General features: G+C 46.0%; 1 protein-coding gene across 1 annotated transcript; it reads right to left on the reverse strand.

The window, feature by feature from the left end:
• Positions 1-31,877: 31,877 nt before the first annotated feature.
• Positions 31,878-60,011, reverse strand: LOC123076027 (E3 ubiquitin-protein ligase SINA-like 7). The gene is made up of 6 exons (XM_044498489.1): positions 59,939-60,011; positions 58,403-58,548; positions 42,054-42,352; positions 37,032-37,042; positions 32,167-32,519; positions 31,878-32,012 (listed from the first exon to the last, which is right to left on the reverse strand). The coding sequence occupies exons 1-6, from the start codon at positions 60,009-60,011 to the stop codon at positions 31,878-31,880; spliced, it is 1,017 nt and encodes a 338-aa protein (XP_044354424.1).
• Between the last annotated feature and the right edge of the window lie 8,581 nt (positions 60,012-68,592).

A 68,592-nucleotide genomic window follows, 5' to 3' on the forward strand; every position in this document is an offset into this window, starting at 1 on the left:
CTCTCAGGGAAAGGATCCAACCACTAGACTGACCCAACTATAATGACAAAGGAGCAGCGCGGTTTCTTAAGACTATTAACAGCGGTGACCTTTTGAACGCAAAAGAAATTCAAAATTAATTTTTTAACATGCATACAAATTTTCTGAAAAGTAGAACAGATTTTAAACTCTGAATAAATTTTGGAAACTGAGATTTTTGAAATTCTGAATAATATTTGAAAACACAAACAATTTTTAAAATCTGTTTTTTTCTAAAAATGCGAATATTTTTTGATATTTTAAAAAACTTCTTTGAAAAATATGAATAAATAAATAAATAGGCTTCACATTTTGTAACATTGCGATTTAAAAAAAAACCAGTAACCTTCTAAAAGGTTCCAGACTGGAAACCGGCCTGGTATCAACAGTTAGGGAATTCTTTTCAAATCATAGTTCTCGCCACCCTTTGTGCCATCAGGTGTGTGCATGTCATCATAAGGGTAAATCTTTTTTAGGAAATCTATCATCGCATGTCATCGTAAGGGAAATCCTTTTTAGGAAATCTATCAACACATTCTCTTCTTCTTCTTCTTTCATGTTACCGGGTTTGTACGACACGTCGGCTTTATTCAATTTCTTTATTACTCTCTACGTTGTTGAATGTGTAAAAAAGTGCTATGGGACGGACTCTTCCGACTTAACCGAAACCTCTATGTTGTACATGACGCACTTGTGGACTTTCATTAAATATACTCAAATTTTGCAGGCAAATGGGCATTGTCATCCTATCACTCCATGCAAAATTTGAACGAATTCGGACACCAAACACACGTGTGTCACGTCCGATCAGTATTTTAGGGATTATTCACCTGGAAAACCCTAGAAAATGTGTGAAATGTCAAAAATAGATGAAACTTGGTTTGTATGCTTCCCATGAAGATAGAAAGATGTGGAAAAAATTTGGGTCCATTTGATGAATATGCAAAAAAAAGTGCTATGGGACGGACTCTTCCGACTTAACCGAAACCCCTACGGTACTTGTGGACTTTCATAAAATATACCCAAAATTTTTAGGTTGCTGGGGATGGTCATCCTAGTACTCCACACAAAATTTAGACGAATTCGTACACAAAACACACGTTGCGTCATGTTCGGTCAGTATTGTAGGGATTTTTCACACACAGAAAACTGTAGAAATTGCATGAAATCTAGAAAATAGATGAAATATGGCATGGACGCTTGCCATGATGATAGTATTCAGTGGACAAAATTTGGGTCCATTTGATGAATATGTAATAAAAAAGTGCTATGGGACGGACTCTTCCAACTTAACCCAAACCCCTATGTTGTATATGATGTACTCGTGGACTTTATTAAAATATACCCAAATTTTGCAGGTAGCTGGGAGGAAATGGCTATTTTCTTCTCGTTCATCTTTCCTCTCGCTCGGACATAGATTGTTCGCACGAGGTTTTGAAAAAAAATCACTGGTTTTAGAAAAAGTTTGTAAAAATTGAGACAGGTTCATTGATCTGAAAATCGTTCATGTATTTGAAAAAAAATCAGTGATTTGAGAAAAAGTTCACAAGTTTAAGAAATTAGACACGGACTTGAAACACAGTTCACGAATTTATGATAATTTCCGGATTTTAGAAAAATTCGTGAATTTTAGAAAGGAAAAGAAAATGAAAATGAAAAAATAGAAGGAGATCAAGAAAAAAACAGTAGAAAAATTAGACAAAACCAGAAAAAAAAAACAAGGCGTTGGCTTTTTTGTTTACGTCACGTCTGACGGCACGGCTGCGACCGAGAAACATTTTAGAACGCGTGGGTACATAGGTTGTTCACGAGTTGTTTAGGATAAGAATAACAAAAGTTGCACTCTGTTCAGCAGCATCAGCTCTCATAGTTGGTTAGTGGCATTGTATGAATACAACGTGGTAATGAGTTCGAGTCTCACTACCTGCATCTATTTTTGAATATTAAAAAATACTCTCTCCGTCCCATAATGTAAGACGTTTTTTGGCGTGCTAAAAATCGCCCCCTGGGCGTACCGGCGCAAAACGCGCGCTGGGGCGTGATGCCACCCAGTCGCGGCGCCCACGGATTTTTGTGAAAATTAAAGTGCGGTACAAACATGGCACAAATTCGCTCCGTCCCATAATGTAAGACGTTTTTTGGCGCACTAAAAGTCGCCCCTGGGGCGCACTGGCGCAAAACGCGCGCTGGAGGCGTGATACCTGCATCTATTTTTGAATATTAAAAAATATTCCCTCCATCCCATAATGTACGACGTTTTTTGGCGCGCTAAAAATCGGCCCCTGGGGCGCACCGGCGCAAAACGCATGCTGGGGGCATGATGCCACCCAGTCGCGGTGCCCACGGATTTTTGTGAAAATTAAAGTGCGGCACAAACATGGCACAAATTCAACCATTTTCGGCGAGTTCATGCATATTTCGGCAAGTTCAAACCAAATTCAACCAAACACGGCGAGAGTTCATACATATTTAAAATATTTTACAAAAAAGAAAAAAACACACTACTAGGCCCGCCGTCTCCCTCGCCTCGCCGCTCGTCGCCGTTCTACATGCCGAGGAGGCTGTAGAACAGCGTGTAGTCGCCGCCGCCGTCGTCGTCGTCGTCGTCGCCGCCTCCGCCGCGGCCGCCGTCCCTGCTGCAACCCTCCCCCGGTTGGCGCGGCGGGTTGGACGGTCCGGCGGCGTCCTCGTCGTCGTCGCTGTGGAGGATCACGACGTCGTGCTCGTCCTCGCGCCCACGCTTGCGGGCGGTGATCTCCTCCAGGGCCCGGCGCTGCCGGACCATCTCGTCGCGGAGGTAGTCGTTGCGCGCCCACCGTAGGGCGTCCTCGTCGGAGAAACCGCACCGGGCTAGCTCCTCGTACTCCGGGGGGAGGCTGGGCTCCGGTTTGGGCGCGACGAGGACGAGGCGGCCAGAGGCGGGGGTGGAGTCGGCGATGCGGACACCGGAGTTGCGGGTGCGCCGGCTGACAGGCGTGTCCTGGGGCTCCGGCTTGACGGGGCGGAGGCAGGGAGAGCCGGTCGACCGACCGGACGAGGAGGAGGACGCCCCGGGGTCCATGCGCCTCGGCGTCCACGAGCTCCCACGGCGGCGAGAGAAGGACGGGGGCTCGGGGTACTCCAGCCTCGGCGTGTTGCCGCCCTCGATGTACTCGAGGACGGCCTCCAGCGTGCAGCCGGGCACGCCCCACCATCGGCGCCGCCCCTCGGAGTTGAGCCTGCCGGAGGGCACGACGCCGTTGGTGGCCTCGAGCTGCTCGGCGTGACGGCGGCGGAAGTACGGCTCCCAGAGCGGGTTGTCGGGGACGTAGCGCGGCCCCTCCCTCGCCGCCCGCGGCAGGGAGGCGCATACGCGCGATCTCCGCACGCCGCGCCGCCCCGGTGGGTGGTGGTGGCACCGGGACCCCGCCGGCGCTGATTCTCCACGCCCCGGGCACCCGCATGTCCGGCGGGACCGAGTACTCGTCCTCGAAGAGGAGCCGAGCTTCGTCCTCGTGAAGGTGGCGGCGGCCAAAGCCGTTCGCCGTCGCCTGGGAATCGTTCGGCCATTTCTTTGAACTGGGACGGCGAGGGGAGAGGGAGGAAGGGGAGAGGGGGCGCGTCGGCGGTGGAGACTCTGTGCGTGCCACCGGCGCGCTGGGGTCGGCTTATATAGGCGGAGGCGCCGCGAGCACGCGTGGCATGCGCGGGGACGCGCGTCGTCACGCTTTCACTGCGCCGCCCGTGAGGCATCAATGGCGGAGGCTGACCGGCGCAGCGCGCCGCAGCTTTGGCATTGATTCGCCGCGGGAAACGAGGCGATGAGGACGACGAAGCGGCGAGAAGCGAGACAAGTCGCTGGCAAGGAGGGCCCGCGGCTCTTTCGCGCCAAAAACGATTCGCCCGGCGCCCCCGAGCGCCCCCCAGCACGCCGGGTTCGGGTTGGGTCCGCCGGCGCCAATTTCGGCCTGAGCCGGCGAAAATTGGGCCCTTGGGGGCGCGACTGGGCCGATTTTTTGACGCCGGCGGCCGAAAAGTCACCCGGGGACCTTGTTGGGGGCGCGGCTGAAGATGCTCTTAATGGGCTGACCCTGTGGGTGTTGGCACAGAATTGGGCTCCTTGTACGTACAGCCTATACGGGCATGCAATGGAACATGCATACAAAACTGGATACGATGAGTGAAAAAACTATATTGCCCTTTATACGTTTTGGAGGGGTTGTACCGAAGCGGACTTCCTTTTTCATTTCTTCAGAAGTATGTAGTACGTACTGGTTGCATTGGTCGGGAATAATCACAAATTAATTACCCAAGAGTAGAGAAGAGTACAACTCGAAACAAGGGAAATCAATCGCAGCCTTTACAACCTCTGATGATTCATCCAACGTCATGAGAATTTACAATGTCTTGATGCAATAAGATCACACGCCCTCTCTGGAACTTGGCCGAGCCTGACACTCTGGTCCAATCCAATATTGCTAACTACACACTTGATCTGAAGATTCTTCAAGTAATCGATCACCAGAGCCTACGTGTCTGTCCGCCAGCCTTCAAGTAACCACGCACCGCTCAAGAAGTCTGCTGGATCACTGCGTCCACACGTCCGCGCTGTATCTGGAGCTGGCCTTCCGGGCGCGCTTCGAGGCCATCATGGCGCCGCACGCCCCCGCCGGTCCGGCATGCTGCAGAGCGGCCGCCATCTTCCCGCCGGCGTCGACGACGTAGTAATCCATCCGTCTCTTCCTTGCAGAAGCCTTCAGCACAAGAGATGAGGAGGAGGAGGAGGCGCTGGTGGTGGTGCTCGTCGGCCTCTTCTTGGGTGGCAACAGCGATTCGTGGATCTGGACGGTGGTGGGGAGGCTGCACCCGGCGGCTAGCTGGAGCTGAGACGCCGCTGCGGCCCTCTTCTTCGGCGGCAACAGAGATGGATCAATGATGGTGCGGAAGCTGTGCCCGGCTGGCTGGAGCTGAACGCCCATCGTCGTCATCATCGGAGAAAGATGGCGCTGCCTCAAGAATTCTTTCCACGGTCTCTTCTTCGGGTATGAGAAAATAGGTAGACCATGGGAGGGCGGGCGTATAGGTATATAAAGATCGAATCCTCCAGTTCCATGTAGAGTCGAAGACGCGTCCATAGCAGTTTCGTTCCGAGTCCACGTCCGGAATCGGACCGGAAATCTTTTTTTCTTTAAGACAGCATTTCAATGATTTCAATGATTTCAATTATTTCATCCATTTCTATAAGTTGTTTCAATTCTTTCAGAAAACATATCTCAATGATTTCAAAAGGATAATTTCACTCTTTTCAATAAACTGATTTCGGTTCTTTCGGAAAATAGATTTCAATAAAATAACTTCACACATTTTTAAAAATTAATTTCACTCTTTCAATAAATTGATCTCAATAATTTAAAAAACTGGTTTAAATTCTTTCAAAAAACATATTTCAATTAATTAAGAAACTACGTTCACTCATTTCAGAAAACTAATTTCAAGTATTCCCATAAACTAATTCCACGCATTTCAATAAATCAATTTCGGTAATTCCAAACACCGTTTTGTCTTTCAGAAAACAAATTCAGTTATTTGTAAGAACGAAATTCACTTTGTTCAATAAACTTATTTCACTTTTAAGGACTAAGTGAGTGTGGCACCATTCAGTTATTTGTAAGAACCGGCATCCTCAACATTCATAGTTAATCTGGACATGCAAGAGAATGTTCCAAAGCTGGTACTCGAATCTCTAGTTAACTCGATCGACCTGGTAAACAAAGGGAGCAATGTCTTTCGGCCTTGTCCCATCCAACCATCACGCATCCCATAATGGTGCCTTGTCCCCATTGTCGATGATGAATCAGGTATAGGTGTAGAAGAGCTTCGTGTCCACGGCATCACAAAGTTTGCCCATGCCAAACCACAACTTGCTTGGGTCAGTCCATTCAAGCCATGGACAACGTAACTGCATCGCCCTCACATATTTTTAGATGGATCACACCGAGACCCCCAAGATGGGTCGGCGCGGCAGACAGTTTCCCAATTAACCTTGCATTTCTCTCTCGAGGTCCTAACAAGCCGGTGATTCAGGCCCTAAACCGACTCGGGATGCCCTTCTCTGCCGGAGATCGAAGATGTAATCCTATATAACTAAATCAAAAGCCTTGGGAATGTCCAGCATGAAAAGCAAGATTTGCGAATGTTCGAGGGATGAGGAGGCGCGAGATGGCCCACCGCCGCACGGGGCCTCGCTCCGGCAAGGTCAGCCGATGGCGGGAGGGGCGGGGGAGGGGGGGATGGGGAGGAGAGCTAGGCACCAGCAACAGAAGAGTCGCTTGTACTCTAGTAATAGCTACTATCTATCATAGATGATCCAAATCATTTTATGTAATTTTCTAATGTTTATACTCCCTCCATTCCACAATTAGTGCCTATAGATTTTTGTGAAAGTCAAACTTTGCCAACTTTGACCAAGTGTATAGAGAAAATTGTCTACACCTACAATACCAAACATGTACATTCTGAAAATATAACTCATGATGTATCCAATGATGTGCATTTGGTATTCTAGATGTACCTACTTTTCTCTATAAATACGGTCAAAGTTTGTAATGTTTGACTTTTGCAAAAATCTATAGGCACTACATTATGAAACGGAGGGAGTATAATATTGTATTCAATAAAAATTCTTGATGTGCACTAGATATTTTATATCACATGACTTTTATACAGCACGTGCACAAGACAAGCGACTCGCCCTACTGGCACTCATCAAGCCATTAGCAAAACTTTGTGTCACGTGCCTTGGGTGCACATGCACAACATAACTCTTGTTTCTTTCTTAATATAGTTGGTTATTTAAATTCTTATTTTCATAATATGTGTCTTGATGTATACAGTGTGGGACCCATGCATGCCTGGATCTTGGGAGTGTATGCACATAGCTTGTTTCTTTCTTTAACCGCACACATTTCACTCTCGACCAATTACTTACCATTCTCATCGGTGTAAAACAGGTCTGAATTCTCAATTGTACAGATTTCACACTGTCATAGCTTTTGACCGTTGTGAGCCAAACGTATATAAACTCAAGCTAGATACGCACATGTCAAAACCCTTCTCACAGGAGATGGCCTCCAACGGTGGCGCACCAAACCCATGGCAACAACAGCTGCCGCGGCCATCGTGTGAGGGCTACACATGCCCTTTTTGCCGTAGGAGGTGGGTCACACACCAAGCCCTTGGTGGCCACATGTCCTCGCAGAGCTGCCGCAACAATCGCCACCGGAACATGCCGGTAAGCATGCCCCAACCAGCCTCCTCCGTGCCTGACTCTAGTCTTTTGGGGCCGTGGCTACTTGTGCTTGCACCCAACCTTGCCTTCTGGGAGGAATACCGCCGTGGAGGTCCCCGTCCGGTGGAGATAGACTTCATGGGTCTACTACGGGCGCCCGAAAACGCCGCACAGCCACAGCTGAGTGACAAAGCCGGCGAGGCGGTCGACCTAACCATGAGGCTTTGATTCGTGGAGGGTGCCTGATCACAAGCAAAATAAATACATTCGACGATAGATGAACATTGTGTAATATAAGATTCGTCCAAGCGTGTCATTTGTTTCAGCTACCTCTTACCGTGTTCTTCGCTATTTAGAACTTCGGATTGATTTCAAGATGACATGATGAATATGGTGCATGTTCAGGATTCAGTTGCCTTTAATTTTTTTTTTCTAACTTAAATAGGTGTGTACCTATGTATTGCAACGGGATCCGAGAATTTTCTTGTTTACAATAAAGTAGTTGAGTCGATTGACCTAACATCTACCACTGTGATTCTACGTACATATTTAGTAGGTCCATGCGTGGAACCCAATCTCATCGCCCATGTATGGGACCATAATGGATATCAACGCAACAACGACTGCAACCTTGTGAGCATTATATTATTATTATTTATACAGAGAGCGTTATAATCTAAAAGAAAATTCTTTTTATAAAGATTCACTAGTGCAGAACCGGGCTTTAGCGCCGGTTCGTAAGGGCCTTTAGTGCCGGTTCCACAACCGGCACTAAAGAGTGGGGACTAAAGGTCCCCCCTTTAGTACCGGTTCATCACGAACCGGCGCTAAAGTGCCACCACGTGGCACGAGCCAGGCCCGGGTGCGCGTAGGACATTAGTACCGGTTGGTAACACCAACCGGTACTAAATGTTTGGTGGTGTTTTGGTTTTTTTTTATTTTTCCTTTAATTTTGTGTTTTCAATTTAATTTAGTGATATTTTAGTTGTTAAATCATTAGATGAAAGTACCGCAGATTAGTTTCGACTGGATGCATGTGGATCCTAGCTAAGTGAGAACAAGTATATGCCATATCCATATTATACTTGATCACCTATAATTAAGTGATCAAGTATAATATGGATATGGCATATACTTGATCACTTAGCTAGGATCCATCCAGCTGAAAGTAATCTGCGGTTCCTTTCATAAATGATATAATAACTCATCATCATCATCATCATCATATTAATATAAAAACTCTTGCGTCATATCATCAACAACAGTATACTAGCTAGCTAAAAATCATCATAGTCGTCATTACCACTGTTTAATCATCATAGTCATTACCGCTATCTAATCACCACCAACACTAGCTGAAAGAAAAAACATTCACTTGTACCAGAAGCAAAGATATCATCGAGTTCAACATGGTCATGATATTATAAGCGTTCATAACACCACAAAATCAAATCACTCTTTGGCATTAAGTTCAGGACGAACAACACGGACATGAGAGGACAAGTACTAAGAGCATGAACTGGCTAAATCACTCCTGCTGCTCTCTCTCAGGTAAAATAGCATAGAACATGTATAGCTCTCCTGATTCATCATACTGGAGCATGCAGATGAACTTGTCTCCTAATCGTGGGCTGCGCTTCTCATTGCTGCCCCCTAGTACTTCTCTGGGATCGTTAACAATTTGCTCCAATCTTTCCCTATTAAGCATTCATTGCTTTTAGAAATCCTGAATGCACTCATGTGCAATGTAGGATATCTTGGCCGTAAGCTAACCATTGACATGTGACCTTTAGTCTTGATCCACTGAGGCACAACTGTCATCGGGAGTCCCTGTTGAAGAACATCGTATAGTAATTAATATACTTAGCAATGAAAGTTTAGCAAAAAAAATAATAATGTATGCAAAAGATGCACTGAGGACAAATAGTAAAAATCTTATCATCTTTCGTAAATAGATGTGACCGTAGTTCAATACGATCACTATTGGTCGCACGTTTTGAGTACTAACATTTCTAAGTGCAGGAAGAAAATTTGTCTTGACAGTATGAAGATCCTCAAGCCATGAAACATAATGACTTATCTCCTCGCAGTTTAGTTCAGCTCCGGGACAGTAGTAGGTCCTGTCTACCAAGCGTCGGACATGTTTCCTTGAATGGAAATAAGTTGTCAACTATTTTTGAATAAACAATATCAAAGACATAAATATAGTTGAGAAACTCACATAATGGTAGAACTGGAGGCGTCTGCACATCGACCCAGATGTCTCTATTACCTTCAATATCATCTTCCGGACGAATATCAAAGGTGATAACCATATCAGGTTCAAATGCATAAGCCTTGCATAGTGCTTGCCAAGTTTTGCATTCAAAATAGGTGTACGTGTCTGCATTGTATAATTTGACGTTGAAAGTATAACCATGCTCGGTCTTCAGGTAAACTCTCTTTACCTTCATAGTTTCCATAGCACAGAAATCTATCTTATCCAAGACAAAAATTCTTGCATGGCAGGGGATGCGCTAGTAGAATTGTGAAAATTTAAAATTATCAGTTGAAGCAAATGAAGCATATATAAGGCATGCTTAATTACGAAAAAAGACTTGTCGTTGTGACTTACTGTATCCACTTAAAAGGTCTCATCCAGCTTGATGCTGAAGCGCCTATCATCAACAAGGAAATTTCCGCCGCACAGGCCGCGCTGGTCTTCACAGTATTCGCACATAATGAAATCTTTTTCGTCGTCAGACGACATTTCCTATGTTCATATAGGTGAAACATTAAACACTTACTAGTTCTATTAATTCAACTAATTCAACTACTTCTATTAATTCAACTAGTTCTATTAATTCAACTAATTCAACTAAGGATTTACTAAAAATAAACTTGTTCTATTAATTTTCTTATTAAAATAAAGTAGCTAGTTCTATATAATAATATTTTAATTAGATCATCAAATCTTAGATATCTAAATTTTCTTACTAAAAATAAACTAGTTCTATTAATTCAACTAATTCAACTAAGAATTTACTAAAAATAAACTAGTTCTATTAATTTTCTTACTAAAATATATAATGTTGCTATATATAGTAATATTTTAATTAGATCATCAAATCTCATATACCTAAATTTTCTTACTAAAAATAAACTAGTTATATTAATTCAACTAGTTCAAATAATCTCACATGCCTAAATTTTCTTACTAAAATAAACTTGTTCTATTAATTTTCATACTAAAAATAAACTTGTTATATTAATTCAACTAGTTCAAATCTCATATATATACCTAATTAATATCTAGCTAATTCATCTAACAATTGACATTAATATTTAACAAGTTTTCCATATAATTCATCTAACATTAACATTCTAACATTCTTATCTACGTAATTCATCTAACATTAATCTAAACAACAGAAAACAGAAAATAAGTAAAAAAAATGTGTGTGTGTGTCTCTCTGTGACAGTGTGTGTGTGTGTGTGTGTGTGTGTGTGTGTGTACGAGCGGGGGGCGGCGGCGCGAGACGGCGACGCGACGGGGACGGCGCGACGACGGGCGGCGGGCCGGGGGCGACGGCGCGATCGAGACGGCAACGTAGTACGGGGCGGCGGGGGCGACGACGACGACGGGCGGCGGGGGCGACGGCGCGCGGCGGGGGCGGCGAGCGCGGCACATGATGGGCGACGGCGCGGCGGCGGCGATGTCGCGCGAAGAAGTTGGAGAAGAAGTGGTGGACGATGAAACTGAATTTTTCGTAAGTATATATAGGAGGGGCCTTTAGTACCGGTTGGAGCCACCAACCGGTACTAAAGGCCAATTTTTGCCAGGTCAAGCGGCGGGAAACGGACCCTTTAGTACCGGTTCGTGGCATGAACCGGTACTAAAGGCCCACGCATTAGTACCGGTTGGAGCCACCAACCGGTACTAATGTTTGTGCGCTGCCACCCATGGTGCACAATGTTTAGTCCCACCTCGCCGAGCGAAGGGCAGCCGCACTGGTTTATAAACCCAGCCGCGGCTGCTCCTTCGAACTTCTCTATATAGCAGCTTCTGAGCCTAACTATGGCGCGCTGCCCTGTGAGCCTGCTGGCCCTTCTGGGCCTGAATTTGCACACCCTAGGTCTGGCAGGCCCACTGGGCAGCGCCCCAACAACTTTTTATATAGTTTTTTTGCTGTATGTAGTTTCTTTGTGAATATTTTTGCTTTAGCTCTCTAAACAAATTGGTAAATGACCGAAAAATAGCAAATGATGTCAGAACGTGTTGGAAATTGATGACGTCGGTTTGAATGCTGCATACTGAACGCAAAAATAGTCTGGAGTTCAAATAAATTTAAAAAACATTGAAGTGCCCATGTAACAGATGAGTTCTCGTCCGAAACCCTGATGCTCCGAAAGAGATTGTCCAGTTTGTACACGAAGTGCGTCCAGTTTTCGCCGTGACCCTCTCTACTCTTTTGCACATGCTATACAAGTGAAATGATGATACCATGCCAAGTTCCAACATTTTCAGAGTTCATTTTGTAGTGATTTTCAATTTCACGGTCATTTAGCTCTCTAAACAAATTGGTAAATGACTGAAAAACTGCAAATGATGTCAGAACGTGTTGGAAATTGATGACGTCGCTTTGAATGCTGCATACTGAACGCAAAAATAGTCTGGAGTTCAAATAAGTTTAAAAAACATTGAAGTGCCCGTGTAAAAGATGAGTTCTCGTCCGAAACCCTGATACTCCGAAAGAGATTGTCCAGTTTGTACACGAAGTGCGTCCAGTTTTCGCCGTGACCCTCTCTACTCTTTTGCACATGCTATGCGGGTGAAATGATGATGCCATGCCAAGTTCCAACATTTTCGGAGTTCATTTTGTAGTGATTTTCAATTTCACGGTCATTTAGCTCTCTAAACAAATCGGTAAATGACTGAAAAACCGCAAATGATGTCAGAACGTGTTGGAAATTGATGACGTCGCTTTGAATGCTGCATACTGAACGAAAAAATAGTCTGGAGTTCAAATAAGTTTAAAAAACATTGAGGTGCTGATACGTCTCCAACGTATCTATAATTTATGAAGTATTCATGCTATTATATTATCCATCTTGGATATTTAACGGGCTTTACTATGCACTTTTATATTACTTTTGGGACTAACCTATTGACCAAGAGCCCAGTGCCAGTTTCTGTTTTTTCCCTTGTTTCAGTGTTTCGCAGAAAAGGAATATCAAACGGAGTCCAAACGGAATGAAACCTTCGGAAAAGTTATTTTTGGAAAGAAAGCAATATAGGAGACTTGGAGTGCACGTCAGGGGGTCAACGAGGAAGGCACGAGGCAGGGGGCGCGCCCAACCCCCTGGGCGCGCCCTCCACCCTCGTGGGCCCCTCATGGCTCCCCTGACGTATTTCTTCCTCCTATATGTACCAATATACCCTAAAACTATCGGGGAACAGGATAGATCGGGAGTTCCGCCGCCGCAAGCCTCTGTAGCCACCAAAAACCAATCGGGACCCTGTTTCAGCACCCTGCCGGACGGGGTAACCCTCACCGATGGCCTTCTTCATCATCCCGGCGCTCTCCATGACGAGGAGGGACTAGTTCACCCTCGGGGCTGAGGGTATGTACCAGTAGCTATGTGTTTGATCTCTCTCTCTCTCTCTCGTGTTCTTGATTTGGCATGATCTTGATGTATCGCGAGCTTTGCTATTATAGTTGGATCTTATGATGTTTCTCCCCCTCTACTCTCTTGTAATGGATTGAGTTTTCCCTTTGAAGTTATCTTATCGGATTGAGTCTTTAATGATTTGAGAACACTTGATGTATATCTTGCGTGGGATAACCGTGGTGACAATGGGTTATTCTATTGATTCACTTGATGTATGTTTTGGTGATAAACTTGCGGGTTCCGCCCATGAACCTATGCATAGGGGTTGGCACACGTTTTCGTCTTGACTCTCCAGTAGAAACTTTGGGGCGCTCTTTGAGGTTCTATGTGTTGGTTGAATAGATGAATCTGGGATTGTGTGATGCATATCGTATAATCATACCCACGGATACTTGAGGTGACATTGGAGTATCTAGGTGACATTAGGGTTTTGGTTGATGTGTGTCTTAAGGTGTTATTTTACTACGAACTCTAGGGCTGTTTGTGACACTTATAGGAATAGCCCAATGGATTGGTCGGAAAGAATAACTTTGAGGTGGTTTCATACCCTACCATAATCTCTTCGTTTGTTCTCCGCTATTAGTGTCTTTGGAGTGGCTCTTTGTTGCATGTTGAGGGATGGTTATATGATCCAATTATGTTATTATTGTTGAGAGAACTTGCACTAGTGAAAGTATGAACCCTAGGCCTTGTTTCCTATCATTGCAATACCGTTTACGCTCACTTTTATCTTTAGTTACCTTGCTGTTTTTATATTTCAGATTACAAATACTCATATCTACCATCTATATTGCACTTGTATCACCATCTCTTCGCCGAACTAGTGCACCTATACAATTTACCATTGTATTGGGTGTGTTGGGGACACAAGAGACTCTTTGTTATTTGGTTGCAGGGTTGTTTGAGAGAGACCATCTTCATCCTACGCCTCCCACGGATTGATAAACCTCTGCACTTGGAGGCCCAACAACGTCTAGAAGAAGAAGGTTACGTAGTAGACATCAAGCAGTTTCTGGTGTCGTTGCCGGGGAGGTTAGGTAAGCGGCACTCACACCCCGTCAACTAAGCTCTTTTCTGGCGCCATTGCCGGGAAGGTGAGTGCTTGAAGGTATATCTTTAGATCTTGCAATCGAATCTTTTAGTTTCTTGCTTTATCACTAGTTTAGTTTATAAAAGAAAACTACAAAAAATGGAATTGAGTTTGCCTCATACGCTTCATCTTTTTAATTTTTTTCGTGAGTATGATGGAAAGGAAAATTGTGCCAAAGTGTTAGAAGAAGAATGCATTAAAATGTTTGGCACTAAATCTTTCAATGATGGGCATGATTGCAATGTTGTTAGTATGAACTCTTTGAATATCCATAGTACTAATTATGATTGCACTAGTTATGATGAAAATGTCTCCTATAAACATGTCAATTTTTGTGGAGTGCATTGGGTTTGCAAGTACACACCAAATAGGGAAGATAGATATTGCAAGAGCCATAAGCATTTAGAAACTAAATTGTTGCAAGAAAGGCTAGATGTTTGTGCTGAAAATTTAAATTTTCTTGGCCGTACTTGTGAACTTTGCAATGAACGTGGTCATTTAACTATCCGATGACAAATTGTTTCATGATCTAATCGTTTCCAAAAATTGTGATGACTTGATTTCCCTTGCACATTATAATGAACTTAGTTTGCTTATGGGTTATGAAGAAATGAAACGTATAACTAACTATCTTCCAGTATTTGCCCGTGACAAACTTCTTGGTTTTGATCTAGAGGAAATTTATATGTATTGTGCGGTGAATTGCATTGAACATCCTTATATTGCCAATTACATAAAGAAAAGAAAACAAATAAAAGATGAAGAAAATACTAATGAAAGGGAAGAGACTTCCCAATATCCTCCTATTATTTCTTATGATGAATCAGGTAACGAGGAGGAGCCTTCTATTCAACCAATTTCATTAATAAGGAGCTTCAAAAAGAGGATTGAACCCACACATGATGTGGTGAAGAAGAAGAAAGGGAAAAGGAAGAGAGGTAAAAAGATATCTCTCCCAAATAATGTTGCTCCAATTATTGTTGTGCCTCATGAAAATGAATCAAAAATAATTGTGGAAGATGATGCACTTGATGATGATCTCGTTATGCCTATTGCTTGTTGTGATGATTATGATTGGGAAGATAATGATACATCTTATGATCTTGAAAATATTTTTGGCACTTGCTTGGAAGAATACGATAATTGCTATACTATTGGTGTTATCCATACTATTAATGATGAGAGTGATTATGCTTATGATATGAAAAGGCCCAAGCTTGGGGATGCTATGTTTGATGAAGATGATGTTTTTGAGAATATATTTGCTGCAATTAATGTTTGTCCCAAGCTTGGGGAGGCTACGTTTAATGAAGATGATATTTTTAGTCTCCCAAGTTTTGATATGCAAATTTATAATGATGATAGCATATCCCCTACTTATGATGATTATATTGATGAAAGTGGGTTTGGAAGAGTGTCAACTTTAGGAAGTAATGATCCCACTATTTTGGAGGATGTTGAATCTTATAATATTTATGAAAGTGGATTTGGAGAGGTCATGACTTTATTTAGTGATGTATCCACTATTTCGGAAGAGGTTTCTGTTGGGGAACGTAGCAATAATTCAAAATTTTCCTACGTGTCACCAAGACCAATCTAGGAGATGCTAGCAACGAGAGAGAGGGAGTGCATCTTCATACCCTTGAAGATCGCTAAGCGGAAGCATTACAAGAACGCGGTTGATGGAGTCGTACTCGCAGCGATTCAAATCGCGGAAGTTCCGATCGAACGGACGGCGCCTCCGCGTTCAACACACGTACAGCCCGGGGACGTCTCCTCCTTCTTGATCCAGCAAGGGGAGAGGAGAAGTTGAGGGAGAACTCCAGTAGCACGACGGCGTGGTGGCAATGGAGCTCGTGGTTAACGGCAGGGCTTCGCCAAGCACTATGGAGGAGGAGGAGGAGGTGTATGAGGAGGGAGGGGTGCGCCAGGGAAGAGGTGCGGCTGCCCTCCCACCCCTCCACTATATATAGGGGCAAGGGGAGAGGGGGAGGCGCCCTAGGGTTTCCCCTAGGGGCGGCGGCCAAGCAGATTGAATCTCCCTAGGGAAAATCCTAGGGAGACTTGCCCCCCAAGCCAAGCAGGTGGAGGCTTGCCTCCCAAGCCAGGTAGAGGCGCCCCACCTCCCCAAGTAACGTGGGAAAGGGTGTGGGGGGCGCACCACCCCTTAGTGGGCTGGTTTGCCCCTTCCCCTTTGGCCCATGAGGCCCTCCAACACTTGCCGGGGCTCCCGAAACACCTTTCGGTCATGCTGGCCATAGCCTGGTACCCCCGGAACACTTCCGGACTCCAATACCCTTCGTCCAATATATCGATCTTCACCGCCGGACCATTCCGGAACTCCTCGTGATGTCCGGGATCTCATCCGGGACTCCGAACGACCTTCGGTAACCACATACTATTTCCCATAACAACTCTAGCGTCACCGAACCTTAAGTGTGTAGACCCTACGGGTTCGGGAACCATGTAGACATGACCGAGACACCTCTCCGGCCAATAACCAATAGCGGGATCTGGATACCCATATTGGCTCCCACATGTTCCACGATGATCTCATCGGATGAACCACGATGTCGGGGGTTCAATCAATCCCGTATTCAATTCCCTTTGTCTATCGGTATGTTACTTGCCCGAGATTCGATCGTCGGTATCCCCATACCTCGTTCAATCTTGTTACCGGCAAGTCTCTTTACTCGTTCCGTAACGCATGATCCCGTGGCTAACTCATTAGTCACATTGAGCTCATTATGATGATGCATTACCGAGTGGGCCCAGAGATACCTCTCCGTCATACGGAGTGACAAATTCCAGTCTCGATTCGTGCCAACTCAACAGACACTTTCGGAGATACCTGTAGTGCACCTTTATAGCCACCCAGTTACGTTGTGACGTTTGGTACACCCAAAGCATTCCTACGGTATCCGGGAGTTGCACAATCTCATGGTCTAAGGAAACGATACTTGACATTAGAAAAGCTCTTAGCAAACGAACTACACGATCTTGTGCTATGCTTAGGATTAGGTCGTGTCCATCACATCATTCTCCTAATGATGTGATCCCGTTATCAATGACATCCAATGTCCATGGTCAGGAAACCATAACCATCTATTGATCAACGAGCTAGTCAACTGGAGGCTTACTAGGGACATGTTATGGTCTATGTATTCACACATGTATTATGGTTTCCAGTTAATACAATTATAGCATGAACAATAGACAATTATCATGAACAAGGAAATACAATAATAACCATTTTATTATTGCCTCTAGGGCATATTTCCAACAGTCTCCCACTTGCACTAGAGTCAATAATCTAGTTCACATCACTATGTGATTGTAATGAATCCAACACCCAAGCGGTTTGTTCATATCTCGCTTGTGAGAGAGGTTACTAGTCAACGGGTCTGAACCTTTCGGATCCGTGTGTGCTTTACAAATCTCTATGTCATCTTGTAGATGCAGCTACCACGTGCTACTTAGATCTATTCCAAATAACTGCTCTACTATACGAATCCGGTTTCCTACTCAGAATCATCCGGATTAGTGTCAAAGTTTGCATCGACGTAACCCTTTGCGACGAAATCCTTTTCCACCTCCATAACCGAGAAAATTCCTTAGTCCACTAGATAGTAAGGATAAGTTCAACCGCTGTCATGTGATCCATTCCCGGATCACTATTGTACCCCTTGACTAACTCATGGCAAGGCACACTTCAGGTGCGGTACACAGCATAGCATACTGTAGAGCCTACGTCTTAAGCATAGGGGACGACCTTCGTCCTTTCTCTCTCTTCTGCCGTGGTCAAGTCTTGAGTCTTACTCAATACTCACACCTTGTAACACAACCAAGAACTCCTTCTTTGCTGGTCTATTTTGAACTCCTTCAAAATCTTGTCACGGTATGTATTCATTTGAAAGTACTATCAAGCGTTTTTGATCTATCCTTATAGATCTTGATGCTCAATGTTCAACTAGCTTAATCCAGGTTTTTCATTGAAAAACACTTTTCAAATAACCCTGTATGCTTTCCAGAAATTCTACATCATTTCTGATCAACAATATGTTAACAACATATACTCATCAAAAATTCTATAGTGCTCCCACTCACTTCTTTGGAAATACAAGTTTCTCATAAACTTTGGATAAACCCAAAATCTTTGATCATCTCATCAAAGCGTGCATTCCATCTCCGAGATGCTTACTCCAGTCCTTAGAAGGATTGCTGGAGCTTTGCATACTTGTTAGCATATTTTAGGATTGACAAAACCTTCTGGTTGTATCACATACAACCTTTCCTCAAGAAAATCATCGAGGGAAACAATGTTTTGACATCCTATCTGCAAGATTTCATAAATAATGCAGTAACTGCTAATATAATTCCAACAGACTCTTAGCATCGCTACAAGTGAGAAAGTCTCATCGCAGTCAACTCCTTGAACTTGCCGGAAAACATCTTAACGACAAGTCGAGCTTTCTTAATGGTGACACTTACCATCATTGTCCGTCTTCCTTTTAAAATCCATCTGCACCCAACAGGCTTACGACCATCAAGTAGTTCTTCCAAAGTCTATACTTTGTTTTTTATAGATGGATCCTCTCTCGGATTTTATGGCCTCGAGCCATTTGTCGGAATCCGGGCCCACCATCACTTCTCCATAGCTCGTAGGTTCATTGTTGTCTAACAACATGACTTCCAAGACAGGATTATGTACCACTCTGAAGTAGTACGCATCCTTGTCGACCTACGAGGTTTTGTAGTGAATTGATCCGAAGTTTCATGATCACTATCATAAGCTTCCACTTCAATTGGTGTAGGTGCCACAGGAACAACTTCCTGTGCCCTGCTACACACTAGTTGAAGTCATGGTTCAATAACCTCATCAAGTCTCCACCATCCTCCCACTCAATTCTTTCGAGAGAAACTTTTCCTCGAGAAAGGACCTGTTTCTAGAAACAATCACTTTGCTTCCGGATCTGAAATAGGAGGTATACCCAACTGTTTTTGGGTATTCTATGAAGATGCATTTATCCGCTTTGGGTTCGAGCTTATCAGCCTGAAACATTTCCACATAAGCGTCGCAGCCCCAAACTTTTAAGAAACGACAGCTTAGGTTTCTCTAAACCATAGTTCATACGGTGTCGTCTCTACGGAATTGCGCGGTGCCCTATTTAAAGTGAATGCGGTTGTCTCTAATGCCTAACCCATAAACGATAGTGGTAATTCGATAAGAGACATCATGGTATGCACCATATCCAATAGGGTGCAGTTATGATGTTCGGACACACCATCACACTATGGTGTTCCAGGCGGTATTAATTGTGAAACACTTTCCACAATGTCTTAATTGTGTGCCAAACTCGTAACTCAGATATTCATCTCTATGATCATATCATAGACATTTTATCCTCTTGTCACGACGATCTTCAACTTCACTCTGAAATCACTTGAACCTTTCAATAATTCAGACTTGTGTTCCATCAAGTAAATACACTCAGCATCTACTCAAATCATCTGTGAAGTAAGAACATAACAATATCCACTACATGCCTCAGCACTCATTGGACTGCACACATCAAAATGTATTACTTCCAACAAGTTGCTTTCTTGTTCCATCTTACTAAAAACGAGGCCTTTCAGTCATCTTGCCCATGTGGTATGATTTGCATGTCTCAAGTGATTCAAAATCAAGTGAGTCCAAACGATCCATCTCCATGGAGTTTCTTCATGCATATATACCAATAGACATGGTTTGCATGTCTCAATCTTTTCAAAAACGAGTGAGTCCAAAGATCCATCTACATGGAGCTTCTTCATGCGTTCTATACCAATATGACTCAAATGGCAGTGCCACAAGTATGTGGTACTATCATTACTATTTTATATCTTTTGGCACGAACATGTGTATCACTACGATCGAGATTCATTTTAGGTGCAAGACCATTGAAGGTATTATTCAAATAAACAGAGTAACCATTATTCTCCTTAAATGAATTACCGTATTGCGATAAACATAATCCAATCATGTCTATGCTCAACGCAAACACCAAATAACAATTATTTAGGTTTAACACCAATCTCGATGGTAGAGGGAGCGTGCGATGTTTGATCACATCAACCTTGGAAACACTTCCAACACATATCTTCATCTCACCTTTAGTTAGTCTCCATTTATTCCGTAGCTTTTATTTCGAGTTACCAACACTTAGCAACCGAACTGGTATCTAATACCCTGGTGCTACTAGGAGTACTAGTAAAGTACACATTAATATAATGTATATCCAATATACTTTTTTCGACCGTGCCTGACTTCTCATCTACTAAGTATCTAGGGTAGTTCTGCTTCAGTGACCGTTCCCATTATTACAGAAGCACTTGGTCTCGGGTTTGGGTTCTACCTTGGGTTTCTTCGCTGGAGCAGCAACTGGTTTGCCGTTTCCTGAAGTATCCCTTCTTGCCCTTGCCCTTCTTGAAACTAGTGGTTTTACTAACCATCAACAATTGATGCTCCTACTTGATTTCTACTTTCGCGGTGTCAAACATCGCGAGTTGCTCAAGGATCATCATGTCTATCCCTGATATGTTATAGTTTATCACGAAGCTCTAATAGCTTGGTGTTAGTGACTATGGAGAACCATCACTATCTCATCTGGAAGATTAACTCCCACTCGATTCAAGCGATTGTAGTACTCAGACAATCTGAGCACATGCTCAACGATTGAGCTTTTCTCCCTTAGTTTGCAGGCTTAAGAAACTTGTCAGAGGTCTCATACCTCTTGACGTGGGCACTAGTCTGAAATCCCAATTTCAGTCTTTGGAACATCTCATATGTTCTGCGACGTTTCAAAACCGTCTTTGGTGCCACAATTTTAAACCGTTAGCATCACACACTGAACTATCACGTAGTCATCAAAACGTGTATGTCAGATGTTTCGCAACATCTACAGACGACACTCGAGGTTCAGCACACCGAGCGGTGCATTAAGGACATAAGCCTTCTGTGCAGCAATGAGGACAATCCTCAGTTTACGGACCCAGTCCGCATAATTGCTACTATCAACTTTCAACTAAATTTTCTCTAGGAACATATCTTAGTAGAACTAAAGCGTAAGCTACGACATAATTTGCAAAGACCTTTTGACTATGTTCATGATAATTAAGTTCATCTAATCAAATTATTTAATGAACTCCCACTCAGATAGACATCCCTCTAGTCATCTAGGTGGTACATGATCCAAGTCAACTAGGCCGTGTCCGATCATCACGTGAGACGGACTAGTCATCATCGGTGAACATCTCCATGTTGATCGTATCTACTATACGACTCATGTTCGACCTTTCGGTCTCTTGTGTTCCGAGGCCATGTCTGTACATGCTAGGCTCGTCAAGTCAACCTAAGTGTTTCGCATGTGTAAATCTGGCTTACACCCGTTGTATGCGAACGTTAGAATCTATCACACCCGATCATCACGTGGTGCTTCGAAACAACGAACCTTCGCAACGGTGCACAGTTAGGGGGAACACATCTCTTGAAATTTTAGTGAGGGATCATCTTATTTATGCTACCGTCGTTCTAAGCAAATAAGATGTAAACATGACAAACATCACATGCAAATCATAAAGTGACATGATATGGCCAATATCATCTTGCGCCTTTTGATCTCCATCTTCGAGGCGCGGCATGATCACCTTCGTCACCGGCATGACACCATGATCTCCATCATCGTGTCTTCATGAAGTTGTCTCGCCAACTATTACTTCTACTACTATGGCTAACGGTTAGCAATAAAGTAAAGTAATTACATGGCGTTTTTCATTGACACGCAGGTCACAGAATAAATTAAGACAACTCCTATGGCTCATGCCGGTTGTCATACTCATCGACATGCAAGTCGTGATTCCTATTACAAGAACATGATCAATCTCATACATCACATATATAATTCATCACATCCTTTTGGCCATATCACATCACATAGCATACCCTGCAAAAACAAGTTAGACGTCCTCTAATTGTTGTTGCATGTTTTACGTGGCTGCTATGGGTTTCTAGCAAGAACGTTTCTTACCTACACAAAAGCCACAACGGTGATATGCCAATTGCTATTTACCCTTCATAAGGACCCTCTTCATCGAATCCAATCCGACTAAAGTGGGAGAGACAGACACCCGCTAGCCACCTTATGCATCAAGTGCATGTCAGTCGGTGGAACCTGTCTCACGTAAGTGTACGTGTAAGGTCGGTCCGGGCCGCTTCATCCCACAATGCCGCCGAATCAAGATAAGACTAGTAACGGTAAGCAAATTGAACAAATCATCGCCCACAACTACTTTGTCTTCTACTCGTGCATAGAATCTACGCATAGACCTAGCTCATGATGCCACTGTTGGGGAACGTAGCAATAATTTCAAATTTTCCTACGTGTCACCAAGATCAATCAAGGAGATGCTAGCAACGAGAGAGAGGGAGTGCATCTTCATACCCTTGAAGATCGCTAAGCGGAAGCGTTACAAGAACGCGGTTGATGGAGTCATACTCGCAGCGATTCAAATCGCGGAAGTTCCGATCTAGCGCCGAACGGACGGCGCCTCCGCGTTCAACACACGTACAGCCCGGGGACGTCTCCTCCTTCTTGATCCAGCAAGGGGAGAGGAGAAGTTGAGGGAGAACTCCAGCAGCACGACGGCGTGGTGGCAATGGAGCTCATGGTTCTCCGGCAGGGCTTCGCCAAGCACTATGGAGGAGGAGGAGGAGGTGTATGAGGAGGGAGGGGTGCACCAGGGAAGAGGTGCGGCTGCCCTCCCACCCCTCCACTATATATAGGGGCAAGGGGAGAGGGGGAGGCGCCCTAGGGTTTCCCCTAGGGGCGGCTGCCAAGTAGATTGGATCTCCCTAGGGAAAATCCTAGGGAGACTTGCCCCCCAAGCCAAGCAGGTGGAGGCTTGCCTCCCAAGCCAGGTGGAGGCGCCCCACCTCCCCAAGTAACATGGGAAAGGGTGTGGGGGGCGCACCACCCCTTAGTGGGCTGGTTTGCCCCTTCCCCTTTGGCCCATGAGGCCCTCCAACACTTGTCGGGGCTCCCGAAACACCTTTCGGTCATGCTGGCCATAGCCTGGTACCCCCGGAACACTTCCGGACTCCAATACCCTTCGTCCAATATATCGATCTTCACCGCCGGACCATTCCGGAACTCCTCGTGATGTCCGGGATCTCATCCGGGACTCCGAACAACCTTCGGTAACCACATACTATTTCTCATAACAACTCTAACGTCACCGAACCTTAAGTGTGTAGACCCTACGGGTTCGGGAACCATGTAGACATGACCGAGAAACCTCTGCGGCCAATAACCAATAGCGGGATCTGGATACCCATATTGGCTCCCACATGTTCCACGATGATCTCATCGGATGAACCACAATGTCGGGGATTCAATCAATCCCGTATTCAATTCCCTTTGTCTATCGGTATGTTACTTGCCCGAGATTCGATTGTCAGTATCCCCATACCTCGTTCAATCTTGTTACCGGAAATTCTCTTTACTCGTTCCGTAACGCATGATCCCGTGGCTAACTCATTAGTCACATTGAGCTCATTATGATGATGCATTACCGAGTGGGCCCAGAGACACCTCTCCGTCATACGGAGTGACAAATTCCAGTCTCGATTCGTGCCAACTCAACAGACACTTTCGGAGATACCTGTAGTGCACCTTTATAGCCACCCAGTTACGTTGTGACGTTTGGTACACCCAAAGCATTCCTACGGTATCCGGGAGTTGCACAATCTCATGGTCTAAGGAAACGATACTTGACATTAGAAAAGCTCTTAGCAAACGAACTACACGATCTTGTGCTATGCTTAGGATTGGGTCTTGTCCATCACATCATTCTCCTAATGATGTGATCCCGTTATCAATGACATCCAATGTCCATGGTCAGGAAACCATAACCATCTATTGATCAACGAGCTAGTCAACTAGAGGCTTACTAGGGACATGTTATGGTCTATGTATTCACAATGTATTATGGTTTCCAGTTAATAGAATTATAGCATGAGCAATAGACAATTATCATGAACAAGGAAATACAATAATAACCATTTTATTATTGCCTCTAGGGCATATTTCCAACAGTTTCAACTGATTATGATGAGAACAAAGTTGCTACTTATGATGATTATTGTGATGAAACTTATGCTATAAAAAGTAGTGATTATTATATTTATAAAACTTGTCATGATTATGAGTACCCTTTTTCTGAACATTACTCTTTTAATGTGGAAACAATTTATAGTATTCAAGTCTCTTATGATACTCCCACTATTCCGAATGACATGAATTTTGCTTATGTGGCTAGTAGTAAATTTTTTATGCAAGTAGATCATGAAAAGAATGCTTTAGGTGCTGGTTATATTGTTGAATTCATTCATGATGCTACTGAAAATTATTATGAGGGAGGAATATATGCTTGTAGGAATTGCAATAATATCAAGTTTCCTCTCTATGTGCTTAAGGTTTTGAAGTTATGCTTGTTTTGCCTTCCTATGCAAGTTGATTCTTGTTCCCATAAGTTGTTTGCTCACAAAATCCTTATGCATAGGAAGTGGGTTAGACTTAAATGTGCTAGTCATATTTTTCATGATGCTCTCTTTATGTTTCAATTCTTATATTTTATGTGAGCATCATTGAAATCATCATGCCTAGCTAGGGGCGTTAAACGTTAGCGCTTGTTGGGAGGCAACCCAATTTTATTTTTGTTCATTGCTTTTTGGTCCTATTTAGTAATAAATAATGAATCTAGCTTCTATTTAGATGTGGTTTTGTGTTTTAATTAGTGTTTTTGCCAAGTAAGACTTATAGGATCTTCTTGGATGATAGTTATTTGATCTTGCTGAAAATTCCAGAAACTTTCTGTTCACGAAAACAATTGTTTAAAATCACCAGAACGTGATACAATACTGATTCCAATTGCAGAAGATCAATAAACAAATTATCTAGGTCTTCCTATTTTGGTAGAATTTTTGGAGTTCCAGAAGTATACGTTTGATACAGATTACTACAGACTATTCTGTTTTTGACAGATTCTGTTTTCATTGTGTTGTTTGCTTATTTTGATGAATCTATGAGTAGTATCGGGGGGTATGAACCATAGAGAAGTTGGAATACATACACCAATACAAATAAAGAAAGAGTTCATTACAGTACTTTGAAGTGGTGTTTTGTTTTCTTTCGCTAACGGAGCTCACGAGATTTTCTGTTAAGTTTTGTGTTGTGAAGTTTTCAAGTTTTGGGTAAAGATTCGATGGACTATGGAATAAGGAGTGGAAAGAGCCTAAGCTTGGGGATGCCCAAGGCACCCCAAGGTAATATTCAAGGACAACCAAGAGCCTAAGCTTGGGGATGCCCCGGATGGCATCCCCTCTTTCGTCTTCGTTCATCGGTAACTTTACTTGGAGCTATATTTTTATTCACCACATGATATGTGTTTTGCTTGGAGCGTCATTTTACTTTCTTTTGTTTTGCTTGCTGTTTGAATAAAATACCAAGATCTGAAATTCTTAAATGAGAGAGTCTTCACATAGCTAAATAATTATTTAACTACTCATTGATCTTCACTTATATCTTTTTGGAGTAGTTTGTCATTTACTCGTGTGCTTCACTTATATCCTATGAGTAAATGGTTGAATGATTTGAATGTCATAAATCTGAAATTATATATGCTTCTTATGTTTATCCTATGGGGAGTAATGACTTCACATATAAGAAGTAGAGGTGGTAATTTTTTTGAAGGTTAGCAAACATTGTATTGGTCGCTTGAACAATTCATGAAAGAATATTGAAGGAAGAGAGATTTCACATATAAATATACTATCTTGGACATCTTCTATGATTGTGAGCCCCATTAATTATTTTCAAACCTGAGCAAATTAGTTGAAGTTGGACAAGGAAGACAACATAATGAGTTATGCTTGGGTATATTTGTATAGAAGTTATATTGTTATGGATCCTCTAACATGTGGTGCTTGCTATTTAGAATCCTTTGCTAGCCAAAATATCTGTACTAAGCAGGAATACTACTTGTGCATCCAAAATCCTTGAACCAAGTTTCTTCCATGAGTGTCCACCATATCTACCTATATGCGGTATTTACCTGCCGTTCCAAGTAAATTTGCATGTGCCAAACTCTAAACCTTCAAATAATAATCTGTTTTGTATGCCCGAATCGCTCATGTAGCGACTAGGGGCTAGCAGTATCTTCCATGCTAGGTGGGTTATTCTCATGATGAGTGGACTCCGCTCATCATTCACGAGAAAATGGCTGGTAACTGGGATGCCCAGTCCTATGATCAAAAGATCAAAAAAAAATTGCAAATAATTTAAACAAAACTCCCCCAGGATTGTTGAAAGTTGGACGGCACCCGTTGTTTCGGACAAGCCGTGGAGTGTGATTGTTGGTGGAGGGGGAGTAAAATCTTTACCTTTCTGCGTGGGAACCGCCTATGATGTATCTAGTATAGAAGATATTGGGAACTCTTGGTCATTATGTTGACAATGAAAGCATACCTCTCAAAATCATTTTCATCTCTGTTTTTGCTTCGAGCTCTGGCACCTCTGCAAATCCCTGCTTCCCTCTGCGAAGGGCCTATCTTTTACTTTTATGCAAGAGTCAGTAGTATTCCTTCTCATTCCAACCTACTCCTTAGTTGGCAAGCATCATGTGATGGAAAGATCTAGGCATATATGGCCATTCAAATACATTTGAGCATGAATTATTACTGTTGACACCCTTGAGGTAAAAGGTTGGGAAGCGAAACATTAAGCCCCTATCTTTCTCTATGTTCGATGAATACTATTTGTTCTAAAAATATGCTTTGAGTGGTAGCAATCATGGAAGACTAAATGATAGTTGAGTATGTGAAGTTTGCTGAATCAAAGCTCTGACATAGACTCTTCCTGAAAATAAGATGAATTGTAATTGTTTGATGACTAATAACACGGTTTGTTAGTTTTCAAGAAAGTTTATGATATATACTTTAACATGTGAATAGTTTGTTACTTGATCATGCAAAGTTTTATGATATGAGCTACTGTTATGACATATAATGATGCTAGAAAAGGTGATTGCAATTATCATTGATCAAACTTATGCACCTGCTAGCATTCACACTTCATAAATTATTTCTTTTATCATTTACCTACTCGAGGACGAGCAGGAATTAAGCTTGGGGATGCTGATACGTCTCCAACGTATCTATAATTTATGAAGTATTCATGCTATTATATTATCCATCTTGGATGTTTAATGGGCTTTACTATGCACTTTTATATTTCTTTTGGGACTAACCTATTGACCCAGAGCCCAGTGTCAGTTTCTGTTTTTTCCCTTGATTCAGTGTTTCGCAGAAAAGGAATATCAAACGGAGTCCAAACGGAATGAAACCTTCGGAAAAGTTATTTTTGGAAAGAAAGCAATACAGGAGACTTGGAGTGCACGTCAGGGGGTCAACGAGGAAGGCACGAGGCAGGGGGCGCGCCCACCCCCCTGGGCGCAACCTCCACCCTCATGGGCCCCTCGTGGCTCCCCTGACGTATTTCTTCCTCCTATATATACCAATATACCCAAAAACTATTGGGGAACAGGATAGATCGGGAGTTCCGCCGCCGCAAGCCTCTGTAGCCACCAAAAACCAATCGGGACCCTGTTCCGGCACCCTGCCGGAGGGGGTAACCCTCACCGGTGGCCATGTTCATCATCTCGGCGCTCTCCATGACGAGGAGGGAGTAGTTCACCCTCGGGGCTAAGGGTATGTACCAGTAGCTATGTGTTTGATCTCTCTCTCTCGTGTTCTTGATTTGGCACGATCTTGATGTATCGCGAGCTTTGCTATTATAGTTGGATCTTATGATGTTTCTCCCCCTCTACTCTCTTGTAATGGATTGAGTTTTCCCTTTGAAGTTATCTTATCGGATTGAGTCTTTAATGATTTGAGAACACTTGATGTATGTCTTGCGTGGGATAACCGTGGTGACAATGGGTTATTCTATTGATTCACTTGATGTATGTTTTGGTGATCAACTTGCGGGTTCCGCCCATGAACCTATGCATAGGGGTTGGCACACGTTTTCGTCTTGACTCTCCGGTAGAAACTTCGGGGCGCTCTTTGAGGTTCTATGTGTTGGTTGAATAGATGAATCTGAGATTGTGTGATGGATATCGTATAATCATACCCACGGATACTTGAGGTGACATTGGAGTATCTAGGTGACATTAGGGTTTTGGTTTATGTGTGTCTTAATGTGTTATTTTACTACGAACTCTAGGGCTGTTTGTGACACTTATAGGAATAGCCCAATGAATTGATCGGAAAGAATAACTTTGAGGTGGTTTCGTACCCTACCATAATCTCTTCGTTTGTTCTCCGCTATTCGTGACTTTGGAGTGACGATTTGTTGCATGTTGAGGGATAGTTATATGATCTAATTATGTTATTATTGTTGAGAGAACTTGCACTAGTGAAAGTATGAACCCTAGGCCTTGTTTCCTATCATTGCAATACCGTTTATGCTCACTTTTATCTTTAGTTACTTTGCTGTTTTTATATTTTCAGATTACAAATACACATATCTACCATCTATATTGCACTTGTATCACCATCTCTTCGCCGAACTAGTGCACCTATACAATTTACCATTGTATTGGGTGTGTTGGGGACACAAGAGACTCTTTGTTATTTGGTTGCAGGGTTGTTTGAGAGAGACCATCTTCATCCTACGCCTCCCACGGATTGATAAACCTTAGGTCATCCACTTGAGGGAAATTTGCTACTGTCCTACAAACCTCTGCACTTGGAGGCCCAACAACGTCTACAAGAAGAAGGTTACGTAGTAGACATCAAGTGTCCGTGTAACAGATGAGTTCTCGTCCGAAACCCTGATACTCCGAAAAAGATTGTCTAGTTTGTACACGAAGTGTGTCCAGTTTTCGCCGTGACCCTATCTATTCTTTTGCACATGCTATGCGGGTGAAATGATTTTACCATGCCAAGTTCCAACATTTTCAGAGTTCATTTTGTAGTGATTTTCAATTTCACGGTCATTTAGCTCTCTAAACAAATCGGTAAATGACTGAAAAATAGCAAATGATGTCAGAACGTGTTGGAAATTAATGACGTCGCTTTGAATGCTGCATACTGAACGCAAAAATAGTCTGGAGTTCAAATAAGTTTAAAAAACATTGAAGTGTCCGTGTAACAGATAAGTTCTCGTCCGAAACCCTGATACTCCGAAAGAGATTGTCCAGTTTGTACACAAAGTGCGTCCAGTTTTCGCCGTGACCCTCTCTACTCTTTTGCACATGCTATGCGGGTGAATGATGATACCATGCCAAGTTCCAACATTTTCGGAGTTTATTTTGTAATGATTTTCAATTTCACGGTCATTTAGCTCTCTAAACAAATCGGTAAATGACTGAAAAACAGCAAATGATGTCAGAACGTGTTGAAAATTGATGACGTCGCTTTGAATGCTGCATAATGAACGCAAAAATAGTCTGGAGTTCAAATAAGTTTAAAAAACATTGAAGTGCCCGTGTAACAGATGAGTTCTCGTCCGAAGCCCTGATACTGCGAAAGAGATTGTTCAGTTTGTACACGAAGTGCGTCCAGTTTTCGCCGTGACCCTCTCTACTCTTTTGCACATGCTATGTGAGTGAAATGATGGTACCATGCCAAGTTCCAACATTTTCAGAGTTCATTTTGTAGTGATTTTCAATTTCACGGTCATTTAGCTCTCTAAACAAATCGGTAAATGATTGAAAAACAGCAAATGATGTCAGAACGTGTTGAAATTGATGACGTCGCTTTGAATGCATCATATTGAACGCAAAAATAGTCTGGAGTTCAAATAAGTTTAAAAAACATTGATTATAATAAAAAATACATTGATTATCAATGATCTTTTTGTGTATAATCTGAATTGTCAATATGAGTCCTCAACGGTTTAGAAACCGATGAAGACTCATATTGCGACCACAAATTCTACACATAAAGTTCAGTGAAGACCAAGTGCTTGTGATAGTTTGAGAAGTAACATATTTAAGGTGGTAAAAATCTTGCTAGGGGAGCGAGGTGGGACTAAAAACAGCCTGCCACAACCTCTTTACTATCGGTTCATGCCACGAACCGGTACTAAAGGGGCTGGCTAGGCCCCAGCCTCTTTAGTACCGGTTCGTGGCATGAACCGGTACTAAAGGTTCGCACTGAGGCGGTACTAAAGATCTCCTCCCGCCTAGCCGTTTGAACCGGCACTAATGGACACATTAGTGCCGGCTCAAATGCAAACCGGGACTAATGTGTCTCACATTTGACTCTTTTTCTACTAGTGATTATCCTTCAGAAAAAGAAACATCACAACAGATTATGTAAAGTGCACAAAAAGTGGCAAGCAAGCAAACAGTAAGGTGTCCATGCATTCTTACAGAGCAATAAAACATAAGTAAACTAGAGAAAACTAGACCAAGACTCAGAGAGAGAGAGAGAGAGAGAGAGAGAGAGGGTGGCCGACTTTGGGAAGGGGCCTCCCTCCCTTGGAATTACGGGCCCACCAGTCATATTTTGCCGAGTTCTTTGTCATGGATACCCGAACTAGGCGTGACCCCTGGAATTTTGAAAGAAAAAGGTAAAACAGAAAAAGATTTGTCGACTTCCCACTTCTCATTAACAAAAACTTATCAGGCATAGACCGCCGTCATGGCTCTGTCGCCTGCTCGACCATTGGCCTACCATGTCTGCTCTTTTTGTAACTCTCTTGAAGATGCCTAACACTTGTTTTTTTGGCTGTGGGATTGCCAAATATGTTTGGGGAACTATTGGTAGGGTGATTGCCACGGACAGTTGTCCCAGAAACCTTTGGCAAAGATTCGTTTTGCTTTACGCTTTCTTGTGTGTGCGTGTGTGTGTGTTATGATGTGTGTTGCTGCTGTGTGTTGGGGGATATGGACCCTTGGAAACGAAGTTACTTTTGTCAATCATGTGATTCGTTCGCCTGTGGAGGCCGTCTTACCGTTTGCTCGTTTATGTTGTAGTGGGCAGGTCTTCTCAAAAGGTGCTGACAAGGACGTGTTTCAGGGAGGAGTCTGAGTGCTGATGCGTGAAGCAACCGATCTCACTTGTCAACTGCAAACAACAGCTGCGTCTTTGGGCACGGGATAAGCTGCGGATGCACGACCTGATGCTGAAGCTCGTCTACTGTGTTACCCGCTGCTGGTGACATCTTGCTCCCTCGCGTAGGTCCCTGTTGTCTAGCAGCGTTGGTTATTTTTGTTGCATAGGTCCGACTAGACTTGGTTAGTTCCTCCTGATTTTTAGCTTAGCTCCAGGTTTTCGCCCGTAGGGAATGTTAAGAAAAAGGCTCCCCCCCCCCCCCACCCCCCGCGCTTTATATATAAAGCACCATCACCACAACATCGAGTAAGAAGATACAAACGCACGCCACCACCACACTCAACGCACACACCCAAGGCGAGATACAAAGGTGCCGAGCACCGAAAACACCACCCCAACGACGACTAAGCACCCTAATGATAACCCGAAGACCACCATGAAGAAGAGCAATCCACCGAGGGGTAATGAGACAGACAAAGCCGGAGCGAGGACTCCAAGACGATGCCCTCAAGAGGGAAACGACTGTAGGAAGCCTTCACCGTCTGATCCCGAAGATCAGGTTTTCACCCGGAGTGACACGAAGGCAATGGGAGCACCACGACGGAGCCTGCAAGAAGGAGAACGACATCCACGGACGCCGCCTCCGTCGGCCAGTACCGGGACTGGGCGAGTGATGAACCCCGGTGCTCCTACCCCTCCCGTCGCAACCTCACTCCGCCAACCACCCGCATCCATGCCGCCCAAGCGACCATGGCTGCCCGCCCGCACCCGAGCCGTGTGGTCAGCCCACGACCAACATGCCTCCCACCGCCAGAGCCGCTGCCCTGCATCCAGACCGCCCCGAGAACCACCAAAGGTTGAGGCTTTGAGCAATCTGCACCACAACCACCTCCGAGACCGCCAGCAAACCCGCCGAACAATGCCGGAACCGATAACAAACAGAGATGGGGAAGGGGGAAGGGGGAGGGATTTGCTGACACTTGAAGCGTGATGAATTGTTATTCTGAGCATCATAAATTTTCGATCACCAGAAATCTTTCCCTTGGGAGGAATTAAGTCGTAGTCCGTCGGTAGCCCATCAGAGAGTGTAGAGCTTTTTATTTGGCAACTTGCACTTCCACAATAACCTGTCCCAGAGCAGTCATAACTCATACTACATGCGAACTTGGGTTCCGTAGCATTAGGTTGGACGCAGACGACTGAGATAGCATATCCAAGACGCTCTGGCTCCATGTTGAGCATGAAAAAATGGTTGTTGCTCTTGTTGCGGGGTGCCAGAACATTTATGCCAGGTTCTAAGCGGAGAGACACCGTCCCATGATATGGGAGGTCTGTACATGGAGACATGTGATGGCAAATTTGACAATTTTGACCTATAATCAAAAGCAAATCACAGAATGAACTGGTTCCGAAACTATTTCACACCCCTGACCCTTTTGTGTAGCGCCCGCCACGCCGGCGCCACACCCTACGGTGCAGCGCCTAGCTCCGGGGGCGTTGCACGTGTAATGTGCAGCGCCTAGCCGCTAGGCGCTGCACTGTGATTTATATGCAAACGCGCCAGCCCTCTCCTCCCCCACCCTCCCCATTGGCAGTTACAGAAAAAAGGGCGGCGGCCATCTGGACTCCCCCTCTCAATCCCCTCTCCCAAATCCTTCCGATCCGACGATTTGGTCCGTGCATTTGTTCACCAATCCATCGTAGAAGGTACTCTCCTCCGATCCCCTTCTTTCTATCCATAGAAAATATTATGTTTTGAAGATTTGGGGAACCCTTGTTTAAATCTTGCATGTATTAGATTTGGGCAACTTTTGTTTGAATCTTGCGTATATTAGATTTGGGGAACCTTTGTTAGATTAGAATGTGGTTTGGATAGATAGGTTGACATGTTATTTATATAGCTTGGATACATAGATTGACATGTTTTTTGTATGGAGAAGTAGATTGACATGTTATTTGTATGGAGAAGTAGATTGACATGTTATAGTTTGGATACATAGATTGACATGTTATTTGTATGAAGTAGGCCCAAGTAGGGGGAAGCACCATATGCTTTGGATCTTGCATGTAGTAGGCCTACTTTAGTTTTTTTGAATTGAAAAGATAATCGTGTTGACAAGAATGCTTTGTTGAAATTGTTAGGATGGTTTGGCTTCTCGATGATCACTGGGACCATCAACACCGGTCGTACGCTATGGCGGTGCAGCAGCGGGTAATACTGAAAGTGGCCGGTGTTATGAATTTCGTATGTTTGTTCAAACACAAATGCCCCATATGTAATGTTATGATTTGTTTGTTTGTAGGAGCTTGCACCTCTGAAGCTTTGGTCTCACGGGATCAGCCTTGGAGGGATGAGCTATGATGAGCGGTACACACCTTATGTTAGGGAGGCAGGACTTCTCCCTTTCATTGAGTTGGTCCGCCGGTCGACGCCACCCAACAATGCTGCAGCACTCACCGCGCTTATTGATCATTGGAGGCCGGAGACACACACTTTCCATCTTCGGACCGGGGAGATGACCGTGACGCTGCAGGATATCGCTATGATCACCGGTCTTCCTATCGATGGCAATCCTTTATGTATGAACACCGATTCTGAAGGGTGGTGCGCGCAGATGCAAGCCCTTATCGGTATGGTTCCTCCGGAGCCTCGGGAGACAGAAAGGGAAGATAAGAAGAAGGAAAGAGTCGCAGCGGGCGCTACTTTCACGTGGATATCATCGCACTTCGCTCATTGCCCCGATGATGCTAATGAGGACATGGTGAAGACTTATGCTCGTGTCTACATGTGGTACGTGGTATCGAGGACAATGTTTGCTGATGGCACCGGCAAGAATGCTCCATGGATGTGGCTGAAGGCGTTGACCGTCTTCGATAGCAAATGGAGTTGGGGTTCGGCGACACTAGCTTACTTGTATCGACAGGTATGAAGTTGTTTCCTTTTCACTTCATTGATACATTATCAATGCGCTCTTGCGGCAAATTTGACCATGTTCTTTTTTATGTGCAGTTGGACGATGCCAGTTGTAGGCACACTGGAGGTATTGGTGGTTGTCTGCTCGCACTTTCCATATGGAGCTGGGAGTGTTTGCCGGTTGGACGGCCTAAGAAGGTGAAGTACGAGGATTGGGACGATAAAGACGACCCACTACGGCTCCCCACTTGGGCTTACAAGTGGGATGTGTTAAATGAGACAACGGATGATCCCTCTATAATGTACAAGTTGTACAAGAGCGAGCTGGACGCGATCACGCCTGAGCAGGTGAACCGACCTTGCATAAGTGATTATCATGCTTGTATCTTCACTCGATATCAATTTTGCATTCAATCCCATTTTGCAGGTGGAATGGGAGCCGTATGGAAAAGGAGAGAGTTTTGGTGACCCTATAGAGTTCAGGCTTAATCCGATGTGCATTAGGGATAGGGATCTCTGGCATATGCGGTGCCCACTGATATGCAACTGGGCGGTTGAGCTTCACCTGCCACATCGGGTGTTCCGCCAGTTTGGTTTGTTCCAGTCACACCCGCCGGACTGGGAGGACACGGACAAGTTGCTACACGCGTAAGATATAATTAACCTTGAGCACTTAGCAGCTTCTCGACGGTTTCGATGATGCTAATATCTTGTTTCTAACTTGCAGGTTGGATAGGAAAAAGCAGCGGAAGATCAAGGATTGGGCCAGCCATCACAGGAAGTATGTCGTGCAGTTCGCTCTTAGTGTGGAGCAAGCAAGGGCTGGAAAACGAGCCCATCTTCGTGAGCACTGCCCGGATGCGTTCAACAACTATCTCACATGGTTTCTTGCAAGTACCCGCGTGGAGGTATGCCAGCCGGCGTATGCTGAGGAGATTCTGGAGGAACCCACCATTTTTGATGAGGTAGCCCAGCACCAGTACAACGCATTAGTCAGGAAAGGCAACTCGGTGATCCCTTCAGCTCCAATGATGAACTTTGTGGTTAGCCCTTTTTGCTTTTCCATTCGCACTTTTCACATCTTCGCTTGCCTAACACTTTGATACCGTTTTTGTTCATAGCGTGCCCAGATCAAGAAAGCAGCTGACGAGACCGAGACTATTCTGGAAACAACCCCGGCTGGCAAAAGCGATGGGGAAGGTGCACTTCGAGAATTCATTAAGGTTCACATCTCCTTCAAACTAGCACTTAACATTTGTTGGTACGTTCCATGTCTCATTCACTTGTACATGTTGCAGCGCCAGGGCCAAAAGTTAAGGCGGCTATCAAACCTTTTCGGTTGTCGTGACCCCGAGTATGTATCACCAGAACGGTCTAGGTCGGCGACACCATCAGATCCCGCTTTGGGGCAGAGCCATGGTGAACCTTTCACGGATGAGGATGTGGGTGGGGTCACCCAAGAGGTATGGCATGACGATATATATCCATTTGTTGATGCATTGCTAACTATATCCTCACACACGGTCTTTCCATAGCTTTTGTTGATGCATAGGTTGCTGATGATATGACCTTGGGGACGTACCGGGCTCGGTCTGCATACGAGTTGAAGCCTAGGAGGGGAATCAACAAGTACACACCTGAAGACTTCACCCAAAGAGGCAAAAGGACGGTCGGCACCTCACGGATGGCGGCTTTGGATGACTATTTGGATGACGATGTCGAACCGGTGGCGGAGCTGGAGCCGGAGCGGGTTCCTCTTCCTAGGAAGGTGAAGAAGATAAGCGTCAAGAGGGGGGAGGACCCAGCAAGCATGGAAAGCACTAGTCATCTTAGTTTTTTTATAATGTTGAACTTCGAGTGCGATTTGTTATGTCGTTGAACATGGAGTGGTCGTACCTTTTATGTCGTTGAACTTGGAGTGGTGGTAGCTCTATGGTAAACTGGAACTTATTGTGATGGTCATTTCTATGAAATGAAGTCTTTTGTGAACCCTTTGTTTCTTATACTAATTGTTATACTTGGAGAAATGATGTCGTACCTGAATGTTTGTTATACTAGTTGTTGAACTGTGGCTGAAAGAACTGTGGCTGAAAAAGACCCAGTAGAGGGGGGGAGGAGGCACAGTAGGTAGGCCTCTAGTTTCAGGCAAAAAATTGCTAAGTGTTTGTGCAGCGCCTAGCACGCAGGCGCCACACACAACAGTGCAACGCCTAGCTCGCAGGCGCTGCACTATAGAGTGTGGCGCCTCCGTGCTAGGCGCTGCATATGTCTGTAACTAGCCAAACTTCTGTTGCTTTCTGGATAGCTACAGACATGTGCAGCGCCTAGCTTGGAGGCGCCGCACTCTACAGTGCAACGCCTAGCACGCAGGCGCTGCACTATAGAGTGTGGCGCCTCCGTGCTAGGCGCTGCATATGTCTGTAACTAGCCAAACTTCTGTTGCTTTCTGGATAGCTACAGACATGTGCAGCGCCTAGCTTGGAGGCGCCGCACTCTACAGTGCAACGCCTAGCACGCAGGCGCTGCACTATAGAGTGTGGCGCCTCCGTGCTAGGCGCTGCATATGTCTGTAACTAGCCAAACTTCTGTTGCTCTTCTGGATAGGTGCAGACATATGCAGCGCCTAGCACGGAGGCGCCGCACTCTACAGTGCAACGCCTAGCGCGCAGGCGCTGCACTATAGAGTGTGGCGCCTCCGTGCTAGGCGCTGTACATGTCTGTAGGTATCCAGCAACCAACAGAAGGTATGCCTACAGTTTCAGGCAAAAATTTCACTAAGTGTTTGTGCAGCGCCTAGCTAGGAGGCGCCACACTGTACAGTGCAGCGCCTAGCCCGCAGGCGCTGCACTGTGTGGCGCCTCCTAGCTAGGCGCTGCACTAGTCTGTAGCTATGCAGCCAGAACAGAAGGTACTTTACAGTTTGAGGCACTTGGACTTGGACTTAGTGAATTTTTTAGCTATCCAGAGAGCAACAGCAGCTAGGCGCCACATGGTAGATTGTAGCGTCCAAGTACTTCACGACACATAGTAGTTCATAACACATACTACTTCACGACACATGGTAGTTCGTACAACCAAATCAAGGAGGACACATAGTAGTTCATCGCACATAGTAGTTCTTACAACCAAATCAAGGAGGACACATAGTAGTTCACCGCACATAGTAGTTCTTACAACCAAATCGAGGAGGAGACATAGTAGTTCACGGCACACAGTAGTTCACAACCAAATCGAAGAGGAGACATAGTAGTTCACAAGCAAATCGAAGAGGAGACATAGCTCTATTGCGTAGAGGAAGGCCCCTTTCCCTTCTTCTTCTTCCTCTCTTCTTCCTCTTCCTCCTCCCTTTTTCTTATGAGGTGAGCCTCCTTAACCACCCTCTCCATGAATATCTGCTTGTCCCTCTCTTCTTTTTCAGCTGCAATTGCCCAAAGCTTCATGGTTCTTTCTTCAAAATCCTGTTGACGCTTCTTCTGTGCCTCCTCAACTTGCCTCATCAACGCTTGCTCCCTAGCGCGCATCGCATTTGCCGCACTCTGTTTTCGCTTCCTCTCCTTCTCAAGCTCCTCTTCCTTCTTCTTCTTTAGCTTGGCTGCATCCTCCTCTCTAAGCTTCTTCGCCGCCTTCTCCCACCATCCGGCCATCTCATCTTCGCCATCCTCCTTCATCGTTGGTTTGTTGGGTTGGGAAGCCGCCATACCTACAATGAGTGGAACATAATGGTTAGTAAGGACAATAAGAACAAATGGAAGCAAATATGAAAAAGAAGAACATATGGAAAAACAAGAACATATGATACATTATAGTTAGTGAGGAACATACGGAAACGGTCCATCTAGGTATCCAAACATTCCTCTATAACGAACTTGCGCTTGTCCATCACCACGGCCAAGTCCACCACCAAGGCCAAGACCATCACCAAGGCCGAGACCATCACCACGGCCATTACCACCACATCGAGCTCTTCCACCACCACGGCCGAGACCACCACCACCACCTCTACCACCACCACGGCCTCTTGTAAGTCCAAGTTGCCGACCTCTTGGTTGGCTAGGCACTTGTTGGCTACCACTTGGTTGCCTTGGCACTTGTTGGCTACCACTAGGTTGGCTAACACTTGGTTGGCTAGGCACTTGTTGGGTACCACTTGGTTGCCTTGGCGCTTGTTGGCTACCACTAGGTTGGCTACCACTTGGTTGGCTTCCCAGTTGTTGGCTACCACTTGGTTGGCTACCACTAGGTTGGCTACCACTAGGTTGGCGACCACTAGGTTGGCTTGTGCTTGCATCATTTTTCTTGGACCTTTTCCTTGGTTTCGTACATTTTCCTTTATTGTGGCCATGACCTTTGCACCCCCCACAACGGGAGCTCTCACGAGGCTCTTGGAATTGGTCGTTGCCCGCTTCGCGGCGCCCACCATGGCCCCATCCGTCCATGTCGCCTCTAAGACGCTTTGTCTTACGTCTACCCCGTTTAACAACCTTCAACTCCGGATCCGGCCATAGTTGAACTCCATGATACTCTGGCCATTGTGATTGGTCAAAGTATGGATGAAAGCGGGGAGCCCATGTTTTCTTGACCGTCATGATTGAGAACTGGGACTCCCTCACGGTGCGTGGGTGATTGATGTCCACATTCCTAACGCGGCCGGCGGCATACAAATGTGAGCATGGGAGATGAAGCAACAATGGCCTCCCGCAAGTGCAATCACATTGTGTTAACGACACCTTGAAAGCCTGACCTCCATGTTGCCGGCCATCGTTTGTGGTTCCTCCTGGCTCTTTCACTTCGTACTTCCACTCCTCATTGTCATATAATATAGCTTCTTCTGAGTCCGCCTTCCGTGATTGAAATAGCAACCATTCATCAACTTTGGGTGGGAACTTGTACTTGTACTTCCGTGGGTTCTCACCCGCTATCTGTGCATCGGTTTCCATCGAGTACTTTACAAAGTACGCATTCATCTTGTCAAATGTGTATTGAACTATTGCCGTCACGGGTAATCCACGTGCACCTTTGAGCACCCTATTGAAGCATTCGGCCATATTGCTTGTCATTTGACCGTATCTCCGGCCATCTTCATCAAAAGCACGTGCCCACTTGTTCCGGTATTGAATGTGCCTATTGAGAAAGTCTTGACCCCCGGGATCAAGTTTTTTGTGTGCGAGCAATTTGTTGTACAAAGTGGCGAAGCGCTTATCGGAGAAAGCGAGACAACAATCTTGAAGATCATCGGCCAACTCCTTAAGGCCACATGCCCTATAGAAGTTCGAACAAAAGTGCCTCATGCACCATCGATGGTGCAACGGAGCATGCCCGGGAATGTCAATCTCCACGGCGTTAAGAATTCCTTGATTCCGATCCGATATGACACAAATTTCCCGTTGAGCGGGTAACACCTTCGTCCTCAAAAGATGCAGAAACCACTCCCAGTTGTCATTGTTTTCCACCTCAACCAAAGCAAATGCCAATGGCAACACCCGGTTATTGGCATCACTTGCTATCGCAACCAACAAGGTGCCCTTGTATTGTCCGGTCAAGAACGTGCCATCAATTGCGATGACCGGCCTACAATGTTCGAAAGCCCTCACACATTGCTCGAACGCCCAAAAAGCACGGCCAAATACTCTGACTTTCCTTCCTTCATGAACCGTTGTTTGGTGCCCATGAGGCTCGACCACATGAACCATGCCCGGGTTTGTCGCGGCCATGGCTAACAACAACCTAGGGATTCGGTTGTATGCTTCCTCCCATGTACCATACAACATCTTAAATGCGGCTTGCTTCGCCTTCCATGCCTTGCCGTATTTCACCTGGTAATGAAAGATGGCTTTCACAAGGTCAATGACATGTTGGACGCTCATTGTTGGAAGTGTGGATATTGAGTTCGAGAGCCTGTAAGCGATGAACTCGGACGTGAGTTGTTTCTGGTCTTGGGACACAATCTTGCCATCCACCCTTTTGCCTTGGCACATGTGAGTTGGCACACAACTCACTACATGCCAAGTAGGACCTCCTTTCCATGGTCTTGCACACACAATCCACGGACAACCGCCACGGCCTCTTGCCACTCCTTGTTGGACCTCCTTTCCACGACCTCTACCACCACCACGGCCTCTTTTAAGTCCAAGTTCGACCTCCTTTTCATCTTCACATGCACATGCAACCGTGTAGCGCACATTGACGTCCGAGTGCACCACCTTGTGTGGACGATAATGCGTAACCGAGTAGTTGTCGAGCCACATCTTCAAATCCAACAAGCTGTCGAACTTAGAACCTTTAGCAATCCAGTTCTGGTCGTCTACCAAATCACGGTGAGAGCTTGGCCTAACCCCAAGAGCTACACATTGGCCACCATCTACCACGGCTTCATCCGCGAGACTAACATCCTTGAACAATGTAGTCCGATGATCCCGACCAAATACCTTCTCGAAAGCTTCGGCCTCCTTCACCGTGAACCCCTCCGCATCAACTTGTTCATCGGGACCATCGTCATCCGAGTCCGATGCATATGCACGGGAAAAAGGGATGGAATGGTCCATTGTCTCTTGCAAATGATATTTGTCGAGATCACCCACATTGTTGTCATGGAGATCAACTTCATTGTCATCGTCCGCATACTCATCGTTGTCCTCTTGCAAAGATTCATCTTGGTTGTTTCTACACGGGCTCAATGTTGGCCTCAGTTCTTGGGTCAAAAGAGGTTCAACAATTTCATCTTGCTTCAAGGGTGGGGGGCTACTAGCAACCAAAGGGGAGGGGTTCCGGTTCAAGTCCAAATGCAAACTTGACTCAACCTTCTTCGTTGCAAGTAACTCAAGAGCCTTGTCTAGTGATTCGGCCACCGTCTCCTTGTATGCAACCCAACGTTGCTCCGAGTTTACACGCATTGTCTTCCAACGGATGTGCATTCCAAAACCAACATTATGCCTTCCCTCCAACTCAATGATATTACTAGGGTCCATCCAATTCAAATCTTTCCTAACTTGTTGCAAGAGCTCCGCATAGCTAGGACTACTATCAAACACAATGTCAAGCTCATCCGGGTCCGGTTCTTTATTGCCTTTCAAAAAGGCGTCTTTGTCCCCATGATGAACAAACACACATGTTCTTCCCATCCCTATAAGCAATGAACACAAGGTAACATTGCTTCCATGAGTACTAATCCATGGATTAACACCGAATACAAACCCTAATATATATATGAAACAACAACCCTAACCCTAACCATAACCCTAACCCTAAACCTAACCCTAACCATAACCCTAGCCCTAAACCTAAACCTAGCACCAACATAAGAACACCCATAAGAATAACCCTAGCATACTAACAAAACCTAATCATAGAAATTGGCAAACAAACATCTCACATCTCCATGCAAATCTCTAGATCCAAACTAAACTAGGGTTTCCCCAAACTACCAACAAATGAGCAATGGGAGAACTTTACTTCGATCAAAACAAGGGGATCGGAGATTATTACCTTGAGGGAGGGTTTGACTTCGAAATCCACGGACAAATTCTTCAAATTTGCAAGATTTGGAAGAAGATTTGAGAGGGGGGGAGAGTGGGAGAGGGGGCAAAGCTCGGGGAGAGAGTGAGAGAGTGTGTGGTGGGGGGGGGTGGGGGAGGGGGGCCCAGCCAAGTGGCTGGATAAGTCACAGTGCAGCGCCTAGCCGCTAGGCGCTGCACATTACACGTGCAACGCCTAGCGGCTAGGCGCTGCACGTTACAGATGCAGCGCCTAGCTCGGAGGCGTTGCACGGCTGGCTGCGGGCCCGTGGGCTGCCACGGTGGACAGTGGTGCAACGCCCCGGATCTAGGCGCTGCACCGTAGGGTGTGGCGCCGGCGTGGCGGGCGCTACACAAAAGGGTTAGGGGTGTGAAATAGTTTCGTACCCAGTTTATTCTGTGAATTTATTTCATTTCGAGGTCAAAATTGTCAAATTTGCCACATGTGATAGATGGTGAGATGGTCCAGGAGCTCGTGTGTCAGCCCAGTGAAGCTGCAGTCGGACGCTGGGCAGAAGCATGGGGCATACGGGCATACCTGCTCATGTCCTTCTTTCTGATAGTATTCGTGACCCTCTCTGCATCCATACTTGGCATTGGAGCAAGGAAATGTGACTGACTGGATGACATGTTCCATCCCAAAACAGCGCTTGAAGGAAGTTTTGATAGAGCATGTGGGGCACTTCTTGTCCAGTATCTTGTCGCGGCAAGACGAGCATATGAAATGCCCAACAGAACACTGTGGAAACGAAATGATTAATTGGGTCCCCATGAGAATAACTATTAACATAAGAAAAAATGAATAGTACTACAGCAAGAAGATAGGTTACTGCTACACATTCCATTATTTCAGCTACCATGGCTATTATGTTACGTACAATGATAATTCGTCAAAGGTCTTCTCTTATGTTGATCTTTATAAGAAATGAAATAAAAGCTTGTGTTCAAAACAGGTCAATATGTACATATACTTAGTGCATCTACCTGATAAATCTCAGTCCTGAAGTGCTCGAAGCAGACTGTGCAGTCAAGGGTCTCCTTCAGTATTCTGACGTCCATCCAGCGGTCTCCCTCTCTCGGAGCTTCGTCTCTCCTCTTATTGGAGTTACTTCCGTCCATCGCCAACAAAACTCAAGGGTACGAGAACTAAATTGCTTGCTGTTTGCTGGGTTAACATTTGAGAAAGCATAGGCTTTCCTACACCCCCTTATCTAGCCACTCATTTTTGCATCGCGATTCGTGCGAGTACATTTGTCTTTTTTGTTTCTCCCATATAGAACAACATATGAACTTCAAACTTGGCAGATCAACAAAACATTCTTACTAGAATGTGGGAAAAAACTTTTAGAATTTTTCATGCAATATAAATACTAAAAAGTACATTTTTTAATAAAAAATCTAATTTCGTATATTTATGTTTAACAAAAAAATCTCAAAGTTTTTTCTCACATTCTAGTTAGAACGTTTTGGTGTCTTGCAGAGTTTGAAGTTCATATGTTGTTTTATTTTGAAGAAACAAAAAAGAGAAAATCTGATGTACAAAGTTAGTTGTCTAGCACGGATCTTAAAACAATGGTGGAAGGTAAGGATAAGGGGTGTCCAGAAATCTGAGCTGTAAAAATCCGCGTCCCTGTTTGCTGCTGGTACTGCAGACCGAAACCAAGATCCAAACCACCGCTCCTTTCTCCGGCCTGTTCCACAAGACCACACGATATACTGATAAAACTCGTGGATTTGGAAGCGACACGGGTGTGGTAGGCATAATAAGCTAGTAGAAAGGTAATTGTTCGGGGGCAAGATATAGCAACGTAAAAGCAACAAAACAAGCACAATTTAATTTACACACAGCAGGCTAATTAATCGAGAGGTGGAGTACTACGATTTCACATCTGTAATTTCTCTTGTTTGAGCTGATTTGCGTCATTACTGGGATATATTAAGAGCAGCGACGAACTAAGGATGCACATGCGAGTAATCTGACAGAGAAGCAGTAAAAGGGCTTTATTCCGGTTCAAATTTGGGCATTTGGCATTAGCAATGCGACTCCGACGACGGAGGAAAGTTCCGACTAGGGAGGAATGCAGTGCGGCCGTACCTGAACTAGTACCTGGTGGCCTCGGGGTCTATCCGCTGCAAGACCTAGTCGCCATGGCCGGCCTCGAGGCCGCCGTCGAAGAAGAGGCCGATGCTCCCTTACCGGTGAGCTCTCGGATGGGACAGCACGCTCGTCGATCCGATGCCGACCGGTGGGAGCGGGAGAAGCGGAGCGGAGGAGGGAGCGAGAGCGCCGTCGACGGCGGTAAGGGTTTGGTTTTTTTTTCCCCCTCTCTCATAAGCGAGGGTTTGGGGGCTTTTTTTTTAGACAAACTGCAAAGCTTTATTAGATCGTCACAATGTTTACAGGGACGAAATCAAGTTCGTTGGGCTGGCCTAACCAAGCATGGCGGCCAGTCCCGAGAGATAAAGCGTGCTTTGCCAGTTTGTGAGCCTCGATATTCGAGCTCCTAAACTCATGAACAATATTACAAGTTTCAAAAGACGATTTATATTGCAAAATCTCCTGCACAATTGCACCGTAGCTCCCTTTATATTGCTGATGGATATCGTCGACGGCCACCTTGCAATCCGATGCCACATGGATCCTTCCGACGTAGAGATCATCAGATAAAGCCAGTGCCTCCCTGATAGCGAGTGTCTCCAAAATGCCGGGATCTGACAAGTTGGGGAAAACCACCGCCGAATCTCCCATGAAAACACCATCTCGATCTCTGCAGACAGCTGCCACTGCTCCAAGCGATCGTCCCACCGCTGCGTCTACATTGAGTTTGACTAGCCCATCCGGAGGTGCAATCCAATGATTTGGGCGGCGTTGGGGCGGCCCCCTTCCGACCACTCCAGACTGCTGTAGTGCTTTTAGTCCTGCTATGTATGATGTAACAAAGCTGTTGATAACAAAAGGTGTTTGGAAAATATCCTCGTACATGGCCTTTCTTCGTGAACTCCACAACGCCCATAGGGTGACCACAAAAGCAAGGAAATCCTCCTGGTTGAGAGCTTCATACATTACGAACAGCCACCTTTTTTTCCCCTCTCTCTCTCAGAAGCGAGGGTTTGGGTTTGGGAGGAAGGAGCGCCGAGGCTAAATAATGGGCTGGGCTGTGCCTGATATGGGCCCGGTATTTGAGTGTACTTTGATGAATTCAACTTTTCTTTTACCTGTGTAATGTTCGCGCGTTGCAATGGAACAGAAAAAAAAAGATTGCTGTTCTATTAAATTAGAAATGTGTACAAAAAAATAATCAATGCACTTGCTAAGAACTGCAGCCAGAACACACTTCAGATGACGGTGTGAGAGTGCGTTGAGCGGCGGAGAAACCTTTCAATCGAGCATCGCTGCCAACACGCGCGAGGGGGGAGGGGAGCCATGGTCAAATTTTAAATGTTCATGTTAGGACGATCGATATTGAGGAGGAAGAGGGATGGACGGAGGATATGGATTGGGGAGGAGCGGCGGCTGGAGAATGGACATCGGGAAGAAGTGGCGAGAGGGGAAAAGGGCAATCATAAATTCTTCTATGAGGAGAAGTAAACAAGGTTCGATTGCTACTATACCAACAGACCACTAGAACTCTGAAAATGCTCAATGGAGCTTGGCCTCCATGGATGCCAAATTTGAAATGACCAAAATTCAAATTTGCACGTTTCATTTCTTAAATAATAATACACATATAGTTAGAGACATAATGCACAAGTGTGTAAATTTTCAGGACGAAATACATTAAAATGAGTGCTACACACAAAAAAATCTGAGGCTTTTCCGTAGATGCATTATTCATCCTCAAAGTGCATGAATTTTTTGTTTTTGCACATATCGCATTTCATGGTATTTTGTCCCAAAATTTTACACACATACACATCAGATCCTCGTTTACTTGTACATTTTTTTTCTTTTTTTTAAGCTGGGAAGTTTGAATTTTGAATTTTACAAAAACTTCGGCCTCCATGGAGGCCGAGCTCCAAAAGACCAAAACACACCACTCCTAGAACACCGCCTATGTATTACTCCCTCTGTTCCAAAATAGCAAAGTTCTAGGATTTTTCTAAGCCAATCCTAATGTTTGATAAAAAATTATAGAATAATGTGCTAAATCTACAATATAAAATATATAGATATATAATAGAAAAATATATTTTATAATGAATCTAAGGAAGCAATTTTGGTTTTGTAGATGTTGATATATTCTTTTATAAACTTGATTTTTTTTTAAATAAAGTTTGACTTAGGACAAACCTGAAACTTAGACTATTTGGAACAGAGGTAGTACTTGTTTTCTCTGTATAGCAATTAGATACATTCTCCATCCGTTAGCTTTTTTTTTCCTATGCAGTAAAATTAATTCTTTGATCTAGTATTACTTCTCTTTTTCTCTCTTATTCTCTTCTCTCCACAACTAGGCCATATTGTTAAGATGCAAACATTGCCTTTGTACACTACGCTGATACAACAACAAGAATATGGAAGGTTAAGTTTTTTGCATTGTCTGTGTGAAACTAATGGTATGGCACATGAGCAAGCTAGTTTCTATGTACTCCCGTTCGTAATCTTGTTGCGGCCGGCATAAGTACTGAAGGGCAGAGAAACTGCCGACAGAAGTTGAGTCAAGAAGGCACACATACTGCCAGAACTACACTTGCTTAACAAAAGAGATGTATTTTGTAAAGTATTACTTACTCCTATAAAATCTTCCCCGTGGGAGCTAAATGGGTTTTCGTTCGAAAAAGAAATGAAAACAATGAGGAGATGAGATATAAAGCGAGACTACTAGCTCAAGGGTTTACGCAGAGACTCGATATCAACTACTAGCTCAAGGGTTTACATGTTCTCTTGTAATGATTGGAATTACGTTTCAATACTTAATATCTTTGGCAGTACAAATGAATTTATTAATGCAGTTAATGGATGTGGTGAACGCTTACCTATATGATTCGCTCGATGCGGATATTTATATGAAAGTCCTTGATGGACTTAAAATTCTGAGGTCAATTATAAATCAAAACATGTATTGTGTAAAATTACAAAATTCACTCTGGCTTGAAGCAGTTGGGTGAAATACGGTATAACCGACTCAGTGAGTTCCTTCTCAATAAAGGACACTCGAACAATAATGATAGCCCATGCGTTTTTATTAAAAAAATCCTCAAAGGGATTTTGCATCATCAAATTATATGTTGATGATCCCAACATCATTGGTAATGCAACAAATATAACTGTAGCACTCGACAGAGTTTGAGATGAAAATTTTGTAAAAAAAACAAATTATGCTTATGTTTACAACTTGAGCACCTTCCCTTAGGAATACTCGTTTATCAAACCTCTTATGTTCAGAAAGTTTCGGAAATATTTAGGGACAGTTACATTTGAGCCCTTAGTTGTGTCACACCCGTTTGATTTGCCCCTAAATTCAAAAAACCCTTGTTTCTGTCCAAGTTCGTTCGCTCCTCTTATGCTTTTGCCCTTTGACCGTTTGACCGACACTTTGAAAACTTCATAACGAATTCATACTAACTCCAAAAAATACAAATAAGATATCGAAATGGTCAGAACAACATCACATATATGTGCATGCCATTTGCATTCATGAAAGAAGTGTTCAAAAGCCCCCAACTTAGTTTGACTTCATATGATCTCAGCATGAATAGTAAATTTTTTTAAAGATAAAAACCATCTAAAATGCCACCTAAAATACCACCTTCTAACTTTGCGGATAGTGTCGGATTTTTTTTGCGGGGGACCCTTGGAGATGCCTTACCTCACAAAACCATCTAAAATACCATCTTCTAACTTTGGCTGGTTTTTATCCCAATTTTACCCTAGTCAATGATTTAGACAAGTTCGTGCATGTCAACCATTTGAATCTCCGGTCAAGATTATAGAAAAATAATATGAACATCCACAATACATAATATATAAAATATGAAACTACTTTTCATGATCGCTCAAATGACATAAATTAGGCACTGTGGATATTGATATATTTTTCTAAAAACTTTGCCAAACATGCGCACACTTGACTTTTGCAAAAACAAATACATCTTATATATAGAAACAGAGGGAGTACTTGGATATTTACATGTTATTTGAGCGATCATGGTGGGGTAGGGAGGATGGAAAGAAGAAGCCCATTGGAGATCCTGGAAGTGGTTGCCAACACCAACGAAATTTGGAGGCTTAGGCTTCCTTGATTTTACTCTCTTCAATCAGGCGATGTTGGGCAGGCAGGGTTGGAGGCTGTTGACCGAGCCGGAATCGCTCTATGCTCGGGTTCTCAAAGGATGATATTTTCAGAATTGTGACTTTTGGAATGCTCCTAAACCAAAATCTTCGTCTTATACGTGGAGAAGTATTCTTTATAGGGGAGAGTGGTTGAAAAACGGGGTTCGGTGGTGTATTGCAGATGGTAAGACAGTAAAGATTACAACTGACTTATGGATTCCTGAGGTCGGGCCATATGCAGTTCATACTTTGCTCCCAATTCCAGCAAATGCCACGGTGAAGAGTCTGATGGTACACAGATGCCGTGCATGGAGCGAGGAGACTGTCAGAGCTTTCTTCACAGCACCTCTTGCAGATCATATTCTTCAGACTCAGATCAATCGTCACGGGGAGAGGGGTTATGTATCCTGGCCACGCACTCAGTTTGGAGAATACACTGTCCCCTCGGCCTACAATTTGGTTCGCTCTGCCGATTTCTTTACTGAACACAAAGCTGTAGCGGGCGTGGCTTGTCGTCTGAATGGAAAACTGAAGAGAAACACTGGAAGGCTATTTGGGCAATCAAAGCTCCGAGCAAGATGAATATCGTCCTTTGGCGTTTTGCTCACGATTGTCTTTCGACGGGGAAACATCTTTCGAGGCGCAATATTCCAGCTAATCCAGCTTGTGTCTTTTGTGGCGGGTTTGAAAGTGTAGAACATACGCTGCTGTTTTGTCTGTTTGCGAGGGAAGTTTGGCAGCAAATGAAACCTCTGTTTGGTATGCACCCGTGCAAGAAAGATTTTCGATCGCCAAAGCAGTGGCTATTTGATTTTCTGGACCGAGCTAGCCCGCAACAGGCTACTGTTATGGCGGCCACAATTGTGATAGTAAGTTAATACTGAGGTGTGTGTTGCCTTCAAGGTCAGGGCTTATGTCGATCTGATTTTCATGTATATATTCAAGTCTGAATCACCATCGGCCCAAGGGCCGACATGGGTGAAGCTGGAGCACGAAAGGTAGACCATCGCTGACGTGCACCCACATATACACAGTGGCCGCTAGATTAGGAGCGCACAACCGCTAGATCGTGCTACGGCCTCCCGGCCGGAGCACTCTGCCCACCTCGAGGTCGCCCGCCGTCATGCCTCAACCACACAGTCGCACTGCGGCCTCACATCCACATCACCACTGGAAGCCTGCAGTCGTGCAACGACATGTCTGGATCTGGGCATAACAATCACATTGGTGATAGCCGCCACAACCAAGCAAAAGGAGCCCGGGCCACCCAACTTGCAACTGGAGGAGCCGTGGAGTCTGACAAGATTGAGAGGTGTACGAGCGGTGCTGGTCAGGAGCCAAATCCACGCGGGGTAGCTGCGTCGAGGGATGAGGAGGCGCGAGATGGCCCGCAGCTGCACGGGGCCTTGCTCCAGTGACATCAACCGACGGCGGCGGGACGAAGCGGGATGGGGAGGAGAGCTAGGCGCCGGCGACGGAAGCGCCTCCCGTGTCTCCCGAACGGCCGATATGGAGGAGTCGCTTGTACTCTAGTGATATCTACTAGAGTACAAGTCATTTGTGTGTAATTTTCTAATGTGAATATCTGCTTAACTGACTTCATCACCACCAAATGAGAATATCGTATTCAATTTTTCTTTTCACATGAATATTGTATTCTTATTCTATGAAAATTCTTAATGGGCTCTAGACACTTTACATCACATGACTTTTATATAGTCGCCATGGGCTCTTTATGAGAGTATGAACAAGGATTGGCTTAGATTAGGTGAGGCGTGATTTGCACGTGCACAAGACAAGTGAGTCGCCCTACTGGTACTCATCAAGCCATTAGCAAAATTTTGTGTCACGTGCCTTGGGTGCACATGCATAATAAGACTCTTGTTTCTTTCTTAATATAGTTGATTATTTAAATTCTTATTTTCCTACTATGTTCTTTGATGTATACAAGCTGGGCCCATGCATATCGCTTGTTTCTTTCTTTAATCACATACATTTCACGCCCGATCAATTACTTACCATTCTCATTGTTGTGAGCCGGCCAGGCCTGAATTCTCAATCGTACAGATTTCACACTGTCATTGCTTTTGACTATTGTTGGCCACACATATATAAACCCAGGCTAGATATGCGCATGCAAAAACCGTTCTCACAGGAGATGGCCTCCAATGGTGGCGCACCAAATCCATGGCAACAACGGCCGTCGCGGCCATCGCATGAGAGCTACACATGCCCTTTTTGCCGTAGGAGGTGGGTCACACACCAAGCCCTTGGTGGCCACATGTCCTCGCAAAGCTGCCGCAACAATCGCCACCGGAACACGCCGGTAAGCCTGCCCCAACCAGCCTCCTCCGCGCCTGACTCTACTCTTTTGGGGCCATGGCTGCTTGTGCTTGCACCCAACCTTGCCTTCTGGGAGGAATACCACCGTGGAGGTCCCCGTCCGGTGGAGATTGACTTCATGGGTCTACTACGGGTGCAAGAAGACCTTGCAGTGCCGCATCTGAGTGATAGAGCCAGCAAGGTGGTCGACCTAACCTTGAGGCTCTGATTCGTGGAGGGCACATGATCACAAGCAAAATAAATACATTCGACGATAGATGAACATCGTGTAATATAAGATTCGTCCAAGCGTGTCATTTGTTTCAGCTACCTCTTACCGTGTTCTTCGCTATTTAGAACTAGATTGATTTCAAGATGCATGATGGATATGGTGCATGTTCAAGATTCAATTGGCTTTACTTTTTCTAATTTAAATAGGTGCTTACCTGTGTGTTGCAAGGGGACCCGAGAATTTTCATGTTTACGATATAGTAGTTGAGTCGATTGACCTTACATATTTGTAGGTCCATGTGTGGAACCCAATCTCCTTGACCATGCATGGGACCATAATGGATATCAACGAAACAGCCAATGCAACCTTGTGAGCATTATAATATTATTATTATTATTATTATAGAGAGCGTTATATCTGAAAGAAAATCCATTTTATAAAGATTATCCTTTAGAAAGACAAACATAAAAGCGGATTATGAAAAGTGCACAAAAAGTGGCAAGCAAGCATCAAACATTGAGGTGTCCATGCATTCCTATGGAGCAATAAAACATAATTGAACAATTTACGCTGGGTGACCGGCTAAGTCTTGTGGAGCAGCGGTCGCATTGTTCACTGGCACCTCCCACACAGCCATGTGCACATTTAAGGCCAACCCCACCACCCACGTCTCCCTTTTGCCTTATCCCCTTACGCGTCTTCCACCATTCCCTCTCTCCTCTTTGCCTCCACCCCTCCTCCCCCCACAAGAGGGGGCATGCCGTTGTTGCCACACGCATCTTATCCCTGATCGACAGCAAGGCCATCGGTGTTGCGCACCTTCCCCCCACAGTGCCACCGGATGCCCGCGCTGCGATGAGCTTTTTCCCTTGGCGAACAAGGGCATCGTCCAAAGCTTACTTTGCAATGGGTTGCGCCCCAAGCGAGCTCGAACCTTCAAGTCCCGACTGTTAAAAGGGAGAGAGGGATTTGGTGGAATAGTTGTTTTTATTGCTTGAGCCTCGTGGGCGTATATATAGTGAGTACATGATCTGCTTGGAGTACAAGGCAAGGTAGAATAATATCCTACGCTAGCTATCCTAGCTTTCCTAATAATCACGATACTCAACACCCCCTGCGGTCACAACGGTGGCGACGCAGACGGTGAGACTGGAGAAGAATCCGAAGGCAAGCCGACGGACACCCCCCACAGTCATAACAGTCGACGCATCGTGGAAGTTGTGGCTGGAGTGGCAACCGACGAGATTGCTCAAGCAAGGTGGTAGCCCTTTGTGCCGATGTCGATGTAGCCAAGGCGTAGGGTGGTGTAGCCGTTGTTGAGGTAGCCGTGCGAGGGACGCCGTGGTCGATGTCGAGTCGGGCTGGCCGGTGTCGAGGTAGTCGCCGTGGACCGGGAAGAAGAGCGGCGGTGGCGGCCTGAGGAGGCGGCGGCGGCTAGGTCAGAAGTGCGGCGACGGTGCTCGAAGTAGGCGAGGAAGAACCCGACAGCATGACGAGTACCAGCACGGACGGTGGCGTTCCCGCGCCTAGGGAGGCGGCGCGACGCATACCACGTAGAAGTCGACGTGTAGGGACGGCGGAGTGGACCGCGCACCACGACGCTACGGCCCGAAGGGGCGACGCAGCGACAGCGCGCCGGTCGGGGCGACGGCGGGGAAGACATCAGGGTGGTTGCAAGGACCGCATGCCACGCTCGCCACGGCCCGACGGGGCGACGCAGCGGCAGCGCGAGGGTCGGTGCAGCCTCGGGGACGGTCTGGAGCGGACGGCCTCGGGGCGGCGGTTGACCGCGGGCCGCGGCACTACGGCCCGAAGGGGCGATGCAGCGGCAGCGTGTGGGTTGGTGCAACCACAGGAACGGCCTCAGGGCGGCGGCGGGGACCACGTGCCGGGACGCTACGGTCCGAAGGGGCGACGCTGAGGCACCGTGGATCAGTGTAGCCATGGGAAGAACCATGGGGCGACGACGCTGCGGTCCGGAGGGACGGCGCGACTGCAGCCCATTGCTCGATCGGTGAAGGGGTGTGTAAACTTGGACGGTGATCTTCACTGAATCCTGAGGAGACGTTCATCGGGTGGTGATCAGACCAGACGAATTACGTTAGATGACGGGACGTGCACATCGGATGCAACATGCACGGGCAACTAGCATGCACCGTGCATGGAACAACCAAGCGGCATGCAGCAATGGGCAACAGCACCACGCTTGCGCGCGGTGCATGAGTGCGCACGAGACGTATGCGGCCAGCCCGACAGGGCAACGCAGGCCAGCGCGAGCGACCGCAGTACACGACGCGTGTGCGTATGGCCCGAGGCGTTGTGTGGCAACTGATCCCGTAGGATAGCCAATGAAGATGCTGACGAAGTAGACATGTGTGGTAGATGACGAACGGCGGCGAGCGACGCAACGCGATTTGAGATCGGAAAATCAAAAAAGAATCGCCGATCAAAACGACCGGTGAGAGAGAAAACCCAGGTCGGGAAAAAGACTCTCTAGGTCACCCGGTCAACATGACCGGCGGGCGAACCCTAGGTACGGGCGGCGCGGCCCCCGGTGGCGGTCATGGAGGCCGACCTCCTCAGGGGCGGCGCGCGGGGCGGAAGCGGTGGGTGGCGGCTAGGGCTGGATCGGTTAGGCTGATGCCATGTTAGAAGGGAGAGAGGGATTTGGTGGAATAATTGTTTTTATTGCTTGAGCCTCGCGGGCGTATACATAGTGAGTATATGATATGCTTGGAGTACAAGACAAGGTAGAATAATATCCTACGCTATCCTAGCTTTCCTAATAATCACGATACTCAACACCGACGTTGTCCGCGGCAAGCTCCGGCGCTGCTGCCGGCTACAGCAGGCGCTGGACCCGACAGGGGGGGTGTGTTGGGGGATCGCAACCCTAGCCGCCGGGGGCTCCCCATCCTTCCATCCCTCCCTCCGCCACCGCCGAAGGACGCCGCCGGCCTATAGCCCGGAGGTTGACGGCGGTGGCGGGGGCCTTCCCTCTCTCCTGCGCCATGGGGGCTGTGCGGTGCCCCGTGGCGTGTGGTGGCACGGCCGATCTGGCCTTGGTGGCGTGGCGGGCCTGCCTTGACCGGCGGCGACCGCCTCGGCCTAGGGCGCTGATGGTGGCGGGTGCGGCGGCCGGCCCTGCTTCGGTCAGCGGCATTGGCCGCGTTAGGCGACGGCGGCCGGGTCTGCGGCGACCGACCATCTGACCTCGGATTGGCGGTGGCGGCATGGAGGGCCTGGTGGTTGGGTCGGCGCCATGCGTGGTTTGCCCTCCGGACAGATCTGATCTGGCCGGTGCAGCCTGCTCGATGTGCGGCTGCTCAGATCGGCGGCGACCCTTCCGCACACGATGCTTGATGGAGGTTCTTCGAGCGGATCCGGGTGAAAACCTCGTTCTCAGCTTGATGCCAAGACCGGCGTTGGCGGCACTCTTTTGTGTCATTACCTTCTTGAAGGCATCGTCGTGGAGAAGCTCCAGACCTCTATCCTCTATCTCCGGGGGAAACCCTAGATCAGTAGATCGGATGACGGCGGCGCGTTGGTGTCGTTTCCTCCTTGGGGGCGTCATTCTTGGAGGCGTACACGGGATCGAGGGACCAGTGGGCGGCTTTTTTGATGGAGCAGTGCTTCATCCTACACATTGATGACGGCGGATCTCGGCGGCATGGCGCAGTGGAGACTCGGCGCCCGATGCGCGGTGATAGACTCGCGTAGGAGGAGGTAGTTGTCTGACGTTATGGTGCCGTCGATGGCAGAGTGGCCTTACAAGGTAGAAACCTCAATATCTACTCTGAAGACGGACCTATGAAAGATGGCGGCGACGACACATGTGAGTGCGTCAGATCAGTTTATGCCGCAGACCCAGTATGTGGCTCGGCTGGGGTTTCTGGCTCTTGATGATAGGCTTAGGTGAGTGGTCTGGGTATTTGGCCCAACTAGCACCCCTTCATCATATGGATAGGAGTAGTGGCATATGTTGCCAAGATGACAGATTCAGGCATATTGTTGTAATACTTTGTAAGGTCCTCGAGAATAATCAATAAAGTGATCGCATGCATCTCCCAGATGCAGAGACCAGGGATCATCCTCCTTTTCTAAAAAAAATAAAAATATGATGAATAGCTGCCATAAAAGAGAACAAGAGCCCCTACAAGGATACAGCTCTAGTGTGGAGATCAAGGAAAAGCTGGAGTGTTTCCTTTAAGGAGGAACAGAGCTCCTGCAAGGCAGGACTCTAGTTTCGGAGATCAATGAGAAAAAAATATTATTTTGCTGGCATGAGCGGTAGGAGTATCAAGTAGATTCACAATGGTGTTGCATAAATTGCGATTATATTGCAGAAGAGACCAAAAATTGTTGGATGGGTATTTACTTTTGTTGCAATCAATTTACAAATTTGGAGCATAAGTTTAAACTGGTTTGTAGTTGGATGGTTGTCAGCCAGAATATAGCGGTAAACAGCAGACTGCCAATTTTATTAATCCCTATTGTTAGGTTACTTTGAGAGAATTAAATTTGATGATGAAATCATCAACAGAAGAAGCACAAGGCTAACAAACATTCAGAAAAAAGATAGGTTGTCCAAATTAACAATAGTGCGGCGGTCTAAATCTGTTCACATGGTAGGTTCAATCATCACAGATATAGAAGAGTTTAGTTGTCCGTTTCGACGTAAATGCCAAGTGCGTCAATGAGGCCTCCGGAGCGCCCGTGGAAGCCAACTATCCTGCCGCCCGCCGCTGGCAGCTCGAACGGCGGGCCTTTCCGTGTCCCGTATGGTCCGAAGGAGCGCCGGTTGCCAACTAAAGTAAGCGCTCCGACGAGGAAAGAGCCACCAAACTCGCCCACATGCCCTTTCATACCGGTGAGGTATTCGTCCGGCTCCAGACAGATCTGCACATGCCAAAAATAAATAACAGATACATGAAGTGCTAATTTTCCTAGGCGTGATTTATGATTCAATTCCAAAATAGTTCGTTCATTGGAATGGCATGGCATCCCCTTGAGAAAAGATCTGTCAAGGAATAATGTGATGGATGGAGTAGGTCTTAATTAGTATCACCTCTGAGCGCTGTCGACCCTCAAGTTTTCCCCAGTGCTCCGTCTGCTCAATCCGGCCGTCACGCTCGTAAGACACCGAGATGGCGTCGACGGCGCCTGCATGCCACAGTATTACCTTGACGATGCGGTCGCCGCCGCGCACGTCCATCTTCCAGGCGTCGCCACGGGGGCCGCCGCAGGGACCCATCTTGAGAACGTGCCCCTGAGAACACAAATCAAGAGAGCAGAGCACCACGCGATCATTTGCCTTGAGATGGAGAGATTGCCAGACCAGAGTATATGATTCCTAGGCTGCAGGCGTTACCTTTGCCTTGACCTTCTGGAGTTTATCCTCGGCGGCTTTCGCCTCGCTGCGGTGGTCGCCGATGCTGACGATGATGGTTGCGGGGGCGCCAAGGGAGATCTCCGGCAGAACAACCGCAAAGCGGTCCGCCGGCAACAACGCACCCTGCTGGAGCGGCAGCACGGCCGTCGATCCTCCTCCCGGCGCGGCAGAGTTGCTGCCGCCGCCGTGGCCCTCCAGGTTCGGCTCCTCCACTTTGACGGTCACCTTGCTACCGGCCTTCTCCATCTTCTTGTGGATGGACGTATCCTCACTCCACAAACTAGCGATGGGGAAGCTAGGAGTAGGACCAATATACATATACTGAGCGAGCGACGTGCTAGCTAGTAGCTAGTGGTAGATGCACGTCTTCCACACCAAAGTTCAGTTAACGAGGAGGCTTTGGCTTTCATCGATCTCTTCCGATTCCCAGGAAACCAGACTTTATGTTTACGTGCAATTTAATGTGGGGCAACTGTACATTAAGTTGGCTGACTATTTTTCACCCGCAATTTCTTCCGATTCCCAATGGAATTTGAAGCGACTTACAAATCGCAAATGTACAACTTAATTGTGTAGTGTGAGCCAGCGTTCACAAAAAAGTTGTACTACCCCACCCCATTGATCGTTTGTTTCGACTTCCGCCCTTTATACACCCTCACAAAAAAGTTTGGTGTCATCCTAAAAGAAGATGTCGTCGGCAGCAGCAGGTTCCATTGATCCAACCTGATCAAACCATCTCCATGGCTCTCTAGCAAGCTGTCCTCTACTACCTCCGTCCTGGTTTATTCGTCCCCTCCAGATGGAGAGATTACCTTTGCCTTGACCATTACCAGGTATTTTCTGCTATGGTAGACAAAATAAAGAAAATAATAATGCATGTCGTCAAAAATTATATCACTGGATTCGTATTTGAACATAGTTTCCAGCGATATTATTTTTGCTAAATGTATTAACATCTTGTTAGTTAAATCTCAGGTCAAAATTTGTCACAAAATGCAAAGGGGACCAATAAACCCGGATGGAGGTAGTACTTCCTAGTTGATCTGGTTGTAGAAGCTGATGCGGCATTCATCAATCTCCTCCAAGACTGGTGACACAGGAAGAACCGGCTGCCCATAGCCCCATGTATGTCAACCTGATTTATAAAGCAATCTGCCAACACAATTTTGCGCAATGAACATCTTTGATACTGCTATTGTGTTGATATCTGCAACCTCGGATGCCAAGAGTCTTCTCATGGCCAAATTGTAGATGGGCTCTGATCATTTCCTTCATCAGGCACCTTGCGCTTGAGCACAACTAGGTCGTAGCTTGACAGTGACAAGCTTTTTATCTTGCAACAAGAGCTCTGATAATCATTGGTTGTAGAGTTGCCGTAATGTAGATCACATGTGAACGTGGGTTCGGTCACCTTAGGTTGTACACGGACGACGGTCGACAGAGATGGCGGCCTAGTGCCTCTCATGCCACGTTGAAGAGAAAAAATGGTTGAATGTAGGCATTTCAAATGAATATCACATACGGATGTATATAGACATATTTTAGAGTGTAGATTCACTTATTTTACTCCGTATGTAGTCACTTGTTGAAATGCCTAGAAAGACAAGTATTTAGGAACGGAGGGAGTACGTCAGTACTGCACAATTCTTTATTTTGTCTACCATAGCTAATTATGTTCATAAGAAGTTCTTTCTTGAGAACTAGCACCACACCCGACTATAGATTCATCAAAGCTCTGATATTATCCCAAGCTTTTATCAGAGGCTGGAGTGTGAGGAAAAGTAAACATATGCATAGACATAGCGTATTTACCTGAAATAGTCTGAGGGACACAGAGCAGACCGAATAGTCGAGGGTCTCCAACCAGATAAAATGTTACAGCACTTGAAGGAAATCTTGATATAGTATGTGGGGCACTTGTAGTCCAGTTGAACCTCACATTCACGACAAGAGGATCATATTTTGTTTTGAAATGGTCAGGGGGGGGGGGGGGGGGGGCGCCCCACTGAATATATTTCAAAAGTCAGCGTGAATTACAGAGTTATGAGTTTTGTCAGGAGAGGAACTCGCGCCACAGACCGGCATGGCCCTTTAGAGTTTCAGATTTAGGTCTATGAGTCCATATAAGCAAGTCATCTAAGATAGCACAAATAGAACTAGAAGCAGCAATATCTAAACCCTGGAAAACTTTCTTGTTCCTAGCACCCCAAATCTTCAAGAGAATGAGAAGAAGCATGAAGGGGCGGATCGTAGTGGGCAGCGCATCGGAGATAGTGGTGCTGAACAGGGCCCCTATCATAGCATAACGAGGGCGAATGCGGGCGGCTCTCCAAATCCGACAAGCAGCCGGGCAAGAGGAGCATATGAAATGCCCCCACAGAACACTGTGGAATAGAGAGGATTAATTGGACCTCATGAGAATAAATCTTACCAGAAACAAAGAACTGAAATACTACATGACAACATGATAGGTTACTACTAAACTTTCATTGTTTGAGCAACCATAGTTGTTACGTAGAAACACTTTCTTGCCAACACATACATACCAGTGGTGCATGCATTTATATACCGAGAATATCGTTGGCCTGAGGGGCTCACAGCACATGGTGCAGTCAAGGGTCTCCAACCCAACGGTGACATTGAGCCTCTTGGCGCTGCTCTCTCCCTCTCGCTGCGCTTCAGCTTTTCTCTTGCTGGAGCTACTACCATCCATCACTAACAAAAATCAAGGTAACTGCACTAGCGTTTCTTTTATATTTCTTTTATCCACTCGAGATCGCCAGCCGTTTCCCTGACGGCGGCGCAGTTGCAAGCAAATCGCTGCCTCCGGTGACCTCCTCTCCGTTGAGAGGGGGGATACCATTAGTGCTCCCTTGTCGGCGAGTCCTCCACTGGACCCCGCCGCCCGCATGCGCCTGGCTGGAGCGAGTGGAGGCGAGCGCGACGGCAGCTGCGGACTCCGGCGGCAGCAGGGTTGCGCTAGAGGGGACTATACCTGGCCAAATGTCGGGTTGGGCCGGGCTTCGGGTCGGGCCGGGCTTCGGGCAGGGCCATACAAAGCCTCCTGGGCCTGGGCCCAGCCTGGCCCGGGCGTCGGGCCTGAATATCAGTCCCGGCCCATCAGTGCAAAAGCTCTCTGGGCCTCGGGCCGTTCCCTTCCCTAAATCGCAAATATGTCGGGCCCGAGCCCGGCCTGGCCCGGGCGTCGGGCTTAGATCTCAGGCTCAGGCCCGGCCCATGGGCAAAGTCGGGTCGGGCTTTTTCGGGCCGGGTATCCCATGGCCAGGTCTAGAGGGACCGACGAGCTGAAGAGGGAGGGTGGGCTAGATAATGGCCCGGGCCTGGCCATCTTCGTTTTGTGTAAAAAAAAGTGCCTAATTTACCTCCCATTTTATTTTGTGAATTTGAGGGAACACAATTAGCAGATGGAGACCCCTCAAAAAAGTTTAGCAGATGGAGTATATTCAAATGAGCATACCACATTAACTTTTACCAATAGTTTTAATTTTTGCGGGTAAATTTGACCAATAGTTAACCTAATAATTTGAGAGTTATTTGATACATAAGTGGTACCATTGTATTCATATTTTAAAACACTCGGAGACCATATCGCATTTGCATTCTACATTCTATAGATTGACGGTTGATGAATTGTGCAATATATTAGCAATTTTTAGTCCGTAGAAATTTTAGGAAAGATCAATGTTTTTTCGTTATTGTTACTCGTATCATATTTTCGCTTTGTTTCCTTATGTAGTGAAATTAATTCTTCAATCCGGTGTGTCTTCTCCCTTCACTTTTCTACACAATTAGCCAACATTAAGATGCAAACACGATACCCACCCCCCCCCCCCCCCCAATTTTATTTCTCTGCATTGGGAGCACTAGCAAAGCCATGCGCAAGGTTGATGGTCAATTGACTACCCAGCTTTTTTGTTATAATAAAAAGCAATAACACATGTAGAAATCTTGCAAAAAAATGCAATACCGCCAATTTATATATTTGACTACGTGACGCCAATTTATTGCACAAGATTGACTGCGGGTGGAGTTGTGGTGGCGTCGTCAAGCCGCGCCCCGGTTGGCTGGTGGCGTGGGTACGTGCCCGGCGGCTCCGGCGCTTGGAGCTCGCCGGACGGCGCAGGTTGGGCAGTGGCCCGGTATGGTTGCTGCTCCATTCGTGGGTGGCTCCATGGTACCTTGGCAGGTCGGCTGCAGCGGCGGCTGGCATGTTCCGGCGTCGGCTCGTCCGTAGGCAGCTTGTGTCGGCCTTCGATCCCTCTACTCGTTGTCCGGGCGCTACTTTTGTCGAAGGGTTGGCCATCTCCGGGCTGAGGTTCATCGCTCGTCTCGCGTCCGGGGCTGCAGGACGGGGCGGTGCTCATGGGCAGAGCCCGTGGCTCGGTGCTGCCCGGTGGCCATGGCCGTGTGGGCGGCGTGGTAGCCGGGGTGTGGTGTTCGAAGGCGGTGAGTGTTGGCTGGGGCGAAAACCTGTTCTATCTTCGGACGGACCGGTGGCGGCGAAGCTCGTCTCCTTCTTGAAGGCGTTGTCGCGACTCACATTGCCCGTCGTGTTGCTCGGGGGGGGGGGGGGGGGGATTCTGATTCTCGGATCGGGCGGTGGCGACGCTCCGGTGTCATTTCATCTCTGAAGGCGCCACCTTGGAATCAACGGTTCGTCGTATGCGACTACATCTCTTCGTAGTGATAGGGGTGATGTTGCTGCACTCAGCGTTTATGTATCCGGCTTTGGGTGTGTGCGTGTGTTTGTACCGGACTGTTGATGATCGTTGTTTTATATATAAAGCGCGGCGAAAGACTTTTTCTGTAGGTTGTAAGAAGTGTCGAAGCATCAAATTTCATACAAATTTATACATCTGGAAAGCCGCACGCATTGAGGGCCGGATTTCAGACAAATTTATACACACAGACCACAAATTGATTAACACAAGTCGAGTCTCAGGGCTGACGACAAGACTTTGGAGATCGGGGTGCAGGCTACCAACATTACAAGGCAGACAATATTCGTCTACAGAAACTAGTACACTACGAGACGCAGCCTGAGGCAAGGCGATCCTGCCTTTCCCATCCTATTCAATTTCATTGCAGATGCTTTATCTCGCCTCCTTTTTAGGACGGCTGCCACGGGGCACATTACTCCGGTTTGCTCTAATCTCATTCCCCATGGTCTCACCCATCTCCAATATGCGGACGACACTATTATTCTGGATGAGATAAATGAGGCCTGCCTTGCCCACCTCAAATTTATTTTACTTTGCTTCGAGGCTATGTCGGGGCTTAAGATTAACTTTGCCAAGAGCGAAGTAGTTGTGACTGGTGTGGACGAGTCAGAAGCCGCGCGAGTGGCCCACCTTCTTAACTGTAAGCAGGGCTCCTATCCGTTCAAATACTTGGGGTTGCCTATTTCCCCGGATGTGCTACATGCCAAAGATTTTGCCCCGATAGTCACTAAAGTGGGAAACAGAGTCCTTCCCTGGCGGGGTAGATATAATACGAACGCTGGTAAAGTGGCCCTAATTAATGCTTGTCTCTCCTCCCTCCCCATGTTCCTTATGGGCTTCTTTCTCTTGTCGGCTGGGATTCATGCTGGTTTTGACAAACACCGTGGGCCGTTTTACTGGAATGCTGCGGACAACCGTCGCAAATATCGCTTCGTCAAATGGAAATTGATGTGCAGGCCCAAAAACCTTGGGGGTTAGGGATTCTCAATACTTCCATCATGAACCAATGCTTGATGATTAAATGGTGGTGGAAGATTATGAGCGCTGAGGATCAACCCCTTTGGTTGTTGATCCTTAAGGCTAAATATTTCCCATCCTCAAGCCCGATGTTCGCTCTGCCGCGTGGTGGCTCTCAGTTTTGGAAGTCTCTGGTCAAAGTTAGACCTGTTTTTCAATCTTTTGTTAAGTTTGTTGTTGGGATGGTTCCTCTATTCAGTTTTGGCTTGATTGGTGGTGTGGAGATTCACCTCTCTCGGTGACCTTCCCTACCCTTTTCTCTTACTGCTCTGAACCTAATATTTCTATTGCGAAGCTTGCTTCCCACGGGTGGAACCTGGCCTTCCGCCGTTCTCTGTCGCCTGTAGAGTTTGAAGATTGGCAACGTCTTACTGCCCTCTTCCCTACGCTCTCGACGGTCAGGGACTCGGTGCTCTGGCCGCTTTCTGCCTCTGGGCGGTTTTCTGTTAAGTCGCTCTATTCTAAGCTAGTTGGTGGCACACCTACCAGTCGTTTTTCCCAAGTTTGGAAGGCCAGTATTCCCCATAAGATAAAAATTTTCTTGTGGCAAGCCTTTCGAGGCCGGCTGCCCTCAGCTGATCAGATTCGTAAGAGAAACGGGCCGGGCTCCCAGTTTTGTGCTCTTTGTGGTGAGGTGGAAGACTCGGATCATATCTTTTTTCACTGTCACCTGGCTAAGCTTATTTGGAGTTGTGTGCGGGACTGGCTTCATGTGTCTTGGGCGCCTGCCTCCTTTACCGAGTTGCGCAGCCTGGCATCCAACCTTTCCGGTGTTTCTAGACCGATCTTTTGGGTGGGCTTGGGGGCTTTATGCTGGTCTCTGTGGACTACTAGGAACAAATTTACTATCAAGCACGTGTTTCCGGTTAAACCGGCTGACTGCTTATTTAAATCGTGTGCTTTCCTGCAGCAGTGGAAATCATTGACTAAGGCCGACGACCAAGAGGCGCTATCTATGTTGATCGAGAAAATCCGGACCATAGCGTCTCAGTTATGCAGACAAGAGCACGATGCTTGAGGGATTCTTTTGGGCCTGAGTCTTTAGCTTAGTTGGTTCCTTCTATTCCGGCCTGCGTGCCGTATACTGACGTGGGAGCCATGTACCTTGACTTTATCCTCGTTGTCTTGCCCAGCGTTGGGGCTTGGGTGTGTTTGATACCTTTAGATGATGCTGTTGCTACCTGCCTTATGACTTTATTTATAAAGTCGGGCGTATGCCTTTTCTCTGAAAAGAGGACGCAGCCTTTCATAAACTAGTACAGGGCTCGTAGCCATGAAGTAATCAAGCAGCTGCTGAAAGTCTGCTCGATCACTGCGTCCACACGTCCGCGCTGTATCTGGAGCTGGCCTTCCTGGCGCGCTTCGATCCCATCGTCATCGTGGCGCCGCAAGCCCCCGCCGGTCCGGCCTGCTGCAGAGCGGCCGCCATCTTCGCGCCGACGTAGTAATCCATCCGTCTCTTCCTCATTGGAGGAGAAACCAGCAGAAGAGATGAGGAGGAGGAGGAGGCGCTGGTGGTGCTGGTCGGCCTCTTCTTGGGCGGCAACAGCGATGGATCGATGATGGTGCGGAAGCTGTGCCCGGCCGGCTGGAGCTGGACGCCCGTCGTCGTCATCGGAGAAAGATGGCGCTGCCTGCAAGAATTCTCTTCTTCGGGTATGGGAAAACAGCTAGCTAGCGATCGGAAGGTAGGAGGCCGGGGAAGGCATATATAAAGGCCGGTCACCGCGTCACCGGAGCAGAGTCGAAGACGGTCCACGGCAGTTTCGTTCCCAGTCCCCGTCCGGAATCGGACCGAAATTTTTTTTTTTTTGGCGGACATATTTCAGTAATCTTTAAAATTAATTTAAAATCTTTTCAATAAACTGATTTCATTTATTTCAAAAAAAAAACTAATTTCATGCATTCCAAAAGTTGTTTCAATTGTTCCCAGAAACAGATTTCAGTTATTTCAAAAGGCTAATTTAACTCTTTTCAATAAACTGATTTCGGTTCTTTCAAAAATTATATTTCAATAAACTAACTCCGCACATTTTTTTAATCTAATTTCACTCTTTCAATAAATTGATAATTTATTAAAAAAAACTGGTTTCAACTCTTTCAGAAATAACATATTTCAATTAATTAAAAAACTACGTTCACTCATTTCAGAAAACTACTTTCAAGTATTCCAATAAACTAATTTCACGCATTTCAGTAAATCAATTTTGGTAATAAAAAGAACCGATTTGTCTTTAAGAAAACAGTTTCAGCTATTTGTAACAATGAATTTCACTTTTAAGGACCATGTGAGTGTGGCACCATGGAACTGTACCTTGTCGCCGACTTGGCCATGCACTTCCAAGAACCGGCATCCTCAACATTCATCGTTAATCTGGACATGCACAAGAGAATGTTTCAAAGCTGGCACTCGAATAAATGTTCCATGGAAAATCTTTAGTTAACTCGATCGGCCTCGTAGACAATGGGGGCAATGTCTTTCAGCCTCGTCCCATCCAACCATCACGCATCCCATAATGGTGCCTTGTCCCCGTTGTCGAGGGTGAATCAGGTATAGGTGTAGAAGAGCTTCGTGTCCACGGCATCACAAAGTTTGCCCATGCCAAACCATAACTTGCTTGGGTCAGTCCATTCAAGCCATGGCCAACGTAACTGCATCGTCCTCGCAATTTTTTTAGATGGATCACACCGAGACCCCCAAGGTGGATGAGGCGACAGACAGTTTCCCAATTAACCTTGCATTTCCCTCTCGAGGTCCTAACAAGCCATCGATTCAGGCCCTGAACCGACTCGGGATGCTCCTTCTCTGAAGGAGATTGAAGATGTAGTCCTATATAACTAAATCAAAAGCCTTGCGAATGTCCGGCATGAAAAGTAAGATTTGCGGATGTCCGAGGTATGAGGAGGCGCGAGATGGCCCGCCGCCGGACGGGACCTCGCTTTGGCGACGTCAACCGATGGCGGGGATTGGCTTAGATTAGGTGAGGCGTGATTGCACATGCACAAGACAAGCGAGTCGCCCTACTGGTACTCATCAAGCCATTAGCAAAACTTTGTGTCACGTGCCTTGGGTGCACATGCACAACAAAACTCTTGTTTCTTTCTTAATATACTTGATTATTCAAATTCTTATTTTCATAATATGTTCTTTGATGTATACAATGTGGGACCCATGCATATCACTTGTTTCTTTCTTTAACTGTATACATTTCACTCTCCACCAATTACTTACCATTCTCACGTGGTGAAACTCTTTATGCGTGACCGTGATGGATTTGTCTGTGATTGGCCGCTGGCCAAGTTCACGGATCGCTCTAATTAAGTTGATCGACCCCTTCCCCTTCCATGGATCTCGCTCTCGCCGTGTGACTGGTCGATTGCCATGTCCATGGATCGCTCTAATTAAGTCCATCACACCCATCAACCCCTTCTTCTCCCACCCACGGATCTCGCTCTTTGTGATTGGTTCGATGGCCATGTCCATGGATCGATCTAATTAATTCCATCCATCCACAAATTAAGTGAGTCCAGTGATTGGTTGTTCCCCACGTCCCATGAATCGATCCTCCTTTTAAGCCGATCCTAGCCGTTCGTCCACATCCGACGGGCAGAAGAGGCGTCTCTCTTCTCTTCTCATTTTTTGTTTGTTTCAACTCAACAACCAGGACCGCGTCGAAACGCTTTGTGCGGGCGATTAGACCCGAAATGCAATGGTTCGTGCTACTAACTTTGATTGCGTTGTGTAAGTTTTGCCCGGTTAGCGAACATAAACATTAACCTTTGCTATATATTTCTTTAGTCTACCAGATTACCAAACATGAATATTAACCTTTCTTTTTATACTTCTTTACTCATGCGGGATAGAGAAATAATCTTTCCAATGGGGAGACACACGTCTGTGAGGTGAGATAAAAGTAATATGTATTTTTTTTACCTTGCAATATTAGGTCTCAATACATCAGCCATGCATTCAAACTTTATCCTTGGAATTTCAAATGCACATACATTTTGATTCAGAGTCTTGACATACGAATCATTTGAATGCATGAGATCCACATGGCGATATCTTTCAAATAAGATCAATATTTCACCATTCAAATGAACATTAAATATTAGCATTCCGATTCAACTGACCCCATTGCTTACAAGACGACGGCTCCGTCCCTGACATCTTAGCTCGATACGTAGTGAAATCAGTTTTTCTATTCAGTGTGGCTTCTCTCCTTATTTTCTTCTCCTTCACTTTTCTCCACAACTAGCCAACATTGAGATGCAAACAAGATGCCCTCTCTGACATGATCCTCTCCTGTCCTGAATACATTGATCTTTACTGTAGTTTATTACAAAACTACAGTATTAATTTTTGTAAGTTTATTTATAGTCAAACCCAATTGTGGTCGTGTCAGGTACTCAGGTTCCATTTTGGTGTGTGAGTGCGGGGTTGACCACCCACGGGGAGAATCTTTAAGTGGAACCACCTTTGGTGGACTCGAGTACTCATTTTGGCAAGTGTTTTGCGGCTGCTGGTGTAAGTTTTGGCTCCTTATATGATGTACTTTGGAACCGAGGGAGTAGTATGTAGTATAGTGCTTGAGATCAGGTTGGCGGTTGTGCCTCAAGATGGCAATGGGGATGAAACCCGTCAGGTTTTGCTTGCCCAAACTCATCCTCACCAGAAAATTGCAAGCCCGTCCCCATCACCGTGACCGTGCATGGGGCTAGTTTTTTGCCCGTCCCTTAAATCCGTCGGGTTTTCTAAACCCACGAGAAACCCGTCCCCATGAGCAGTTATTGAAAACAACATCATTTGAAAGAAAAACAGAATATGAGTGTAGGGTAACGCAGCAGAAAACAAAAAATTTCCGACCTACGCACCAGCCCAGGACCACTATGGAGACTGCATACATGGTTTGATCTTTTTCGTTACCGACTCGTAGCGCAGCGGGAAGTAGAGTCGATGACGATCGGCGGTGCAGATCCCCGCAGCTAGGATTTACAACCTCCCAACCGCGAGGATGTATACCCTCATTTGCTCCTCAGACAGCCCTCCGGGAGGCGGTCGAACAGCCCCCCGGACGGTGTCGCGGACAGCCCTTCGGGAGGACCTTCGAAACTCGAACGGTCACTCGGACAGCCCTTCGGGAGGACCTTCGAAACTCGGACGGTCACACGGACAGCCCTTCGGGAGGCACTCATGAACTAAGACCGAAACTATGATCTCTCTACAGAGTTGCACACATACGGTGTCATCTATCCGGCAGGACTTCGCCGTCCAGAACTAGTTCCTGCCGGAACCCAGACAGCCTTACGGCTCTACGAAACTCTTTTCGTGGGAGGGAGAGAAGAAGCCAGATAATGCATGGCATGTGTATGAGAGCAAGGGATGAGTGTGGAGGGCTGCCCCTCCACCTCTATTTATAGGAAATCCGAAGGGGTAGGGTAGTTTCACACAAATACCCAAAATGCACATGAATGAAGTCCTTCCACAAGGACCTAGGGGTGAAACCAATGAACAAGAGGGTCCCCAAGGGGGGATACCCCATGTGGCCGGCCACACCCCCATGAGGGGCCCCAAAAATGGCTCCTATCCATCCATTTCATCCCCAAGATCTTTTGGAGCAAAGCCCCAAAAGGTGGCTTTCCATAAAGTAACCATAAAGCTGATTTTCACTCTTCACGACGACATTTTTCAGCGTCTGATCGAACTGAAAATATTTATGTGGGCTAAGAACATTTCCAGTACCCACTAAAATGATTTTCAACGCGTTCCGAAACAATTCCGGTTTTAGTGATTTTCATCTGCGAAACGCATCTGAAGTGGCTCCGGCAGCTCCGGAACATTTCCGTTTTTTATCTCAGAAAATTCCAAAAAGCTTCCAGAATGATTCTGGCATCCTCCAAGAATTATCAGGCATGTGCCGAAACCAATTTGACTTAATGGTGTATCCCGAAACAACTTTTCGGTATCATCAAAACTTATCCGATGACCTCTCTCTGCGGTACGATTCCGCTGTCCGAAACTATTCGGTGTCCGAAACTTTTTCGGTGATTTTCTCTCAGACTCCCTGTCTAGTATTCAGCAGATAGATGACCCTTAAGTGTGTGAACCTATAGGTTCGGTGAAGTATAGACATGACCCGGAACCCCTTCCGATCAATGATCAACATCGGAGCCGTGAACACCCATATTGACCCCTATACCCACACGAATAAATATTCAAGTGAACCTCCAGTTGCCGTGTGCTATTCCTGTTGCTTCGCGATATGTTACAAATACCCGAGGTGAGACATGTTGGCATTCCCGTGGATCAACAACTTGTCCACTATGCTAGTTACCTCGTTATCGGTTTTGTTCTCTTTTCTCGTTTCGTGTTCCGGCATCCCCGTGATCAAATCACAAAGTGTCTGGCCAGACGATGATGGACACCGTAACACCGAAAGGGCCCGAGAATATCTCTCCATCGTCGGAGGAGCAAATCCCAATCTTGAGCTATCAAGTTACTTGACACACTTTTCCATGAACCCGCAAGCCGCCGTAATAGCCACCCATTTACGGATGACGTTTAACAAAACCCAAAGTTCATGAAGCAAGCATGAAGAAACTCGATACTATCATGGTCTAAGGAATCATGCAAACATTAACCATCTCTGTGTTATGCACCATTAACTTGTGATGAATGAATCTCTTAGCATAACATCAATCCGGGTCGATTCAACACAAATGTTCTCTTAACATTGTGCCCTCAAAATTGCTGGCATAGACATGCCCATGATCAGGAAAACAGAACCATCATGCAACACTTGAGCTAGTCTTAGAGGCCAGACTAGGAATACTTCTTACCGTTTATTATTCCACACGTGCATATGAGTCTTCCTCCGAGCCTCGTGGATATTGCAGACTCGAGAATCATTGCAGTTATAGCATGGAACATAAACATAATTATGAACTCGGAGATAAATAATATCATTTATTATTGCCTCTAGGGCATATCTCCTACAAT

Source organism: Triticum aestivum, chromosome 3D (assembly GCF_018294505.1).
Source record: "Triticum aestivum cultivar Chinese Spring chromosome 3D, IWGSC CS RefSeq v2.1, whole genome shotgun sequence".
Lineage (NCBI taxonomy): Eukaryota > Viridiplantae > Streptophyta > Magnoliopsida > Poales > Poaceae > Triticum > Triticum aestivum.

What these genes read in the sequence shown, in the direction of transcription:
- LOC123076027 (XM_044498489.1), bottom strand. Translation starts at nt 60,011, where the DNA reads ATGGAGCAGCAACCATACCGGGCCACTGCCCAACCTGCGCCGTCCGGC. An exon ending in TCAGGCCAACGATATTCTCG is followed by an intron (nt 42,353 to 58,402) that starts GTATATAAATGC and finishes TCGTTTCCACAG; the next exon opens with TGTTCTGTTGGGCATTTCAT. An exon ending in CAATTCATCACGCTTCAAGT is followed by an intron (nt 32,013 to 32,166) that starts GTCAGCAAATCC and finishes GTCTGGATGCAG; the next exon opens with GGCAGCGGCTCTGGCGGTGG.